The following is a 64,029-nucleotide window of genomic DNA, read 5'->3' on the forward strand; positions in this document are numbered from 1 at the left end:
CTGTGAACAATCCTGGAAAGAGAGACCAAGTACAAGAGATAGTGCTCAGTCAAAAAAGCGGGCAAAGACCTGGTGTCATCAGAGGGAAATGAATGCGAATGCTAAGGGAGAAATCCTAAGCAGGGGCAGTGCTGAGGCAGCAGACCTGCACCAATCTAAATCCCTTGGTGCTATTGCCTGTTGAAACCACATCTTCCTACTGGAACCTTCAGAAAGGATCCCTAATAAAATCCCCAGTCTATGGGTGTACAGACGAAGTTTCAAACATGTTCATCACCTCGCAGATCCCTTTGTTCTCAACAGGGAAGCTCTTCCCCATTGTTCTCAGAGAGAGCAGCTATGAACACTTCCAGAAGTCTAGCCCATGATCTCAGAACCCCTCCAATTTGCAGGATCAAAAATAACTTTCACAGTGCATAGCTTTACAGCCAAGAGGAACATAATTCACACCGATGCTGGGTAAATAATTTATTCATGTATTTGTTTTAAGTCTTAATGCCTCTTTTAAGCAAAGCAATAAAGATCTCTCTAGCAATGTTACTGTGCAGTTTTAGTACCCAGAAATAAATTAAAGGAAGAGTACATACTCTAACAAAAAGAAAAGGGAAAGCATTTTTTCTTCAATGCAGTACATAAACTGGAGAATTGCATTAAGGACGCCAAAAGCTCATATGAAAAAGGAGGTGCAATTTTAACATTTGAGGGAGCTGTGCAATGCCCTATCCCTGTAACGAAGACACACCAGAAGGTTCTTGCAGTCTCTCTGATCAGCACGTTTAAGTAACAGATCACAAAGTCACGCAGAAGGTTAGTAGTAAAAACGTGAAGAAAACACAACTCCTTCTGCGCTCCCTTTAGCGTTCTGCCCACTAACAGTTAAGAAATCAATAGTGAACAATAATAATGAAAATAATTTAATTCTCAGAAGGCATCTTCTCTTTCAAGGGCCAAGAAAGGTAATTAATATGTGCACCCTCCATAAGACAGGCAGATTAATCTTAAGTTTGAACAATTTTTACATGCTTTTGTCATTGTCCCTGCCTTCCCACCCCCTTTTTAAAGTATCTATCCATCAATGTTCAGATACTCCACTCAACTTCAAAAGGAAAGTAGCATCCTTCTGCACACAGAAAGTTACAGGACATCACCATCTTCCTATCTCCCAGTACAGGTGTATCTTCCAGAGCCAAAGTGCTGTGACAAAGCTCTTTAGACTGAGCATCTTGAGAGCTACATCACTCCCCACCTGGAGTACTGCATCATCTTGGAAGATTGCCTAAGCCATCCCCTTCCTCTGCAGAAGTGTGTCCAGGCTTTTCCTATAAAATCTCTGCTACCTGAGACTCAGCATCATACCCAGGCAGTCCAAGGCCCTTATCTACTCCCACTGTTACAAAATTTCACATAACTCTTATCCAAACCTTCCTTTCTGAAGGTTAGGCCTACCACTACCAGTCCTATCAGTAGAGCAGCCTTGTATATAGCCACAAAAATTCAGAGCTCTCCTTTGAGTCTTCCTTTGTAGGAAAACCCTTTCCCTTTACCAACAGCAGAATATTACTTTTTCACAGTGAGACACAGACAAAAAACTACTAAATGGAACAGCAGAAGCTCCACTCGTTTGGATGTGCCAAGACAAACAGACCAGATAAAAACCAGTTGCACTGGGAACAATTTGACATTTGAAGGAAGGTATTTGAACTGAATAACCCGCAAGGAATATTCCAGTTCTTTGAGTCAGAGAATGGCTCTCAGAACATTTTCTTCATTTTCTTTTTTTTTTTTTTTAAGGGTCTTGTCCATACAGATCTTCTGTTGAATATGCTTTGCCTGTGTACAGAATCTAACACTCTGAGGCCCCATCTCTGCTGAGATTTTTAATTGTCTTTTTAGCAACAATGCAAACTAAGCTGATATTTGATTCCAGTTAGTGTCAACAGCTCATCTTTTGAGCGTCCTGACTGTCCTCGACCACCTAGAAATACCATCCGAGTTATGATCCATGTATGTCTCACATCTCCAGAGCACTTTAGAAATTCTGAGCTAATATTTACTTTATAAAGCGATTTTGATTCTACTTGTTTCCTTCTACTAATTGCAATATAGTTAATTTGTAAACAAGGTTGTGTTTAAATCTTTCAAGCTAGGAAATTATTATACAGCAATGAAGGGGGGGGCAACAGAGAATTATTTCAAGAATCCAGCTTATAACATGCTGTGCCTGTGTATAAGCATGCTAATCCTTTCCCGCTTTTATTTTACAAGGACTCAGCACCAGTCTATGCAAATGGACTGTAATTATTCTTGTAACCTACAAAGACCTCGGATGTCAGTATCTGGTGGAAAATCCACAGAGCAGGTAGCTGTGATTTTTCTAATTTGACATATTCCTGTTTGCTAAGGATTTTTTTTTTGGTTTTAATTGGAAACTTCTCTGGTGTTGGAGAGATGTTTTAATCAGGCATCAATCTCCAACTTAAAGATGTAAAGCAGGAAAAAATGAATTGTGAAACTAAAACGCTTCTACGTGATAAATGCCCAACTAGGTCCATTCAGGAAGATTTATGAGGAAAGATTTATACATTTAACTACCTTTTAAAAATTAAGTAGTATGTCTTCTGAACATCTTGCTTTTCGTTATCACCTACCAAAATAATCTATGGCATATCATCTGCACATTGTCTCTTATCATGTAATCTGAATAGGGAGGGCTACGGTTTTAAAAGAGATTTTAGGACAGTTTCCAAAGAGATGTTAAATAAAATAATTATCCTCATAGTTAGTTCTGTAAAAGACAGGTACATAGATTTTTTGCCGTATTGCATAAGACAATCCTGCTTTGGGCAAGAAATCAATGCGTGACATTCACAGCTCTTCTTCTGTATCAAGCATGTTTAAAACCGTTTGGCAAACTGGGTCTTTCCAGGGTGATTTATGGCAAGAGGGGCACAGTCAGCCCTGGATGCTTTGGGAAATTCCACCAGGAGCACCCATGCCTTCATCAATCATGAGGTAGTGCTCGGGATCTGCCACTCTTCTTACTTCTTCTACAGTGTCTCTGCCGTCAACAGCAAAGTTTGATTTCTCTGTGGCTGGTGAGCCATAACTTCACCTTTCCCCATTATATTTGGGCTCAAGACGACCCTTCCACCCAGATGGCAGAAGACACACATCCATGAGGAGGAACAAGACAATTCCTGCAATTTTGTTTCCCAGAGCCTGAATGCTTGTTTGAAAAGTGGAAGGGCTAGAGGAGTAAATACGCTCCAACAACATTTTAGATTCTGTGATGAAACAATATGATTGCTGTAAAAACAAAAGGGCTATAGAGCTTCTCATGCTGTCATCCTGGTAAGACAGCTGCTGCTGCTCTAAGGAAGCCAGGCTTCTGTCATAAATTAGATTTCTCCTCTTTTTTTTTTTTTTTAATTGATTTGATTTTTCTCCCTCATGCAAGATGAGATCATGGGAGCAACCTGAAACTGACCAACAATTAGCACAACGACAAAACTTGTCAGTTATTTTTCAACAGAAGCCCAAAGAAAAGCTGAGCAAGATGCAGACATGTCAGATACTAGGCCTTTTATTTGCCTCTCATGCTCTTCCAGTGCCTTTCCGCATTTCCCACAGCAGATGACAAAAGCTGGACCTTATCCAAAGAAGAAACCACCCTAGCTAATGAAGGCATGATCTTTCCATCCCTGCTTAAGCTAAAACAAAGACGACTAAAGGCGATGTGACCATATTTCTCCGTGCATCCTTCCAAACCCTCCCGACTCTCTCCCCCTACCTTTTATCCCTTTTAGTCCGCTTGTGTGGCATCAAGCTCGATGAGAGATAGAAGCATGGCTGAAGCATGCAAGCACCAGACTGATAGAAGGAGATAACATGAACACAGATGGCTACAAGGAGCAAGAGAAGCATAACAGAAGAAGCAGTGCAGCAAGTTAAGAATTACACTGGGTTTACAGCCACTGCAGATCACCGGAGCAGCACCAGTCAATTAGAGATTTCACACAGCTCGGGAATACCAGCGATCCTTATAGGAGACTTTTTGATCTAGCACACAACACAACATTATCTTAGCTAGTACATCCATTTTTAAAACAAAGCTTGAGATAAAGTACTGAAATATACCTGTCTTCAAAGTGTACTTTCATAGTCCGTGTACTTTTCACAGCCTTTGAAGTTCTAGAGCCAAACTTCAAAGATAAACGAATAAACACATCCCATCTCTGCTTGGATAATTTTTCCAAACTTCACCTATGCAAAAATTAAACGAAGTCTAGGTTTTATGACTCTTTCAGTCCCCCTTTTAGGGGAAGTATTTCCGAAACATTTCGGTCATTTAGGTACTAGGGCAACTAGTACCTAGGTACCACACACATCAGTCATTTCAAATTGCTGCGCTAATGTTTCCATTCCATATGTGTAACTAATCTCAGCAACAAAGTCTCTGTTAGTACGGACAGGGTAACCAGTGCCATGTAATCATAAATCTGTGTGAAGGAAGTTAGACAGATACCCACGGACTGATGTTAATCCTGATACGATTGACAAATTGACACAGCAGCGAGCTGAGAATATTTTTCCTGCCATTTGTCTATTTGTTCATAAGAAACACAGCAGCAACTCTGTTTGCAGATGTGCTTGATATATTTAGATTTCTTCACCTGTGATACAGACTTACAGAAAGTTCTTATTTGGAATAACAAGCAGACGAAATAATTCAGTAAGGAATGAACTGTAAATAGTGCTGGATTCTCAGGGCGACATAGAAAAGCAAAAAGAAAAGGTGAACAATTTCTCGTAAAACTAAGCAGATGCATTATTCAGTTACCTGCTATTTAATTCACTCACTGGCATTCTCTGCCTCGACCCAGCAACTGCCAGGACAAACATTTCCCTCTGACACACTTACACACCTGCTTCAGCCAAAGGACTTCGACCACCTGACTGCATTTTATTCCTGCAATCTCTCCTGCATTGTACAGAAGAGCTAAATATTTCCGAAGTTCATGAACTGCTAAGGAACCCCAGTTTCCAGATCAAAGTCACTGGGAGGTAGGGACCCAAATGCCTTGAAAGATTCAGGTTGTTAGGCCCCTCTCTGCCACTCAGATGAACTTTGGTTTATACTCACTTAAAAGCCTTTGAAAGTGGGTTTAAGTGCTTAACTCCCATTGACACTTAAAAACTAGGTCCATGCTCAGAGCAAAAGACCAAGCAATAAATTCTCAATATTATCCTTGTTGTTCTTCCTAGGTTGGATATTCACTGGGGACCTCAACCATTCATTATAGCTCTCCAAATCAGGAGTTGCCAGAGGGTAGATCTTCCAAAATAATCACAGCACAACAAAGGATCTTCTTGTTATTCTCTGCAATGGGCATACCTCCTAAAATTACGTGGAAAGCATATGACCACAGCACCACTTGCTAATTTTACTTGGTGCTGAATTTAAGGGACAAATTGCTCAGTTCCAAATGAGCTAGTTTAATTCAGTTATTACAGGAGATGAAAAAGCAGAAAGCTTCTCTCAAGCATTACATCTACTGTAACTCTTTTGATTCCTACTTTTGGACACTCATGTTGTGTTTTGATGCAGTGCATGAAACAAACCAGCACAGCCTATGCCAAAAGTAACAACATACGAGCCATTCTGTCAGGCCACACAAAAAATCACACTGCAGTTTGGGTCATCAAGAAAGAATTTCTACCAGTGGTAACATTTTACATTTCAGGTAAGTTTGCCTCCAGCTCCAGCTACACTTGTATTAAGTGATGCTGTTACAAGGTTGAACCAGCCTAATCAAGATCCTCTCCAGGCCTTTCTCTTCCTCCTCCCATTATAGACCCCTCTTTTCTCATTTCATCACAGAGGCTACAGGAGCTGTGGTCTCACTGAGCAAGAAAAGCACAGATCTACTTTGCAAGAACACGATACCTGGATGTACGACACTAGAGAGTAGACTGGGAGCAAATACCCTCTGAAGTGTTCCTCTTATCTTGAAAGCTGTTTAAACTCCCCACTTTTAACTGTGCCTGAAATCAGCGGTACCACTTACGTTAATCATATTTTGTCTTATGTTTTCATGCATAGTAGCAGAGTCATCTCAACGGGACCATGGCACAAGTAAGACTTATCCCCTTCTCATCACCAAGTTCCCAGTGCATCAGAATATTATTGTCACACCCAATAACCTATTCCTACTTCCAACTTAACTCTAAAACATGCTGCACTTAGCTCTTTCCTTCTACTCTTTCCTTGTGCCACAAGTCTGGGATGCATCCCTGCAAGGCGGAGGAAGTGAAAGCCTCCAACCACCCACGCCAATTTCTTATCTCACCCATTCAAACCAAAGAAAGAATTTTGGCAGAAGATCTCCTGAAAAAAATGAAGACATACTTCAGTATGTCTGTGACAAATTAAGCTTTTAAGAACTCCATGTCCAATTAAAACTTCTTTGATTTAAAGAAGAAATGTAAGAAAGGGAACATGCATGACAAATTATAGAAGCCAGATTGTAGATACAGGTTGCCATTACTACCTGTTGACTATTTATTACCCGTTGCAATGGATTACTTGCATTGCAATTATTTTTTCTATAAAATCTGTGGTAGGAGCAATCACCAGGTTCCACCACCACCAATTCTGTTGCATTTTAGAGAAAGCCATGTAATAACATGAAAGGGCATCACAGACTCTGACCTTGTGGAAAGGTTGTTTTAAAATGAATCGCAGGAGCAGGCCTTGCATGCAAGGCTAAACATGCGTCACTGACAGACACACAAATATTTTCCCTAAATCGTACCCAGAGACTTTCAAGACCAAATCTCTTCCCTTCACACTTTGAATGTGACAGTAGAATCAAGTACTAGTTTTGGTCTCTTCTTCCATTATTTCCATGCAGATAATCACAGAAATAAAGCATTAACTACTTTACAGAGGTATATGCCGACAGTATGCATACAGATGAAGGGCAGGAAAAGCTGGCTTCAGGAGGAAAGCCAAGTATTTGCATGAGTTTCAGCTGGGCCAAGAGTTTGATGAAATAGAGAACAAGCTGCACCTCGGAATTCAAACCTTGCCACAAACACCTTCCACTCATGGCTGGGTACTAGAGAAACACTCCTCTCTACCAAGAGTATCTGAAATGATAAATAAATACAGAATAGCTATACAGCTATACATAACACAAGAATATAAACCAAGCGTGCTGCTTAAAAGACAGTTCAGAAAAGCTCAGCTTGCTTTCCACTGCTTTAGAGTGAGGAAACATGCTTCAACCACATGAGCCAACAGAGCTCCAAATTGCGTGGTATTCGAACACAGCTATTGTGCAGAGACCTGCAAAAAGAATCTCATTGAACCATGAAGACAATGAAAGTAATTCTTTTTTGACCCTAAAGAAAAAAAAATGGTTTTATAAAGACACCACACTTGGACTTGGCCAGCCTCTTGTGTCCCAGGTGTGTGTCCTAATTTACAGGCCCAGAACCTCAATCACTTTAACCTCTCTCTGGGTCAGCAGCATTTACAGAAAGTATAGTAATTTCTTATAGGACAGGCAGCTCAGAAACTCACACTAGATTATCTTGTAGACTGATTTTCAATAGAAAGAAGAATAAAAAAATCCTAGCCCTGGCTCTGAATCATGTAAACCAGAGCCCTAAACCCTACCTCCAACAGGGGTCAAAGTATCCCAACTCATAAGCTATTCAATGTTCAACCAGAGAAGAGAATTTCCACCATGTTTTAGGGATGGTGCCAAATCCCTAATATGAATTTCAGCATTTTGGAATGAACAAACTTTGTCAATACTTTCAGCAACCACAAAAAAATTAGATGGAAAATTAATCATTAAAGAGCAGTTTGTAATTCTGCATTAAGTTATCTTCTCTTCTGAGTATTTTCACCAATTCTGAAAGGGGTTAATTCTGCTGCCAGTGGCAAGATGCTCTCTTCTTTCTTGTTTAGTAACCCACCAATCAGGCCAGAAAACAAAACAAAAAAAAAAACAAAAAACACACATGCCTATGAAAGGAATTCAGTAACTGGGCCTGTTCAGCCTGGAGAAGAGGAGGCTGAGGAGAGACCTCATCACAGCCTACAGCTTCTTCACAAGGGGCAGTGGAGGGGCATGCGTCTATCTGTTCTCTGTAGTCACTAGTGATAGCACCCAAGGGAGTGGCTGGAAGCTGCAACAGGGGGTGTTTAGGCTGTTATACCTGGATTTTTTTTTAATTTATATATATTTTTTTTTAACCAAGAGGGTGGTTGGGCATCGAAACAGGCTCCCCAGGGAGGTCACAGCACCTAGCCTGCCAGAGTTCAAGAGAAGCATTTGGACAACTCTCTGACACATGGTCAGATTTTTTTTTTGGGTGGTCCTTTAGGGACCCAGGAATTGGACTCGATCCTTGTGGATCCCTTCCAACTTGGATAGTCTGTGATTCTCTGAATTCTCACCCCTATGCATCTCTAAATCCTTAAGATAAAGTTTAGAGAAAACTCATTTTTTTTCTATGAATCTAGGGCTTTGTACCTAGTCAGCAGAGCTGCCCAAAGCCAAGAGAAACTTATGATGCTTGTGTATGCCCTTCAAAAAGCATGATGATGGGCTTTTAAAACACAGCAGGGGGAGCCACCAGAAATGATGAAGCAGTTAAACGTTAAGTATCTGCTGTTGAAATGATTAAGATGCCCTTGCTGATATTGGCAGTAGGGTTTTTGGGCTGTGTCAGAAAGCCACAACTTCATTAGGAGTAAGCTTGAAAGAAGAATTAAGCTTTTTCTCTTCTTCATTGACATAATGAAAGCTTTTTACCTCCCTGTTCCCATCGATGTAGGTACAGTTACAGGTGGTTTTCTTTCCTAATCATCCTTGTAAAACACTTTTGCAGGATGATTTCCTTGGTATTGTCTGGCATTTGAATAGCACTTTTTCAGTTCCTTTTCATCTGTTCAGTCTGTATTATTAGATTAGATGAGCATCTTTATGGAGTATTCTCTGAAGCTATTTTTTCATCCCTGGCTTTCCTCAGCACTTAAAGGCACAATCCGTAACAAGGTAAAGGGTAAGGGAGCTATTGATTATAGCGTTATCACCACCAATATCATCTCCATAAATAAGGGATTTTAACACAAACTGGCCATAGGACGGAACTGACAGGATTGGTTCTGCTTTGCCTAAAGAATATATATGCATGCAAGGGCTGTTGAGCAACTAACGTTCATCTGCAGACCTACCAGTTATGCTACCTTGAAAATTAATATAAAATGCTGAGCAACAGCCTAAAAATGGACAAAGGAATCAAGACAGAACCAAGAAACAAACCTCCAAAGAAGCGGTATTAGGTACCTGCCTCACTTCGGCCTTTTGTTCTTAGATTCTTTTGGTGAAAGCTGTGCGTGCTGCCATTATCCACCTGGAAATACTCCTAAAATCTGAAGGAACACGGATATCTTGGAAGAAGGAAATTTGGAAAGGACAGGCTCCTTAACACATTGAATTTGTTTGACCTTTTCTGCAAGCTTCCATGGGTTTTGTAAGCTATAATATACATACCAGATGCACCTGATGAGATTGTTTGAAACCATCAATTGTCATATGACTCGTGATCATCGCATCTTCTTGCACCGCTCATAAGGAATTGTTTTTTTCACACACACAAAAAAACAACCACACCAACCATAAAGCTTTGGGTTAAAAGCCATAGTATTGTATTTCACATTGTGTTTTCTTTAAGATGGCAGGATGATTCAGCACATGGGTATTTAAGCACAGGCTGAGGGAGTTGGGGTTGTTCAGCCTGGAGAAGAAAAGGCTCCAGGGAGACCTTACTGTGGCCTTCCAGCATCCTAAAGGAGGCCTACAGGAAATCTAGGGAAGAACTCTTTGTCGGGGATGCAGTGATAAGACAAGGATTAATGACTTTAAACTAAAAAAAGGGTAGAATTAGATTAGATATAAGGAAGAAATTCTTTCCTAAGAGAGTGGTGAGGCACTTGAGCAGGCTGCCCAGAGAAGCTGTGGCTGCCCCATCCCTGGAAGTGCTCAAGGCCAGACTGGATGGGGCTTTGGGCAACCTGGTCTGGTGGGAGGTGACCCTGCCCATGGCAGGGAGGTTGGAATTAGATGACCTTCAAGGTCCCTTCCAACCCAAACCATTCTGTGATTCTTCACTGAACACTCTTCAACCCCATTCAAGGCAGCATTTCCTTCTTCAGGGGCCTGTCACAACTGCGAAGGATTGTGGTATGATGCTAATCAGTAAACAGAAAATTGGTATTATCACCATTACTCAGGTAAGGACCAGAGGAAGGCAAACTAATGTGTGAGGAGCATTGTAATTGCAACCACCCAAACTGAAACAGCATGAAGGATTTTTGATTTTACTCTTCAGGGCACGTCAGATAACACAACTCTTTATATAACCAGATCTGTTCACATCTGTAAAACTAAAAATGACTGACCACTCAACACTATAAGCCAAGTTACTAGGCACACTATATTAGAAAAATCTGATGGGTAATATTACACTACAGCTTTTTATCTACCGAGATGAATCTAAACATGTGGAAATTTTTGTCACAACATGACTAAACCCAGCAGTGGTGGGTGCAACAGCTGAGCTCTGCTCTGAATAAGGCCTACTACCTTATTTTCAACAAATACATGTGGAGTCCAGTTTTTCCACATAACCACTGATACCAGACAAGGTTAATGCTTGCTCAGCAGGCAGCTAATGGGTATGAAGGCTGTTTCTTTTTTAAGGGTCAGCCAGATCATCCAGAAACATTTGCTACGCTCACCTCTCCAACTCATGAAACTCCGCAGCTATGTCAGTGAGTGAGCCTACCAAGAGGTGGCACTGGAAGGACAGCGTTTGGAAGGAGGCAGGGAAACTTCTGCCCCAGTCAAGGCTGGTGAGAGCTTGCACATAGAAATCCCCAGGAAACCCATGGATCATCTGTTTCAACATGTTCAGTGAACACTTCCACCTAGTTCTGCAAGCACATCACAGTAAAACTCATTGCACAAAACAAAACATGCATACTCCAAAGAATGAAGGGTTCATGAAAGGTCTTCTCATTATGTTTTTAAAAACACAAACACTAGGCACTAAGAAAAGCTAGCTTCAATTATTTTCTTTTCACCAAAAGAAAAGTTGTCAGAAGAATTATTTTGCTATTTTCTGAACAATGCTGATAATGAATTGGAAAGAAAAAGGCCATCAGCAAGGCATTCAAACTTAGTTTAAAGCTCTATTTAACCTTACAACTCTGTACAAATGTACAACAATTTCTAAGGTTACCACTTTGCTTTTAGTGAGTTTAAACCTAATACACAGGAATGCATATTTACATGGGAAAATTTCAGCTACCTACAAATAGGAGAAAATTCACAAATCATGGTGTTACAAGAGTTCCTATAATATTATATATGGCAGGGCACCCCTACTTGTAGTAAGCACAAATTATCATAACAGTATCTAAATTAAATTTTAGACACTTTGCTAATGAAGCATTTCAGTAGTATCCATTACAATACGGATCGATGATCCTGAATCAACTTACCGGAAATTCATATTCTGTGGGAAGTTTCAGAGGCAAGTTTTTCTTTCTGGCTGGTGAAGAACAGCTCTCATTTCATCAGCCCTCCCTTGATCTTCCCCGGCTTCTCCACTAAAACAAAGCAACAGTTTCTGGTCAGGCTGTTTTTGTTTATAGCCATTCCGACAAAACAATTTACCACAATATATTTAAGTCCCAATCCCAAGGGAATTCATACACACGCTTTAGTTCATCGTAAATGAACAAGCTGCTGCAGTTAATCTGCTCGTAAGTAAACCTAAGTGTGTATATTTGCATGACATGGACTCTAAAATCAGACAAAAACTTGGCCATGTTAAATTTAATCACGTATAATAGCATCTATGTATGCATTTGATGCATTTTGTTTATAGTTTATTTTGAATAATACAGTTCTGAATTAAGGTTGTGTGTGCTGATTTGTATGCAGTGGCCCAATTGGCTTTTTCCCCAGACATATTACAAGATGGAAATAAAAATACCTGGTTTAACTGACATTTCAGGTTAGGTTGGTCACTCGGTTTCATCACAAGCAAAAAGTTGTAATATAGCCTTTACAAATGTTTACTAAATATTGAGCAGGTCTTTATGAAGTGACTGGATAGTTTAGCAATTCATCATAATCAAGAAGTAATTCATTTACAACATAAGGTAGTTCTTACAACTAGCAGATGATAACTGCAGTGGCAGAGTTTGTACTTAAATTCCTTAAATACACGTACATAAATTCCTTACAATCCACACCTAAATTACACCTCTGTATGCGCACGCTTAAAATTTGTTTTATTGTCATTGGGCAGTAATACATTTGTTGGTGGGTTAATTGGTTATTTTTGGTTGGTTGGTATTTGGTTTATTTGTTTGATTTTTTTTTGCTTCCAGTGGACGTAACAATGGAAAGAAACAAGTAAGACAGTGAAAAAATATTAAATGCTTCATAACCATCTGTACAGCAAGCAGATGGAAACTCATTTCTTTTGCCTGTGTGAAGGCAAAAAGAAAATATCTGAGAAACAAGTCGAACTCACCAATTTGTTCCAACAAAGTGTTATCAGAGTCTGTCACATTTCAATTACCTATGTAATCAAATCATAAATGAAAATCACACAGCATGCAGAATACCTCTAATGTTCCAAGTCAAAATATATTTTTTATAGAGAGGGGTAACTCACATCGTTATGCTTCAAACTGATTAACACAAACTGTACCTATAATTAGATGTAACTAATGTAATTTAAAGAGAAAACTAATATTTGAAACTAAGCACTGTAAGTAATCTTGTTGCCTTCCAGTCAGTTACCATGTAGAAAATGTGCTGTCTCACTGATTTATTATTAAAAACATCAGACTCTTAATCAATTCTGAGGACATAACTATGTTCCTAAGGTAGTATCTCACAGATGTATTTCAAAGGAACAAACTTCTTTTTTTGTTTGCCTGTTTGTTTTCTGAAGTAAAAAGCACACAGTTCCTCCATTAGTACTGTACAAGGATGAACCAGAAGAAGCAAACTAGGAGCTGCTGCAGTATAACTAAGATTATAGAAATCTGAACTTTAAAAAAAAGGAAAATTTCTATGAAGGTTAAATGACAGCTACTGTTATATATCCAAAGCAACATCTGGAGTCATTACAGCTAATACCTTTCTTAGAAACCTCAACAATTCCTGCAAGATTCAGGTGACAGGACACAACCTGTTGGGCAATATTTTCTAAGTATGACCTCCCCCAAGTCTGTGAGATGTTTCTCTTCTCAGACTATCATTAACATGATTAGGACTTTACGTACAAACAGTTTTTCCTTCCTACAGCAGGTATAATGGGTTCCACTACCTTCACACTAACCTCATTGTGTGGTTTCATCCACCCAACAGTTTCAGATAAGCAGTGCTACCACGTGCTAACTGTTGAGGTTTTTGCACAGCAGCCTCCTTTGCTCCATCCATCATAGCTGAAGGAAGAGCATCACATGCCTGTTAGTCCCCAAATCTGAAGTTATCAGACATCAGTATTTTTCACCAACTACCCAAGTAGGAGGACTGAAAGAAGGGACCTTCCATTCGGATTATAGGAAGTCTCAGGGCCCTCTCACGTATTAAATGGCAAGGTTTCTTCTTCCTCTTTTCCACACACGAGAAATTATGATAATCTCTGTCTAGTTGCCCACAGACAGAGAAGAAGCAAAGATAATGTACCACTTGTTACCAGGGCAAGAACAGCATGGCAGAAACAGGTAAGGCCCATACTGTACACCCACCCTGAAGAACCCTAAGCAGGACCAGAACTTGGTACTTCTCGATTCAGAAGACATAAAACCACAGTAATACGTTATTACAGGATGAGAAAGTCTTAGTGCACTAGCACAGGAAAAGCTCTGTTCTCTAAAGCTAAGCTTATGAAGCTCAGGACCACTGCAAGCCCCCATTACAGTCTCCCAGATGATTTGCCATGCTGTTATATGCCCTGCTGGCCAGTGAGCTCAAGGTACTGTGGTTTCCAAAGGGGACTCATTGCCTGAAGGCTTCACATGATCAAGGAGACATGCCAGCCATTGGAATTTACCTTATTTAATCTCACTTTTCAAGCCCAGCAACACTTTGTATTGAGCGTGACTCACCCACCTGTCAGGAAATGGTCTGAGACCACCCACTTCTACGAAGGCCACCAAACACTACCTCCTAGCAAATAACTTGCCAGCATAACTAAATTCAAACACTCGGCATCACATTGAAGTACCATCGTGCCTGCATTCATCACTACTTACAATAGCAGCAGCATCCTGAGGAGTACATTCACAATTTTCACTTCAGGGTAAGTGCTGAACGCAGACCCCTTCTCCCACACAGAGAGAAATGGAAGAGGAAATCTTGTTACAAAAATGACCGTCATACAAAGAATTCTGAGCTTTTGTGAGGTACGGTGCTCGCTTTAAAAGCCAGTTATACGACATCCAGAGAAAAAAGTTATGTTTTTCTACACAGCTGTAGTCATTCTATAAAATTGAACAAGAAAGAGTAGCACCACCTGGATTTCTAATTTCCTCCTTAATGCCAAGTGCCCAGAAGCCAACTACTTTAAAGATCTCAGGTTGGCAGCAGGGCCAACCATAAAATTACACTTCTTACCCTTGCATCCATATGATCCCATCTAACATTCAGGCAAGGCATTTTCTGACAGACCCTAGTGTTCCCTTCTTTACCTTGCAAGAGCAAACAGCTGACTATTCAAAAAATTAAAACAACAGAGGTGGGCAGCAGCAATACTGTAACGCTTGATGCCAGTTGGGCTTCAGCAGGTTCCCTCAACTGACCCACAATTTCCCATATTGCAGGCTCTGAGCAAGCACCAATGTCTGCCGTCAGGCCCAAATCTAAAGCCTTCCCATCCAAATGTGAGCCTCTGTGGTGGAGAAGGTAAGACAACACATTTCTGACTAAGAACCAGTACCCACAAGGATGAAGGCGTACCATTAAGCACCTCAGAACAAGAGGTAAGACCACTGCTCCCCAGCGTCCCCGTGGCAGGATGCCATAGGGTGAGGTAGCTGCTAGGGAAGTGACCAATATCTCAATCAAGACAAGATCGTGTTGCTGAGTATCTGTCAAAAGTTTTTCTGTTGGACTGAGTTTAATTCCATGGACAACAAGGGAAGGAATATAAGAACCTGGTACCGTATAAGCACACACCCAGCATATGAAATGAACACAGAAAATCGGTTGTCTTCTGCCCTAGAAGAAATAAAATACATAAGCACAGAGCAACACTGAGCATGTACATGTAATTAAATAAATAACCAGAGATATTCAAAAGTCTAACACTAACATATTACAGGTGCTGTTTAGCAAGTTAATCCACACAACAAGGATGGTTGCTCACACTTGATATTATGCACACAGGAACCATGCTCTTGCAAGAATTTTACCTCCGTTTCAACTGCTTTGGTTTGGGGGGTGGTCTTCCACCTTCTAAAAATCTCTTGCTCTACTACAAGAGCAAGTTGGCATCACACACCGATACGTGGAATATGAGCATAACCGTGAAATAAGGAAATATAACTGGAGTGGGGCAGGGAAGAGGAGCAGAGCTGTCCTCCAGGAGAAAGAAAGTAAAGTGGCATCAAAGGAAAAACTACTTTCTGTAGACTGAGAACTGTTATTGCTCCAATATTTCATTTGGGGATGTTATCATTGAAATTCTCAGGAACTGCAACTTGTCAACCTTCAATGAGCTTTGCCAGTAGTGTGATCACATTAACCTTAACCTGACTGAAGGTCACCACACACACACGGAGAGTGAGAGTGAGAGAGAGAACCGGATATTGCAATTGGGGATTATATGCAAGGAAAAAAAGACAGACGTAGAGAAATTAGTATTATGCTCTTATAGCTCCCGTGTTGATATTCAATGGCTGATGTTGAGTTTTAGTGGACACATCATTGGTTTGTTAATAGCAGAAGCCATAAAAGCCTTAATGAAGCCCCCATATGTCCCCTGGCCACATAAGCTAAAATCCTGTATTCTTGTTTCAGCACCTTAAAAAAAAAAAGACAGATCTTTCCTATGCATTCTTATTTTTAATTATTATCTTGGAGCATTAGGTTCATATTTTGTTTGCCTCTTCCTGTCACTAGCTTTCACTTTCAGTATTCTGACATCCTGAACTGTTAAGAGTCAATGTGTAACAGCTCTCAAACTTGGCTGTCAAAATACTGGAACAATTTTCTTGTGTTTATCTTCTTTGCTTTCTAAGCGTTTGCAATAAAACCTGCTTCCAAATTCAATGTTTGTGTTTAAGAGGCTGTAGTATTAGCTAGAGAGTCTCAGAGTGCAATCCTGGTGATATTACATACCATGAAGCTAGCGCAAAAGAAATCCAGAGCTTTCTATAGCCAACTTCTTACTATGTAATGCAAGAACAGACTTTTTTTTTCCCCCCCTCTCACTCCCTCTCTGAGAGACAGTTCATTAAAGAAGCATCAGAAATTGCTTTCTCTTTTTTTTTTTTGTGATGGATTTTGCGCTCGTAAGAAGTGACAGATAATGTTGGTAGCTGCTGTTCAGTCTTTGGGATGTTCATCTGCCCAAGAAGCCATCCCAATTCCCAGTTCACCAGTCAGGTTTATAAATTGTGCAGCAGCAAGTTGTGTTAAATGGAAGCGCGATGATGTTCATGGCCACAAAACACCATCTCTGTGCCTTTGACACCAGTGATTTAATAAGTTCCTCTCCATGCTGTTGCCACAGGGTTTTAAATAGGTCTTCCTTACAAATTATCAAACAAGACAAGGGGCACTAAATTGCCTGCCATATAAGAACTGCCAACATTCAAGGCACTTGTCATGATGCCATCCAGCAGTGACCTGCCAACATAGGGCTGTTAAGGAGAACACAATGCCTTTATCTCCTCCCTCTGGAAGCCCTGGCCGTTCTGCTCTGCTACCTCCCGTGGCGACACTAACTTCAGAAAACACACATCACAGCTGAATTTCACAAGACAAATGATGGACAGTGGCTTGGCCAGCTCCTCTGCCAGTTCCCTCAGTACCCTTGGGTGGATCCCATCCGGCCCCATCGACTTGTGCACATCCAAGTGCCGTAGCAGGTCACCAACCAGTTCTTCATGGATAGTGAGGGCCACGTCCTGCTCCCCATCCCCTTCCACCAGCTCAGGGTACTGGGTATCCAGAGAACAACCGGTATTGCCGCTAAAGACTGAGGCAAAGAAGGCATTGAGCACCTCCGCCTTTTCCTCATCTCTTGTAACTAAGTTTCCCCCCGCATCCAGTAAAGGATGGAGATTCTCCTTAGTCCTCCTTTTTGTGTTGATGTATTTATAGAAACGTTTTTTGTTATCTTTAACGGCAGTAGCCAGATTGAGCTCCAGATGAGCTTTGGCCTTCCTAATTTTGTCCCTGCACAGCCTCACAACATCCTTATAGTCCTCCCTAGTGGCCTGCCCACTTTTCCAAAGATTATAAACCCTCTTTTTTCTCCTAAGCTCAAGCCACAATTCTCTGTTGAGCCAGGCTGGTCTTCTTCCCCGCCAGCTCGTCTTTGGGCACGTGGGGACAGACCGTTCCTGCACCATTAAGATTTCCTTCTTGAAGAGCGCCCAGCCTTCCTGGACCCCTCTGCCCTTCAGAACCGCCTCCCAAGGGACTCTGCCAACCAGTGTCCTGAGCAGCTCAAAATCAGCCCTCCGGAAGTCCAATACAGCGGTTTTACTGGTCCCCTTCCTGGTCTCGCCAAGAATAGTGAACTCCACCATTTCGTGGTCACTCTGCCCAAGACAGCTCCCGACAATCACGTCCTCCACCAGTCCTTCTCTGTTTGTGAAGAGAAGGTCTAGCGGGGCACCACCCCTGGTAGGTTCACTAACCAGCTGCGTCAGGAAGCTATCTTCCATGCTCTCCAGAAACCTCCTAGACTGCTTTCTCTGGGCTGTGTTGTGCTTCCAGGATATGTCAGGGAAGTTGAAGTCCCCCACGAGAACAAGCGCTGAAGATTTCGTGACTTCTGTCAGCTGCCTGTAGAATTCCTCATCTGTCTCCTCATCCTGGTTCAGCGGTCTATAGCAGACCCCGACCAGGACACTAGCCTCATTGTCCCTGCTGATCCTAACCCAAAGGGACTCGACCTTGTCATTCCCAGCCTCAAGTTCTACATCGAAAGACTCTCTAATATAGAGAGCCACACCACCACCCCTTCTGTGCTGCCTGTCCCTTCTAAAGAGCTTATAGCCAGTCATTGCAGCACTCCAGTCATGACACTGGTCCCACCACGTCTCCGTGATGGCAACCAAGTTGTAGCCTGCCTGCCGCACGATGGCTTCCAGCTCCTCCTGTTTGTTACCCATGCTGCGTGCATTGGTGTAGATGCACTTCAGCTGGGCCATTGCCTTATCCTCCAGCCTTGCCATTGTTCCCCCTGGCACAGCCCCAACAATCCTAGCTTCAGCCCCATCCCCCTTCTTACCTAGTTTAAAGCCCTCCCAATGAGCCCTGCCAGCTCCTGGCCCAGGATCCTTTTTCCCCTAAAAGATAGGGACCCGTCTGCGGCCATCAGGCCAGGTGCTGAGTAAAGTGCCCCATGATCGAAAAACCCAAGATTTCTGCGTTGGCACCAGCCCCGGAGCCACGTGTTTAACAGGTGGGCTTTCCGTGTCCTCTCTGTACCCCTCCCTGCCACCGTAGGGATGGACGAAAACACCACCTGCACTCCCACTCCATCCACTAACCAACCCAGCCCCCTAAAGTCTCGTTTGGTAGCCTTCAGGCTTCTCTCTTCAGTGTTGTCACTGCCTGCCTGGACTATCAGAAAAGGATAATAGTCAGAGGGGCGTACCAGGTTGGGAAGCTTCCTGGCAACGTCCCTGACCCTGGCCCCAGGGAGGCAGCAGACTTCCCTACGGGTAGGGTCAGGCCGACAAATAGGGCCCTCTGTTCCCCTGAGAAGGGAGTCACCTACAACAATCACCCTTCTGTCTTTCTTGGTGGAGGCAGTCCTGAGGCGTGGAGTAGACCTCCTCGCCCTAGGCATCCTCCTGGGAACACTTGCTACCTCATCCTCAGCTACTGGTCTGTCGAGCTCCAGGGCCTCAAAACTGTTGTGTAAGGGCACCTGGGAAGGTGGGGCTGGTAGGGGGGGCATCGCCTGCGATGTCGAGCAGGGACCTGTTTCCATTCCTCCTCAACTCCCAGATTCCCTCCCTCTGCCCAACGGTGACAGGGCAGGGGGTCCACCCCCATTTGGGGTGTCTCACCTTGGTACCTCTCCTTGAGGCCGTGCAGGGTGTTGCTCCACCAGTTTATCTCCTGCTCTCACTCCCTGATATCCCTCAACCTCTCCACCTCCTCCTTGAACTCCACCACCATGCGGACCAGGTCATCCACCTGCTCGCACCTCACGCACGCAGTCTCTCTGCTTCCCGCCATTGGCAGCAACAGGCTCAGGCACTCCCCGCATCCAGTGACTGCTGCATTTTTTAAAGGGCAGTCAGTCTGGGTGTGTACCGACTTCCTGGAGAGAGCACAGTGCCTGGTGGAGACCATTATCACCTAGCTAACAGCTGTTGTTAAGGAGGTGTTCGTGTGGGCGGGGGGAGCGCCCTGCCCTGCCTGCTGGAACTGCCTGCGCTACGCCCTGCTCGCCCCAGCTCCCTAGGGGCAGCTTTTGAAGGGCTGGGGAGGGGGCGCTGCTGGCTCCGCCTTCGCCTCGTCAGCCTCCCTCACGAGGGCTGCCGGGTCCTGGCGGCTCCCTCAAGTGGGCTCGATGCCGGAAAAATTAGCCCTGCCTGGCCCGATCCCCCGCTCCGCTGCACAACGCGTCTGCCCCGGAGCCGATCGCCTCGGCAAATGGCGATCGGCTCCTCTCGGCAAATTGAGAGGGCTTTAAACGAGGAGAATACCCTTAGGAACGCTGAGGTTCGGCAAGGAAATGGTACAGCACTGCCTGAGAGTGGCAAAGCTAACAAAAGCATCTGTGCCCGCTTCAGGGAGCACTGTTGTTTCGGAGCACATCTGAAATGTTTGTAGATCTCAACACATGCAGTACGAGGAACAAACGGGGTGAACTGGGAGCTTTGGCCCTTTCCCAGAGCTATGGTATCATTGGTATTAGAGAAGTAGGGTGGGACAAGTCTCATGACAGGAGTGCTATCACAGGTGGATCCTGTCTTGGCCATGGTGATCATGAAATAGTTGAGTTCAAAAATTTTGGTGTAAGGAGACAAGGTCTGAGTTGCCACTCAGTTGCTGGATTTTAAAAGAGCAAACTAAGTTTCACAGGGAACTATTTTAGCAGTGTCCCCGGGGAACTGGCTTTAGAAAAAAAATATATATACACATATATATGACCACTGGAAGCAAGGTCTGGCTTCGTGAGGAGATTAGAGCTGCAGTTTACATCTGCATGGAGAACACAGGAAAAGTCAAAACCCAGCTGGAGTTGACAGTGGCCACTGTAGTGTCAGAAAAAGTTTTTTTCAAGTATGTCAACAGCACAAGGAGGTTAAAACAAAACACTGGAAAGACACTTGATGCAGACGGTCAGCTAACAAGTAAGGACAAGGAAAAGGCAGAGGCATTTAATGCTCTTTGTCTCAGTCTTTAATAGTAATGATTGTCCTTGCCCAGACCTCAGAGTTGGCAGCCCACAGATGGGGAAACAGTGACTTTACATCTGTGGTCATGAGAATTGTAAGGGACCAATTGTGTCAGCTGAACATTTATAAGTCCGCAGGGCCTGACAGAGTTCAACCCAGAGTACTGAAGGAGCTGGCAGATGTTATAGCTGGAGCCCTCTCAACAATTTACTGGAAGCTAGCTGAAGTTATACCAATCTACAGGAAGAGTGTGAGAGAAGACCCTGGAAACGGCAGACCTGCTAGTCTGAACTTTAGTACCTGGAAAAATTACAGAGAAGGTTTCTACTAAGGTGGGCAGCCAAGCTCCACCACAACCACTCCCACTCCCTGTCCTCAAAGGGAAAGGGGGAGAAAATACAAAGAAAAAGGCTCAAGGGTTGAGATACGGACAGGGAGATCACTCAACAATTATTGTCATAGGCAAAACAGACTTGGTACAGGGAGTAGAAAAAAAATTGCCTATTACGAACAAGCTAGACCAGTGAGAAAAAAAAAAAAAAAAGAAAAACTAAAAACACTTCCCTTCCCTCACATCCATCCTTTTCTACCTTCTTCCCCCGAGTGGCTTGCGGGAACAGGGCAATGAGGGCTGTGGTCAGTCTATAGCACTTTGTCTCTGCCGCTCCCTCAGGGTCCCTCTCTGCCCCTGCTCCCCGTGGGGTCCCTCCCATGGGATGCCGTCCTTCCCGAACTGAGCCTGCGGGGGCTGCCCACAGGCAGCAGCTCTTCAAGAACTGCTCCCACACGGCTCTGTACCACGGGGTCCATCCCCCAGGAGCCATCTCAGGATGGAAAAAGCAATCTTTTTGAAAAACAAAACAAAACAAAACAAAACAAAACAACAAAAACACGTTCCTTGCTGCTTCCACCTCGAGCTGTGCACTTGCTAGGCATCTGTTAGTGAATATGGCAGGTAAGCCTCTACAGTGAAACCAAGCTGCTGGACCAACCCAGCCGTCAACTGGGTGAGCCAGCTGGGGGAAAAACTTGGCTTATTATCAACCTACCTAGATATGTTGCATGTAACTGAGCCTATGACATGGTGTCCAGCCACTGGGACAAATAATTCGCTTAAAAACTGTCCAAACCACTTGAAAACAAACAGGAGCTTAGAGACACGCTATGAATGACACCTCAGCCAGGTAACATTCTGCATGATTTACGTTAATTGCAGCAGAGCTTCAGTTGTATCAGGCCCTAAACTACAGCCTGGGCTGTAAGTGTTGTTGCAAAATGCACTTAACATGTTCATGACTCCTGAAGAGATTTAATAATTAATTTAATTAATGCCCATGTGGTAATCTGGAGGTAGAAGAGCATATGGACATCCTCTCCTGACTCATAAAATCCCGACTTCTACCACCATAAACACCATTACACCCATTAAGTGATCTAACTCCATTTAAATGCGGTTGGGTGACCCCAGTGCCCCCCTTCCAACACACACACACTCACTGGGAGCCTGTTCTAGAAGTTCACCCCTCTTCTATACAGCAAAATCTCTTCCAGTTTCTGGTCTAAGCTAAACCTGCAGTCAAGTTTTGGCTATTCCCACCCCACACCGGGTGTTGTCAAGGAACTCAAGTAGCTCATTTCTTTCCAAAGCTTTTAACTCCATCTGTTTAGAGAAAGCTTGCTTTGTCTCTGGGCACAACGTGCCTCATTAAAAAGGCACCTTCTCCTAGTTCTCTAAAACGAAACAGGCTTGCCCTTCAACACTGTTGCTCCCACAAGCAGACCCACCTTCCTTGATCAATAAACCCAGTTTGCACACATCATTCTCCGTCCTCACTTCTAATAATTAAATCACTTATTTAAGAACAAAATGGTACACTGGGAAGAAAAAGTCTTCAACTGTGGAACACCTTGCACAGTTCCTAGTGATCACTGACCACCTTTCTCTCCATCCTCCCACATACTCCTCCACTAGCACAAAGGGCCTAGTAAAGAGAACCTATATCACCTTGAGCACTTCATTTTGGGACACTTTGGAACAACTTAGTTAAGGCTTTTGGACTGGAAGGGAGGAAAGGGCTGGTAGTGTTTTTCTGAAAGGGAACAACCTTTCTACAGAAGCATTTTGAAGAGTCTCCTCTGAAACCACCTACACATGGAAGGTTCTGCTCAGACTTGATCCAGAGCTCGGTCTCTGCACAAACAAGACAGTGTTCACATGGATGCAAGAAGACACTTATCATACACTTAATTGCACACCAAAATTAAAGTCTAGCAATAGATAAGCAAGTATGGGATGAGTAGTGTAATACACAATAAATGTTTGTTCATTGTCTCTTGTATTATAAAAACAAGGAGTTCTGTCTGAGGAGCGGGAGTTGCGAAAGCTCCCTGCTGAAGTAAGGAGCTGTATAATGCTTGGCTAGACACTATGAAAATTCTTTTGCTTAATGTAACAAAAAAGAGAACCCCCTCCCCTTCTCTCCTTCTGCATCTCAGTTGCCTCTTTTGTTCAAAGACCCTGCTGCAAAGCTCATGGAACCATCTCCTGAGAAGTTGCTAACCTAGTGTCTCCACATCCTGCCTTCCCGTCTCACGCTGGGCCAACATGACCAAACAAAAAAAGAAGTTGAACCACAATGCTGAGGAAGACTACGGCCTTCATCTTCACGACCACCAGAGGGACAGAGACGACCCCCTGGCAACAGTGCGTGCAGTCGCAGAACATACCAGGATGTGCTGCGTAATCCCGGAATTACCAAGATATGAAAAGGGACCCTGGCGGGGGTGAGGTGTGCGCCGTTGGCGGAGCCGAGACTCCCCAGCCACCTAGCGCTGTCTTGCTTGCTGTTGCTTACTCAATAAATTCCTTTCTATTATTAATGCAATGCTCTCTGAAAATTAATTAAGGGGGCAACTTATAACAGGAAGTGACAGAGATGTTTTGTGGTTGAGTTTTTGGAAAGCAAAGAATTTAGGGGAAAACATGCATTGTCCATCTCCTACTTGTTTTGTTATAAAATTCCTCAAGAAATGATGTGGAATCACAGGAAAATTATTTAAGGATGAATCTCAAAGGCCAGGTACTCCACTCCTATGACCTGGGATAGATACCCTTGTGTATTTCTTTGGTGCACGTTTGTTTGGAAAGTTCCAAAACAAAACCAACAAAAAAACTCTGGTAACCAAGATTCCACATCACCCTAAACAATCTCTTTCAAGGTCTGAAGCCTTGAAGTTTCTGTTGCGATTGAGAAAGATGGTCTAGAGGTTAGAAAGATGCCTTTATTTATTTTTTGGTGCAGATGTGTAAAGCTTTATAATTTGCAGAAAAACACCAGGCATTTATGCTGTAAAGGATGGCAGGAAGTGTTTTACTGGGGTAAAGAGATCACTGAATATAATATGGATGAAGATTGTCTCATTCTTCTGAATGCATCTTAGCACTTGGAGGATTAAAGCCCTGTTTTTTGTTTCGTTTTTAGATATTTTTAACATATTCTTCTTGCATTTATCCACACCTTAGCACATGTCCCAGGTTCCCATGTTGCCTGTTGAGAAGGCGGGTTATGGATATGGAGACCTTCGTGCTTTGCAGGGGAATAGTTCCCTCGTTTTAGACAGCAGTGAAGTCTCGCTTGTCTCAGTCTAGAATGATCTGGTAGAGGTTGGCCTGTAACTAGTAGAAATGTAAGAGGTGACTTGAATTCTTTAAGAAGTATAATATGAGAGCTGTGCCAGACAAAATAACAGTTTCCTGCTCTAGACTTGGCATCTGATCATCAGCCCTTACAAGAAAACAATCCAGTGTGCCTAAATCTTTATGGCACCTGGGTTCTATCCAATTAGGTTTCATTGCCTTTGTCGGTCACACCTTTTCAGTCTGCTTAGCTGGGTCGGTATGCTTTCCATCACGGAGAGGCAAATTGGGCTGGCTAGGGATATGTTAATGAGTGACGTAATTACAGAGGTCACCAGGCAGTTTGGCTGTGCATCGGGACACGTGTGACTTCTTGGTAATTCCCAAGTTACTAATGTTTTAGGTCTGTTTATTTTCAGCAAAATATTATTGGTGCATGAAATTACTGCTAGGATCTCAAGAGGTTCCAGAGGAGAATGTTAATATTGTTAGGATCTAGCACTCTGAAAAAGGAGCTGGGAAAAGGTATGTGAAGGCAGGGAGGTGGAGACTAATTATGGACCCAATTAAAATTTCTGCAGGAATGAAAAGTGTAGTCTAAGAGCTAACATAGACACAACAGAAAGCAAATCCTTCACTGGACTGTGGCTTCTGTGACAGAAACCAGGTTTTGCTCTGGTTTTACAAGGGGATTGAGACTGCTTAATAAGAATACTTGAGAAAAGTTAACCCATTGTAGATTTATATAAGGTTTTTGCTTAAAAAAGTTTATATATATTTCTGTGGATGTCATGGAGAATCATCTATTTGTGGGGATCCTTGTCTTTTCAGGAGGCTCAATTTTTAAACATATTGATCAAAATATTAGTGTTAAAGGTGGTGTTGCATTCACCTGTGTTTCATTCATTCAAATGCACAGTATAATGCAATACAAACTGATTTATTTTTATTATTTTTTAGCTATCCTTGCAGCTCTGTGGAGGAGGAGACTTTTGAACCTCAGTGGAAGTCACTCATAGCCTGCTTTCATTGGAGAAATTTATTTTCTCTTTTTTGTTGTTCTTGTCCCTAATGTAAGCTACTTTCTAGTACGTTGAATGAAGGAGTAAGTTGTGGAACAAAAATTGCTTGCACAAAAAGTAAGATTAGAGAATGAGCAGGTTAATTTCAAGGCAAAGGAAATAATGAAAAGGCAAAATGAGGGGTAGTGTGCAGGAAAAAGATGATAGAGGTGTTTATTCAGGAAGGAAAGGTGGTAAATGAGGCTGTGCTACTAGACCAGCAGTCTGTGACCAAGTTTTGTCTTCTGAATTGCCAGCTGTATTTGTGATGTAGTATGTTCTCTTTAAGAGGCTTGCTGTCCTTGTGGACATGCATTTTGTGGAGTGTCCATATATTTTTCCTTGTCTTTGGCTGGACACAACAAGTTAACATTCAGTTCCTCTAGGGATCATGGGGGAAAGGTAGTGCCCATGGCACAGACAACCTAAGCTCTTTCGCAACATCCCTGCGAGGGAAAACTACTTTGCTGACATGCAATAAATCTCTGGATCAGCTGAGTAGAGGTTTTATCTATTAGGCTTTTGGAGTCACGTGATTGCAACAGCATCATTTACAATAATTAATAACTCTTGAGCTCTCCGGAAACAACTGTGGCGTGCTACTGTGCATGTGTGTATAGTACTGTTCCTCTGAGAGTAAGTTCTGGGGAAAATGAAGTGCCTGTACTCAGATGTATTGTTTGACGTATGAAAATCCTGCCTTTGTCTACCAGACCAGAGCAGCGTTCCCTCCAGATTTTGTGAAGTGACCATGTAATCTCTTGGTAGGAGCAAATTACCACACAGGCAGAAGAGGTCCTCCCTGGTTGAGAGTGGATGGAATCTGTTACAGCCCCAGCTAAAAGATTATCTTCATGCTTTTCATAGGTGTCCCAGTCTCTGGTCTCTACTGGTCAAGGTAGCAATGACTCCATGCAGTCAAGCCTTGGAAACAAGTGTCTATTGAAGGCTCAGTATGCTGTTCAGTGCTTTGCTGAATTAGAGCCAGCGTGGGTCAGCACACGGTCATATTCCAAGCTGTACAGACTCGCTGTGGCAGACTGGAATGAAAGTACCAAGCACTGACACTGTCTGTAGGGCTGAGAGGACTTTCAAGTAGTGAAACAGAATGAGAACCCTACTATGGGGTAATGAGCCGCAGCACAATTTATCAAAGGCTGTGGTTGTCTCTGACTGTGGACATTTTTTAATCCCTACTGGATGTTTTCCTACAAGGTCTGCTCATTCAAATAGGTTTTAATTTAGGCGAATCCTTTGCCAGAGGTCAGGCACAGTAATTATTGAAGTATTTCATGGCTTCGTTTACATTTCTCCGGCACTTAAGCAGTTTCAGGGCATGTCAAATACAAGAAGACATAAAGACAAGATGCTTTGCACTAAATAAAGTTCAGACTGAAAGCTACAAAAGCAGGGTTCTCCCATAGTAATTAATAGTTGTATGTACCTGACACTGTGAAGTGTTTATGTAACAACCATATGGCCTTAGGTTTTCAACTTGGAAAGAAAATGTACATTTTTCAGGAGTAAATCTTAGTTATCAAATCAATAGGCAAGGGATGGTTTCCATCCCTAAACTCTAGTAAAATATCCTAACATCTACAATATGTGCAACCTTGGCAAAAAGCCTACAACCATAACAACCCCTTGAATAGGTGGGAGGAAAGTGATTCAGGATTTACAAGTGATTTGGAAGTTATGTGAGTGCATCTTTTGTTTTTCAAGGAAAGTCAAAGCTTCATGGTTACCACTGAGTATGTAGAACGACTCGGTTTAAAAACAATCTGGGGTAATGTTTGGGCCTTTTAAAGTTAATGGCTTATCTCTCTTGATTTAGCAGACTTTTCAAAAACAAAACTTAAAAGAAGCTTAAGCAGTCAGCTGCCATCTACTGCCCTCTTAAAATCCAAGCAGAACAACCACCAATCCCTCTCTTACTGTGGTCCCCTTATGCTGACTGGGTAGTGCTAGATTTGTGAAAAAAAAAAAATCTTTTTCAGGGTTTTTAAACCCTGAATTTACAATTACACATGGGTATTGATAAAGCTTGACAAAAAGCTTTATAAAATAGTTGTTTCAGGTTTTACCAACAGGGATTTGATTGGAGTCTCAGTACAGATAATAGTTTGTCATGATGCATTTGCCAGTGCTGCAGATCATTATATTCCCATATAAATGCCAATACTTCAAATGTGTAAGGTGTTTCGGCGTTACTCCCAAATGCTCAGCTTTCTGGCAGTGGCTGATTGCTTGCTGTGAAGTCTTTGTAGTTGAGGGAAAGTTGAGGGAATGTGAATCTGGTGCTAGCTGATGCTGCTTAATTATTTGATTATCCTACTCCTGGCATTTTGTTTGATTCTTTTCTTCAGTTATGATTGACTTGAGGCTTCTTTTGAGAACTCGTGGGTGCAAAAAACTGTTATTGTATCCTGTGTTTATGACAACAGGATCCTCATTTGCTTCTGTTTTGCCATGACACCACCTCAGTGGAAATGATGGTAGAATCTAACTTAAAGTGGATGTTACCGAAGATCAGGAGCCTTGATTCCATGCAGCTGCCTAGCTGACTTGTCAGGGTGATGTGCAGGTGACGGTGTATGGCAAATGTTATCTGGGTGAAATCGTGAACCCTAGCTTTTAAAATACAGGTAAGAGAGATCCTTCCCTTTTTGGCTTCCCTCACAGAACTCATGGCTTTGGCTTGGGACTTGAGATGTTTATTTTCTGAAACAATTCCCTAGTGAATATAAAGTACATTGCATTTGCATTTCACATGCAAATGGGTGCAGGCAGCATATCTTAAAGAGAAAATAAATTGCCGTGTTGAAAATGAATGTTCTGACAAGCCACGCATTGACAATTTATCACACTATCCCTGCTAATTTGAGCCCTAGTTTTGTGTCTAGACTACATGCTGTCCATCTGCATAGCGGGGTGTTGCACTGTCTGAACTCACAGACCTGCTCAGGAACTGATATTTGGAACAACCAGTGAGCAAATGATAAAAGCAGGGGCAGAGAATACTGTGCTGTGGTGAGTGGGAGGCCCGGGAAGCTTTACGGTTGTCTTTCTCAGTTTGTCCACTGGCTGCCCTTACTACTAGTGTGTCTTGGATAGTGACTGATATTCTTTAAGTTAAAAAGAAACTCAGCCTCATAACTATTTGGCAGAATGTGTACATTTAAAGGGGGGTCTATTTATGCTGAGATGCAGAATGGATAATAACTAATATCGTTGTTTTTTTTTTTTAATCTGAACTGCAGCTTTTTATAGTAATGAGAAGAACTGCTTGGCCCAGCAGCGTACAGTGTTGCTGATGAATGAAGGTCTATTTATTGACTTGATTGACATAGGAGATGCCTAAAGGGTAGACTTAGAGATTTCTGTGCTGAAATGATATTTGGGAATGAATTTAATCTAAGTTTCTGAACAGTGAGCCCGAACGTTCATAAGAGATGGCCCATATGAGAATCTTTAGCTTTTATGAAAACAGTAGCTTAAAATGCCTTCCCTGGATTCACAGGTAAGAGGCTGAGTCAACTCTACTGGTTGCAAATGGAGGCAGCAAATAACCCCAGTAGCTGTATCTACTTGATAGAGATGGTGAGATCAAGGGATTTATCTTAGAAGTGAAGACACGTAAGCAACTATCTGAGAAGAAAAGACTTGAAAATGTGTCTAATCCAGACTAAAGTACGTATATTGGATAGTCAGAAGTAAGTACAGATGTGTTGTTTCTTGGGATTCAGGTCTGTCAACGGTGACACAAACTCACATATGGTATTAAGGCATTCCTGGGCGTGTTGGTATTGGTTTTGTGTTTTTAACTATGAAGTTACCATCAAAGAACTGAGGCTGCCTCTGCCACCTTTCTCCTTCCAGTTCTTCCTATGCTGAGTTCTTGCAGCAGTCCCTGTTGCATTCCTCAGCATAGGAATGTTGTTTGGGTCCCCAAGGCTTGGATTGTCTCCTGTGAGAAATGTATGTCCTTCAAATTTCTCTGAAATTGGAATAAGAGTGCAGTGTCCAGACATGAACCAAAAAAAAATAGCATCTTTGACTCCTGTTAGGAGACAACATTGCATAGAGCTTTGCACTATGACTTGTTTCAAACAACATGACTTGTTTCCCAGGCTAGAAATCAACTCTCTTCTCTGCAGTGGCCGAAGGATAGCGATGTCGTGGGTGTTGTGGGGTGCGTGTTTTTTCCTTTTTTGTGAGATTTTGAGTACTGTCTTCTGTTCCTTGTGTAAGCTGAGTGTCATAGCTGTATTTTTCAATATGTAACTTTACTAGCCTGTTACAGCAGTGTGTGTGTATTTTACTATTATTATTTTTAAAATAACCTAAGTGCCTGGCAGAATAGTTTCAGGGCCTGTCAAAACTTAGGCAAGGAGGCTTCATTCTTAAGGATATAAATGTATTTTCTAGACTAAATGTACTATATGCTGCTTTAGTGACAGCTTTCTTCTTCTGGCAAGGAGACGAAGGGAGATAATTTGTTATCAAGTGCACTGTATGCCATGTAACTCTAGGAGCAAAGAATGATCAGGAATGGCTGGAGTTATAAATGAGTAGTCTTGAGGATTTCTTGATATTGAAGATAGCATTCATACAGGTAGGGTGTTCACCCCCCAGTTATGTTGGGTTTCTAACCTGTATATAAGTCAGCATTTGTTTCCCTATGAGAACAGGTGGAAAACAATGGTTGTGCTTTGTTTGGTTTTGTTTTTCTGTTATGAGACTTCTGAAAGCTTAGAGCTTGGAGAAAACATGCTTATCAGGGCTGAGACTGGTTAGATACAGATGTGTGCTACGTTCTTATCTGGGAGACAGCCACATATATTAATAAATTAATAAAACCTCTTCTGTTAAAACAATATGAATAGAATGATGATCAGTATTCTGCACCTGCTGTAACCTAGAGAATTCATACATTTTAGCATGAAGCAATGTTGAAATGTCTTAATTTGTCCACGTGGTCACGTCGTGTCAACAGCAGTGATCTGATGGTGCTGGTTAGTCCAAAGCACGCTTCTGTTTTGGAGTTGTCTGTTAGCTGTAATTATCACCGTTACTGATCATAACCTTCTTACCCTGTGGTAATGCCTCAGGAAATTTTGTGCAGGATTTGCTGCAATGATAATTATGCTTCCCTAGGATAAGCTTATCTTCTGCATGGCGGTGGTATTGGGCATTGTGTTCTTGTATGTGAAAGTGTTGCAAATAGTGACTTGTCTCTTATTAGATTCCATAGTAAGAACAGGATCTGATCTGTGTGGAGATGGATCTGCTTGCTGTCCATCCAGGACTGTCCAGGACCTCCTGCAGCAGGCTGTCTCGTGTGTTTAGGCACAACCTGACACAGTTCAGGAACACAGAAATGGACTAGCAACAGAAGCAGACCTGTGAGGACTTGAGACTTGTGTCCACCCTTCTAAGCCTTGCTACCAGTACTAGTCATTAACAAATTATAAACTGTGATACGCTGGAGCCTGAATGTTGATCTTGTGCACCTCTTTGTATAGTAGAAGGCCCAAGTCCACGGTACGTTCCCCTGAGGTATAGTCTGATGGGTAATATGCTGTTTGCCATTTTTCTGCCTTGGAGCGGAGCGGGTCAGACGACTGCTTCCCATCTCAATTTTCCATGCTGTGGGGTTGATGAGACCTTACCTTTGTGAGACAATTTAGACTTTAAATGCTCTGCATTATAATAATAAGGAGCCAAAGTGCATTATAGAGCTTCTTGTCTGCCTTTGTTATTAAATCAGTTGCTGGGAGGCCAAAGTGAGCTTCTGATTTTAATGTTGTGCTGCTAAACTTTGACATTACCTCCTCCTTCCTTTTTTTTTTTTCCTGGTTAAGAGTGGAAATGTGTCCAAATCCACTCCAAAAATAGCACCTTGAATTTAAAACTTGATTTACCTTTCCATTTTGAAGAGTACGCGCAGCACTTGCAGCCTGATCTTTCTATTCCTTTCAATCTAACCACAAGCCTTTTATCTGTGAATGCATTTTAATTACAGGGGAAATAGGAGGCTTTAGGGGGTGAAACTGCTGTCACTTCAGCCACATTCACCTGCCCGGTGCAGCACGCAGAGAATATCCTTGTCAAGAGGAAGCTTTGCTCTTGGAATTGATTTATAAATAGACTTCCAGGATGTGAACCTCCCGTATACTTTGTGAGGAAATTGGCATACACCTGAGCTGCATTGAAAGATGGCCTTGCCATGAATTCCTTATGGCTCTGTAGACATGTTTTTTGGACTTTGAATAGAAAACTCCATGAGTAATGGGTGCGTAGCTGAATAATGAACAACTGTGTTAATTTTCTTGTAGGAAAGCTACAGCATATGAAGACCTTGGCTCTTTATGTGAGCTGCCATTCCACATAAACTTTTACAGGTATTGGTCGCACTGTTAAGTTTCCATACATGCTTGAACACATAATTTTTTCCTTGTGGAGGAATCCTTGGTCTTTTTAGTTCATCACCCCTGTATAAAAAGTGCTAATAGCACTCAGTCATTTCACAGGTGTGTCACAAGGACATATATCAGAGGCATTTGGTTATAGGGCTGGGAGTGCATGCATTCCTTGGTACAGCAGGGTGACAGTGTATTTGGATGGAAGACGCTGATCATTCTCAGGATCTGGGCCAAGGCTTGGCATAGAGGTGGACTCCAGCTCTCTGTAGTGATCCTGCTGTGGGATGAACACTTGAGAAAGTTGTAACTGGGAGAAGGTGGCATTTTTGTCCTTTAACAGCTCCTCCTTCCAAAAGTATCCTGTCTTTTCAGCTGTAGTGAAACTGGGAGTCTGGGAGCACTGGAAACCCTGTGGTCCCTGCTCCGAGGAGGCTTCAGTTGCTGAATTCTCAGTGGAGTAGTGGAAGTTTGGGCTGTTTTCCAGTCGTTCATCTATCTCTGAAGGGTGACAGGGTAGAGACTTCAGGATTAACGAATCCAGTTTGGAACTTAAAGTTGATACCATTTTGTTCAAATACTTGGATTATGTGTTTTTTCTCTAAATAAAGTATATGTTTCTTGTTGGTACTTTGAAAAATCTCATTGGCTTAAAAACCTAGATCAAATGAGTAATGCATTCTTCAAAATAAGGAGAAACTGTTGTGGACAATTTTTCAACACTTGACAGCTTCCCAACCAATTTACTAGCTCTCAGCAGAATAAATGAAGCTGGCCTGTCTCTAGCCTGACTGCTGGCTATTTCACACAGCTACCCTGACTGTTCTCTAAATTGAGCCCACGGAGAAGTTGCTGCAACGTGGAAGAACGGACTGAAGGTGCGGGGAGCTAATTAAATTGCAGACATGGGAGGCTGTGAAGCCATGGTTTCATCGCAGAGAAGTCAACTGTATTTAGGGAACAGATGTCCATATTAGCGAGCACATGTTTCCTGAGATCTGCTTCCATGCATTGTGTGGACATACGGCAGATGTAAGCAGCAGACAGCTGAACTTGCCTGGTAGCCCTGGATTCTGTCTGACAGGGACTGGAGCTGACAAGTATGAAGAGGTGGTCAGCTACGAATGACACCGCACTAATCATTAGTTATGGGACTTCATGCTAGATGTTGCCTCCAGCTGCTATGTGTAAACATTATTAATTTGTCATGAACTTCTCTAGTTCTCTTTGGAGTGTTCTGGTTTAGCTTTTTGCCTTCCAAGTGATGAGTGGTAAAACAATTACCCGAGGCCACAGAGAAGGTCTGAGCCTGAAGGCACGCAGCCATTTGGTTTCAGTTTGGACACGTACAATCTCTTGGAATCTCAGGCAGCTGTAAAACAGGTTGGGAAACAGCAAGAACAATCTTTGGTGTACTGGAGCAAATAGTAAAGGCTACAAGGTAATGCAGTTGCAGAAAATGTAGCTCTTAATATGCTGAGATGCATTGATAAGAATGTATACATCAGGAGAGGTACTTACTCTACTGTTTGATAGAAGAACCCAGTTAGATTACTAGTTTAGGCATTCCTGCGAGTGTTGCAAGAACATCTAGATTAATCTCAGAGTCCTACGGTAACCACTGGCCCTTTCTACTAAGAACGGTAAGCTGTAAATATTACTAAATTTTACCTTTAAGAAAAGCAACTGCTTGCTCAATCTAAAAATGAGATCTCTTTTAGTGTATAAAGCACTCACAAAAGGAAGGCAATGAGCAAGTTTTCTGCGTCTTTTTTTCTGTCTCTGCCTCTTTTGAGGTTAAGCCAGGAAGTATTTAACCTAATTAGAAGCAATATAAATATACGGTTAATACTAGGAAAAGCTTCTTAACAGTAAACACTGAAACTATGTGGCCCACGTGGCAGTGGAACCTTGATAGAGTTGAGTTCACTACAGAAAAATGGGGACGGTACCGTGTTTTTCCCTTCTCCAGGTTGGCCAGTCTGCTCTTTTTTATTATTTTTTTATTTTTATTTTTATTTTATAAGGGCAAATTAAGAATAAGTGAAGAGTTTAGTTATTTGTTTGGTTTGAAGGACAAAACAGTGCACTGAGGCAAGGTAAGCTTCTAAAGAAGGAATGTTCAGATCTGCTGAGTGAAGCAGCCTTTTAATGGGAATCCTAAAAAAGTCCCACGCTGCTCAGCAAGTTTCTTTGTCCCACTTTAATTTCACAGATTTCAGTCACTTAGGGTTGCGCACAGTCCAAGGATCCATCCCTCCATCCCCCACCCATTTTGTTTTAACTGACTACCACACGGCTGCTTTCATTCCACTTCCTCAGCAGGATGGGGGGGGGGAAAGAGATGGAAAAAGAAAAAAAAATAAAAAAATGTGGGTTTGAGATAGGAATAATTTGATGAAAAGGGGAAAAAAAAAACAACTGTCTGGAAGTAAAAGAGTGAAGATATTCTCTGCTTCCCATAAGCAGGCAATGTTAGGCCAATTCTTGGGAAGCAAGGCCTCAAAGTTGCTCAAGAAGACAAACACTTTCATAACCAGTCTGTTCCGCCCTCCTGCTTGGGCTCGAATGAAATTCTGCTAGTCACTCACGCTGTGTTCATCAAAATGATCCTAGCTGAGAAAACGCAGCAGTGCACTGCAAAGTGTAGCCTATAGACTGGCTGATAGATGTGTGAAGTTGCACACTCCCATAGTTCGGGATAAATGGATGTCGTGGTTTAACCCGGCCTAAACACCACGCAGCCGTTCGCTCACCCTCCCCCCTCCCTCTCTGGGACGGGGCAGAGAAATGGAAAGTGAAGCCCGTGAGTTCAGATAAAGACAGTTTAATAAGACAGGAAAATAATAATAATAATAATAATAATAATAATATAATGATGATAATAGTACTACTAATAATAATATGTACAAACAAGTGATGCACAATGCAATTGCTCACCACCCGCTGACCGATGCCCAGCCTAACCCCGAGCAGTCCAGCCCCCTCCCCCTGGCTAGCCACCCCTATATATCGTTTAGCATGATGTCAGATTGTATGGAATACCCCTTTGGCTAGTTTGGGTCACCTGTCCTGGGTCTGTCCCCTCCCAGCTCTTACTGCACCCCCAGCCTGTCCGTTGGCAGGACAGAGCAAGAAGCTGAGATGTCCTTGGCTTAGTATAAGCACTGCTCTGCAACAATTAAAACATCGGGGTGTTATCAGCACTCTTCTCATCCTAAGCCAAAACACAGCATTCCACCAGCCACTAGGAAGAAAATCAACTCTGTTCTAACTGAAACCAGGACAATGGAGTACTTGCTTTGAAGATATAACTTTCAGGCTTTATGGAGTAGAGGAAATTCAGCTTCTACTCTCTGAGGCACCAGCTTAAAATTTTGCTGTGGTGTCAACAGATAAACGAAGAGTACCTTCTGCATTCTAGTGTTAGAGGCGTAATGGAGAATAAAATAGCATTTCACTATTACTCTTTGACAGATGCAAAAATCAGATCTTATGTGTCATAATGTTCAGGGATGGATTGAAGAGAGTAGCTAGCATTTATATTTTGTGGTGGGAGCCTAGGTTCGTGAGGGATCAAATGCAGGTCGCAATGGTTTCCTAAGAGAGACCACAAACTGCTCCTGCAAGGAACTAACTTACAGCTACCCATGATCAGATCTATCTTTCTACTGCTACCTGTTATAAGTTGCCCCCTTAATTTTTCAGAGAGCATTGTATTAACCATAGAAAGGAATTTATTGAGTAAGCCAACAGCAAGCAAGACAGCGCTAGGTGGCTGGGGAGTCTCGGCTCCGCCAACAGCGCGCACCTCACCCCTGCCAGGTCCCTTTTTATACCTTGGTAATTCCGGGATTACGCAGCACATCCTGGTATATTCTGCGACTGCACGCACTGTTGCCAGGGGGTCGTCTCTGTCCCTCTGGTGGTCGTGAAGATGAAGGCCGTAGTCTTCCTCAGCATTGTGGTTCAACTTCTTTTTTTGTTTGGTCATGTTGGCCTAGTGTGAGACAGGAAGGCAGGATGTGGAGACACTAGGTTAGCAACTTCTCAGGAGATGGTTCCATGAGCTTTGCAGCAGGGTCTTTGAACAAAAAGAGGCAACTGAGATGCAGGAGAGAAGGGGAGGGGGTTCTCTTTTTTGTTACATTAAGCAAAAGAATTTTCATAGTGTCTAGCCAAGCATTATACAGCTCCTTACTTCAGCAGGGAGCTTTCGCAACTCCCGCTCCTCAGACAGAACTCCTTGTTTTTATAATACAAGAGACAATGAACAAACATTTATTGTGTATTACACAGATCAGGCCCAGTCAGCATGGGTTTATGAAAGGCAGGTCCTGCTTGACGAACCTGATCTCCTGCTATGACAAAGTGACACGCTGAGTGGATGAGGGAAAGGCTGTGGCTGTGGTCTACCTTGACTTGAGTAAGGCTTTTGACACCATTTCCCACAGCATTCTCCTCAAGAAACTGGCTGCTCATGGCTTGGACTGGTGTACGCTTCGTTGGGCTAAAATCTAGCTGAATAGCCCAGACCAAAGAGTCGTGGTGAATTAAGTGAATCCAGTTGGAGGCCGGTCACTAGTGGCGACCCCAGGGCTCGGTGGCTGAGTCACCATCCCTGGAGGTCTTTAAAAGATGTTTAGATGTAGAGCTATGTGATATGGTTTAGTGAAGGACTGGTCAGTGTTAGGTCAGAGGTTGGACTAGGTGCTCTTGGAGCTCTCTTCCAACCCGGATGATTCTGTGAGCATGTGATTAAACTTTACTTGCCTTGACAAGCCAACAGAAGGAACTGCTGAGCCACCTGTGCTAAGTGTCACGGGGCTGGCAGCCCTCAGACCACAGGGAACCTCAGCCTTGGGTGTCAGACTCCTTTCTTCTGGTGAAGAATGGAAAAGCTGAGGCAGAAGCGGCCATCTCACAGCTGTTAACGCCCACATAACAACTGTAACCGCCACCTAACAGCTATGTAACAGTCTCCTCAGGAAGGACGCTGAGGGGCTGCCTCACACCCACCAGGCGGAGCCATGCAAGTGGCAGCTGCACAGCGAGGCCCAGCCCCTGTTCCTGATCCCGGCCCCCTCTGTCACGACGCTCGGTCTCCATCTTGGTGCTGTGCTCGCACATGGTGTGAACACTGACCAGCTGCGTTGTGTGTGTCATTAGCTGCCTGCAGGGAATTACAGCTGGGGCTTGTCCAAACAGCCTGGGCAACTCGATGGCTGTCAGAGCTGAAATGTGAATGTCGGCTGCCCCAGCTGTGCCCTGTAAACATACTAACACACACCGTCCGGCCTGGCCGAGGGCTTGGCCCCAAAGCGGCCGCTGGGTTGGGTTTCTGAGCCCGAGTACACTGGCACTGGGCTCGATTCTCAGCCCCAAAACGTGCTGCTTACTCTCCGTGTGCGAGCGCCCGAAGTGGACAAATGAGCCTGGCTGAGCCCACAAAACACAGCAGGTGGTCTCCCTTTTCAAGCCGCCCACAGCTGCCCAACGAGCCTCCTCTAAAGGCTGAAAACCACAGGACTCTGCCTGCATTGCTGAGCCTGAAAAGCAGCCAAACAAGGCTCATTTTGAGCCCCCCAGAGACAGCTGATGGCTTCATCTCCACATTGGGCCCCCAAACCAGTGCACAGAGACTGGTGTTGAGCTACAGCGTGCAACATTTCACCTCTGTTTTCCTGCCCCAGCTCAGTTTCCCCAGGTACCTTCCCAGCCGCCTTCAGCTGCCCCCGTTTTGCTTTTCTTTCTGCCCCAGGCCGTGTTTGTGTAGTCCGTAGGTTCGTGCCCGCGCCAATAGGCACACAGAGTCAGAATCCACACAAAGGTCGTTTAATTAAATAAGTAATCATATAACTCTGCAGTCAGGTGCTTGGTGATCTTCATCAAAGCAAGCACGCCTCTGACTCGAATCACCATAATTTATATGCAGCAAACTTGTGAAAACTCTCTCTTTGGTTACATTTCATTGGCTATCTTAGCTCACCTAACCTATCTCCACTGAGTTTGCTCATTACAAAGGAGCAGCGGTGGAGGGAGGGACACCAAATCCCACATTAACATATGTTAATGCCCCTTTACGAGCAAAAGGTAACTATAATTAGAAAACCAGTCTGGAGCTGGCTTTCTCCTTCTTTTTACCCTTTTATCCCTTTCCTTCCTTGCTTCTGCTAGCTCAAGGCTACCTGTCTCTTTCTTTCGGCTGAAAGACTACACAAGCTACAGGCCTCCCAATTTTCTTCAAGGTTTCCTTGTTTTTCCCAGCCTTGTGACTACATTTGGACATAGCTGGGGGGGATCAGAGTACTGGTGCTTTGGCCATGACCCTCCCCATCCCACCAGTGCTGAGAGGCTCGCAGGCAGAGCTGCCCAGCCCCAGCTCCCACCAACACCACCCTGGGAAGGACCCAGGCCACACCCGCTGTGCTCTCTGGATTTTTATTCTGTGGGTGCTTAGACCTCCACAAGCTCGGGGACGTCTTCTGTGTCCCCCGAGAGGTCTTCTGCATGCTCTGGGATGTCGTCAGCATGCGTTGTGCTCTCTTTGTGCTCCAGGCTGGCTTCTGTAGGGTGGGGAAGAAGAGGCAGTGTCAAGATATGGCCCCTGGCCGTGCCCTCCTGGGCACCGTAGGGAAGGCGGCTGGGACAGCGCTTGGCCGCCCCGGTGGGAGCGGAGCAGAGAGCTCCGTCCCGGCTCTCACCAAGGACGTGGAGAGCGGCATCTGTGAAGGGCGTCTCCTGTGGTGACTCCTGCTGGTGCCTCAGTTTCTCCAGCAGCTCGGGAGCACGTGTCTCCTGGGGGAGAGCAGGGAGGTGTGAATTCTGCTTGGGCCAGAGAGGCCTCGTTGCCGAGCCCTCCGACTCCCATGGCCCCAGCATCCCCCCGGGACAGGGCTCACTCACCAGGTAAGAGTAGACATCGCGCTGCAGCTCTGCCCCACTGCACCTGATGGACTTCATGACGACCACCTGCAGCCCCTTTGGCTCGACTAAAGGAGCGCAGCTGTAGAGGGCTGTCCTGCAAGCCTGGAAAAGAGCATTGTGCTTGGTCATTCCTTCTCCTGTGCCAGGGAGGCAGCTCCTCAGGGAGCCTTTCTGTGGGATTGCAAATAAGCTCAGGGGGTCCTTACATTGGATACTGCACAGCTGGGGTCCTGGAGGTGCACGAAGAGTCTGCCCAACGTCTGCTCCACTTCTGCTCTGAAGAACGTGGTGAGATTGCCCTTGGCGCAAGCAGCCAGGGCCGTGTAGAGATGGAAGGCCGCAAAACGAAGGTCCTCTTGCTCCTGCAACCCAGAAAGCCATCTGTGAGCTGGGTCACGAAGGCATCTCCTCCCAGCCTCTCTCCAACAACGAAGCATCAGGGACTGACAACGGAGGGCGTGTGAGCAGTGCTGGTGGCAGTGGTGCTTTGGGAACGAGGTCACCTCATCACGGCCCCTTCCCTCCATGTGGAAGGTCCCTTCCTCATCCCATCCCTAAGAAATGGCACCTGAGCGCCGGGGCCCTCGCTGCGTGCCACCCGCAGCAGAGAGAGAGGGGCCGCAGCAGCTGGTTGCCTGCAGGAGCACCTCCACGCAGCACAGGCAGGCCCCTGCCCACCCCACACCCCCCGGACAAGTGGCAGAAAAGTAGGTTCACTCACGGCATCGAAGAACTTCCTGGTGGAGCGGGCGATGCTTTTGAAGGCCTCACCCAAGCCGTTCGCCATCAGCTTTCCAAGTATTTCTGCCAGGGCCAGCATGCTCTCCGCAGCCACCCCAGGACAGTCCGCCTTCTCCATTTCACGCCCCAGTGCTTCCACGGCGTTCCTCTTGTACCTCCGAAACTGCAAAGGCAAAGATGTGCACAAGCTGCTCGCGGCTGCTGCCCGCAATGCCCACCCTTTCTCCCCACTGCTGTTTCGCAAGGGGGTGCAGCTGCGGCACAACCCCGTGACGAACGGCACTGGCACGTTTGGCAGGAGGTTTCCCCGCTGCCACCGTGCTGAGCTTGGAGAGCAGCCTGGCTGTTGGGAAGCCCCCATCTGCCTGTGCTGCTCTGCCCCAGGCTCCCCAACTGCCCTGCAGCCCTGCCTGGCTCTCTGCTGGGGGGCTGCAGCCAGAGCAGAGGGAAGTGCACCTCACCTTCTTGGGCAAGCCACTGGCAGCACTGCCCAGGCCTCTCGCTGCTATCTGCTTCACAGCATGGCTCGGACTCTTCAGCTTCTCCAGGAAGACCCACACCAGGGGCTTCAGGAGACACTTCCCCTCAGCTGGCGGGTCCTTCACCACCTACAAGACAGCCAAAGCTCTGTTAGTGCCGGGAAGGGACCTGGGCCGGTCTCTTCCATGAAGAGACACCCCAAGCAGCAGTTTCTTTGGAAAAGCCCTCCGAGCCCGCCCTTCCCCACGTGCCGCCTCACCTCAGTGAAGAAAGCCAGTGCCGTGAGTTGCAGGTTTTGCGAGGAGGAGTGCAGCCACGGCATGAAGCTCCTCATCAGCAAACGTGAGATGAGCTGGGCACGGAGCAGCACTCTGCACACAGAGCACAAGCAGGTGACGTGGTCAGGTGGGAAGGCCCCGGGCCGCGGCCCGAAACGTCCCCTGCTGCGGAGCAGGCGCTGCCCTGCCTCCCAGGAGAGCTCCCCAGGCACATGGGAAGGGTTCTGCGGCTGCTTCCCAGGGGGAGGTGAGATGCAGCCCTGGGCCCTCACCTGGTCAGGAGCTGCACGGCATTGCAGTGCCACTTAGGCACGTCCAGGAACGGCCACACTCGATGGTTCCAGAGCACCTGCCGCCACCTCTCATCCAGGATTCTTCTCAGCACTTGTTCCAGAACAGCGCTGTAGCGTCTGGCGAACGAAAACCCACAGAAAACCCTCAGAAATTTCCACGCCTGGGAAACAGGGCAGCCCTTTGGCTCCCTCAGCATCACAAACAAATGTGCCTGGCTGGGGAACTGAAGCCCCCTGTTCCCTGCCCCTGCTGCTCCTTACCCGCACACCAGATCCTCTTCTTCCGTTTCCCTGAAGGCTTCTTCCGGAAGACTCAGGGGGGGAAACAGCACCAGCGTCCCCAGTTCAACGCTGACCCCCTTCAGGAGGACGGGAAGGAGGCAGAGAAGCATGTCCTGGGTTTCCTTCGTGGTCAGCAGAGCAGACATCACCTCAGAGATGGCATAGAGGAGCTGCAGGAAAATGTGACCCAAAACAACCTGTTAAACACCGCCTTTCCCACCAGCCCGGTGGTGCCCCTGTCCCCCGGGGGACTCTTCCTGCCTGCAAGTCTCACACCTTGTGGTGACCCCCAACTCCCTCACCCTGCTGAGCTAAGTGAGAAAGCAGGCAGGAAGCTGTAGAGATGCTCCTGCCGACGAGCATACCTTGAGAGGATCCAGCAGTTTACCAGCAACCGTGAGCCGATGCCTGGCTTCAGCTGCCTTGTCCAGCGTCAGAATTAAGTGATACAGCACCTTAGGCCCAAGGTCGCTGCTGCCCAGCCTCCTCCAGAGCCTCACCACGTCTCTGCAAGCAAACAGACGTTCACCTGTGAGCCCTGTCCTCTGGGACCCCTGGTGCCCTTCCTTCCCAGAGGCCAAACGCTCTCCTCGCCAGCAGCAGGGCGCACGCTGCCTGCTTCCCCAGAGACACGAGCACCCGGTCTCGCAGAGCTCAGGCTTCTGGGGGAAGAATGGGACCTGCTGCTTCCCTGGATCCCCCCACTGCAGGCAAGCCGTGGGGTTGCTGTTTGGTGGCCACGGAGGGGCAAGGGGGAGCGCACATACCTATCCGAGGCCAATTCTGTCTGGACGAGGGTGCCCACCACAGGCTGGATTTGTAAGCCGGCCAGGAGACAGATTGTCTTGAAGAGGAGGCCCTCAAGGCTCTGCTCCATAGTGTGCCTGGCCTCCCACAGGATCTTCGCGTATTTAGACACCTGCAAGGAAAGGGGCGAGAGGGAACACTTCAGCGTATCCTTCGCCTGTGCGGTCCCCTCAGCCCCGCCCGCGCTCGGGCTGCGTTTCTTCAGTCCACACGAGGTGCAGCACCACAGCCAGCAGGGAAAAGTCAAGGCCGAGGGGAACAAGTGTCTCCCGTACCTCAAGGTATATTTCGTTTCCATGTGTCTCCAGGAACACGATCAGCCAGTCGCCAGCTGCTTGTGCATGCTCCTGGTTAGTGCACAAGAAGGTCTTCACGATGGAGTCCATGAAGCTCCTGGCCTGTCCCAGGGGGAGGTACTGGCAAACATCCTGGAGAGAGAGGAGAGACTGTCACGGCTCTGCTCCAGCTCTTTTGGACAGAAAGGAGACGCGAGGGGCCTCTGAGCTCAGCAGCTCACTGGTCATTGAGAGGGCACTCGGGGCACACTCCTCTGTGCACACGCTATTTTTCGTACTTCCTGCAGCGGAGAGGCTTAGAACCGTCTCCTCTCGTCTTGCTTCCCTGCGTGCAAAACGCACCTCCTGACAAAGGCACTGGGGCCCCCACCCCACTCTCTGGAGCCAGTTACCTTCGCTATTTCGGCACGGTCCTCACACAGAGGCCTGTCCTCCACGGTGTCCAGCCTCTCACACAGCTCCCTGATGTCGGGCACTCGGAGCACCACTCTCCGAGCCCTCCCCAGGCCACAAGCTGTGAGAGAAGGGAGTCCTGGTTAGGGGAACTGAATCTCTGGGCCCAGACACGCACAGAGGGGGATGGGGAGCAATGGCCTCGCTGGGCAGGGAAGGAAGAGAAGATGGGGCCGCTGGGGGCCAGGAAGAACCCGCTTTCCTCACCTTGGATCCGGAGAAGGCAGCTGAGGCAGGCCCCTGCCCTCCGCCGGAATGTGGCCTGGGAGTCGCTCAGCAGAGGCCCCAGCGCACCGAGCAAGGAGCCGAAGCCCGAGCAGCTGAGTTCCTTCTGTGGGGGCGAGAGGCAGGAGGAAGGTCACAGGCAGCCCAGTGCCTGCTCGCCTCCCCGGGCCGTGGCCAGCAGGGAGAGGGAATGGGGCACGCGGGGCTCATACTCACCGAGCACTTGAAGAGCTCTTCGTAAATGCCCAGCAGCTGGGTGCAGAGCTGCAGGGCCCTCTCTTGCTGCCACGCGTTCCCTGAGGTGAGTTGGTACAGCAAGACCTGGGGTGGAGCAGACATGTCTTGTGACGGGCATCCTTCTTTCTCCCCCCGCCACCCCTCTCTGCCTCCCTCCCTCCTCTCCTGGCCCCTGCCCTGGGGCTCCGCGTGGCCCCAGCCCCGCCAAGCACCGGCACTGCCACCCCCCTGCCCTCCCCCAGGAGCCGTTTCCCCACCGGCATCTCCCTGTGCCAGCCTGGCTCTTGGCTCTGCCTCCCGCGGGGCCCGTTCCTTTGCCTGCCCTGGCATCGCAGCAGGGAACGGATCCCCCTCGGAGCATCCCCAAAAGCCCCAGCTCTGCCCCACGGGTAACTCACCAAGACCATGTTCGCGAAGGTGCTGCGGGTGCCTTCCGCTCGGAGGAAGGCTGACATCAGCTGGCCCAGAGCTTCCTCACACGACGTTTGCAGAGGCTGAAAGTGGGAAAGGAGGACTGAGGTTCAGCACCGCGGCAGCTGCCAGAGCACAGGGAGCGCCGAGGTGCGATCCCGACAGAGAGGTGTGCAGGGAAGGGCTGGCAGGTACCTGCAGCTCTGTGTCCGCAGGAGGGCACGACAGGACTCTCCAGCAACACACGGCCACCTGGGCGTGCCTCCTCTCCCACTCCATGCGAGGCTTCAGCTTGCTGGATGCAGAAAAAGGGGGAGAAAACAGTAAAACAGTGAGGGGCTTTACCAGCCGTCTCCAGAGTGGCCCAAACGCCAGCTGGGTTTGAGCCCCAGAGCCAGCCTCCCCAGCCTGGGGCACAGAGCTCACCTCAACTGCTCCAGCAGCCGAAGCACCTTGAGATGCACTTGGGACACGGGGCTGTTGCAGCCATCCTCCCTCATCAGGTCCTGCAAGGCCCAGAGAGACGCACTCAGGGTGGGCAGGGGCACGGAGGGGCCCGCACCAGCCCCTTCATCCCCACGGCCACCACAGAGCCACCGAGTGCCAGCGCCCCAGGGCCCAGCAGCTGGGGACAAGGAGCTGGGGGGTGGCCGCTGGAGACCTCCGGGAAAAGCTGCCTCCCCTGCGGGCAGCCCCAGCTCCAGGCACTCACCAGCAGGACCTTCAGCACCTCCACCTTCTTGCCGAGCACGAATCTCTGCTTGGTGTCCACAGCCTGGATGGCACGGATGATCTCCTGGATACTGTGCACCAGGGCGAGCTTGTGCTGCAGTTCCTGAGACCAGAGAGAGAAAAACACCAGTTGAACTGCTTGGAGAGCTGGGAGAGGAGCACGAGCGAGGGCTTCTTTGGGGCTGGACATTGAGGACAAAGCACGCAGGGGACGCTCAGAAAGAGGCCGTCCATCTCGGCACGTGGGGACACCCAGCCCTCCCTGCTCCTTCCTCTGTGCCCCACGCCCCTACCTTTGTTTTGCAGGCATCGAAGAGCTCCAGGATGCTGGCCAGGATGCGTTTCTCCACGCAGGCCAGCAGTTCTGCCTTGGGCGCATGCAGTGCAATCTTGCCATAGGTAAGCAAGACTGCAGCCCACGTGGCCTGATTTCTCCGCTGCCTGTACAGCGCCTGTGTTGACAAAGATGCCCCGAGATGTCAGTCCGATGCCCGGGCCGCCGTGAATTTGTGGGGCTGGGGAACGGGGCTGTGAGGGAGCTGTCTGGCTCGGCTATGCAGGGCCATGGAAAAGCATCTGAAGGAGTTTGTCCCGTTCCTGCCCTGAGGCGAGCAGCCCGTGCCCGTCAGGGGTGTGCTGGCCGTGGAAGGCTTGCCCGTGGCCCCCAGGCTAGGGGCAGAGCCAGCCACAGCTCACAGGGCTCCTGGCCCTCAGCTTTCTGCAGGGGGCAGGCGTCTTAGGTAGCTCTACCGGGAGGGACAAGTGCAACGTGGGTGCCACGACTTGGCCACCACCGTTCGGGAAGTGAAAACAGGGCAAGAGAAGGCCGAACGCTCAAAGCCTGCTGCCATTACCCTTCGCCGTCTGCTGAATTTGATGAGCGCCTCGCTGAACGTGCGCACTGCATCCAGGGCCAGGCGCAAGTGGCGCTCAGCAGCGTAGGAGACCACGGAAACTATTCCCTGCAATGACGGAGAAATGGGAGTGAGCTCTGGCACACGTACGACGGCAAGGCAGGACATTGCCCGAGGGAAACAGCAGCTCCCAGGATATGGAAAAGGTCCGGAGCAGGGACAAGGGGACACTGGGCAGAGCGGGGGCAGGAGAGGGAGAGGAACCTTCACCTGTTTGTCACACGGCCTGGTGGCATCCGTTTCTTTCAAGTATTTCAGCAGCTGCCCTTGGACGTGGGTGAGCTGCTGACAAGAGGCCAGCACCGTGCCGAGAGCCTGGTACAGGAACTTCTGCAAGAGAAGAGACCGAGCCCAAGCCGTGGTAGCGGAGGGAAGCACCTTTGGGGCGAGGGCAGGGGGAGCGGTGCCGACAGCCCGCAGGGGAACGCGCTCCTTCAGCCCCAGCCCCGGAGCCGGGTGCCCCGGGCTGTGCTGCCAGGAGGGCGCAGGCAGGGAACAAACCTTGTCCTCCTCGCTGCTGGAGGAGCTGCTCAGCTGCTGGCTCAGCTCCCGGCTCAGGCACACGATCCATAGCTGGTCCTCCTGCATCTCGTCCGCTGACTCCATCAGGAACTGGGGGGGAAAAAGACGACAGGAGGCCAATGTTGTCTCGCCCTTTGCCCGGGCCTTGCACAGGAGCTGCCGGGGCACAACTGCCCGCAGCCTCACCCCCGGGGATGCTGTACCTTAAGTAGATAGCACTGCCACTCTTCGGAGTCCAGGGAGCCCTCTGGATGCTCTGCAAAGCAAGAGGAAGCAAAATCCCTCACTGTCACTTGAGCCAGCACCAGGGAACAGTTCCGCGCTCTCCTTCCCTGGGAGCCCAAACCCCCAGAAGTCCCAGGCTTGAAAGGGCCTCAGATTGCCTGCACCACAGCTCTTGCCAGGCTGCAGACCCCAGGGGCAAGCCCATCCCAGCAGATCCCAGCCTCCACGCTGGCTGCCCGGAAGGGGGACGGCAGCAGTTCCCCTCCACCATGCTGGGAGGGAGGCTCTTTTCCTGCCCCCTCCAGCTCTCCTGAGCCCGGCGCTCCACACTAGCACCTTACCTTCCAGGTACTGCAGCATGCAGGGGATGCGCGTGGGCCACAGGTCCTTCAGGGATCCGTGGATCCTGCTCTGCAGGGCCTGCAGCAGCTGTAGGACAGCGGCCCCACACCCTCTGCACCCAGCAGAAGCCGCCACCACCTAGGTGAGGACAAAGAGAGACGGGCTCACTCCTTCTGCCGGGGACGCAGCTTCTCCCACCAGGGAGCTCGACCCCAAAAAGCAAAAGCAGCCCTGCCCCAGCACCTCCCCCTGCCCCTGGCCAGAAAAGCTCTTTCCCCACGGCCCCGCTACTCACCAGCAGCTTTACCAGGAGCGCCTGTGGCGTGGGTGTCTTGTCTGCAAGGAAGAAGAAAGGCAGGGTGAGCCCCTGAGCACCTCGCCCCCAGCCCCTCCTACCTTCGATGCCCCGATGCAGCTGGGAGGGAGGAATGCCCCAGGAGGGCCCCTGGCCGAGCCCAGCACACGTTGCTGGGGCACTTTCTGCTCTCACCTTGCCCCTGGGCAGCATCAGGCATCTCGGTGTCCTCTTGCCCTTCCGTTTGCTTCTGTCTCTCGATCACGGCTTGGAGACAGCGGGACAGCGCGAGCAGCAGGCTGCAGTCCTGGGCCGGCACCATGTACCGCAGGAGCCGTGGCCACAAGAGCTGCAGAGGAAGAGGAGGCAGTTTGGCACGTTAGCATGCCCATCGCGGCTCGGAGAGGGAAAGGACGGCTTTCCCCAAAAGGGGCAGGCGAGGGCTGGCAAAAACACCCTGCAGGTGCAAAGTGGCTGCAGCAGCGGGGAGCAAAACCACTTACTTGGGTCATGCCTCCAACGGAGACATCCAGAGACTCCAGGACATCTATGCACTGGGCCTGAAGGTCTCTTTCTTCTTGGAGGTCTTCTACTGCCTGCAAGACAGCGTTGGGAAACCCCCCGTTACTCCCAGCTCCTGCCTCAGGAGGCTCTGTGGAGGAGGAGGACGGCCAGGCCCCACGTCCCAGCCCCAGCTCGGGAGCAACGAGCGCTGCACAGGGCTGTCGAGCACACGAGGTTCTGCGGGGCCCAGGCGATGCTGCGAGTGCCACTGAGGGAGCTCTCAGCACAGCCTGGGCACGAAACCGAGCCGCGGGTGTCCCGCTCTGTCCTTACCAGTCTGTCCGAGGCCCGCCTGAACTCCACAAAGATGTGCGCCACCGCTTCCCACGCCAAGCATCTTGGGAGGCTGACGCTGAGCAGGTCCTTGATGAAACCCAGGAGCGCGCTCCTCACCTGTCAAGGGGACGCTGTGGTTACGGTCTGCCCCGCCAGCAGCCACAGGGAAGCCACCTTCACCTAGGGCAGCCCCCGCAGCCCATGGAGAGGCACCGAGCGTGCAGGAGAAGGCTTCGCTGCCTGGGCTCGGCTTTGTACAGCTCCACAACCTGCCGGCTCAGGGGGCTTCCCCTGCCCTACTGCTCTTGCTGTTCCTTCCCAAATGAGCTCACCTGGGTGCTGGCCTCAATGAACAAGGGCTGCACGGCCTCTACAATTAGGGGCAGCTTCTCTCTCACTGCAGGTTCTACAAGAGACACAGAGAGGTCCACGTTCAGGCAGGGCTCAGATGGCAGAAGGGATCCCTCGAAGCTCCCAGGCTTCTCATGCACAAGCGGGACAGCACAGCAGGGCTGGGCTCTGACTGCAGGGGAAGCACTGGCGTCCCAGAAGGACTTTGTTTCTGCAGCTCCTGCTGCCTTGCAGGGCCTGAAAGCTCCGACAGCAGATAGCTTCAGCCCCCCGACTGCCCCAGGCCTGGCCTGTGGTACTGACCGTCACTGCGTGCCACGGCTCCCAGCAGAGTCAGCGCTGTCCCGCGGATGCTCTTGTCCTCACTGCTCAGCTGGGACAGCAGGAACATGATTGTCTCCTCCGGGCAGATTTGAGCTGCGGGCAGGACACCACATTTTGCGTGAATAGTCAGAAAAACCCCACGGCTGAGGTTCACAAGGAAGTTGCGAGCACACGACGGGCATCGTCCCGTTCCCTCCCTTACCTTGAAGCACAATGCACTGCCTCAGTTCTTCTTTGTGGCCTGCGCTGTGCTGCCTGGCCTCATCCACCATCTGTGGGGAAAAAGGTCCATTTTAGAGAACGATCGCAGGCAGAGCAGCCATCAGAGGCTGCCTTTTGGGTCCCTTTGGGTCCCGGCACTCCAGAGGCCTCCTGCCAGGTGGAGGAGGCGGAAAGGGCTGAAGGAACTGAGCTGCCCCTCGGGCCTGCACAAAACAGCCAGGATCGGGGTGCTCACAGCCTCGAGGCACCTCCAGGAAGGTCCTGGTGGAAGGACGCCCTGCCCTGCCCCTCTGTGGCAATCCGGCCTGCAGGACGTGGGCCAGCAGCCCAGGCACAGGCTCCCTTTACCTGGTGGTGCACAGCAGCAGTGATGGCACTGAGCTGGTCCTGGGGGGCGACACCGTGAAGTTCCTTCAAGGTTGTCAGGAAATAACGGAGGTTCTACAAGAGAAGGGAGAGGACGAGCGGGTTAAAGGCACATGGGAAGGAAGAAACCCAGCACGCCTGCAGCATGGGGAAGCCCTGCCCACAGCTGCACCAGACCCCGCGCAACGCCTCACCTCTGTCACCCGGCAAGTCTCCTGGAGCTCCTGGTACTGCTGCAGGAGCCAGAAGACCTGCTTCCACACATTGTCCTGGTGCTGTGCATCATGGAGGATGACGGCCATCATAGCAGCCACTGCTCCCAAGATGGCCTGCTTGTCCTACAGAGGGAAGAGAGGCGAGATGCTCTGAGTGCTGTCCAGCACTCGGCGTCCCCCAGCACGTGCCTGCCTTGCCCACAAGGGGCTTTCCCTTTCCCTTCTCTCCAGAGGAGAGCCATCTCTGGCTCTCTCCAGAGGACAGCAAGCGTTCCCCTGCCAAAGGGCCAGCAGCTCTCACCTCCTCCTCCTCCTCACGGCCCAGCCAGTTTCCCACGGCGTGGCAGAACAGGCCGTACACCTGCTCGCAGAGCTGCGCCTCCCCGATGCGAGGGAAGGGGCACTGCTCCCAGGCACTGAAGTAAGCGTTGATCGCCCTCGACCACTGCTCCAGCACTGCACCACAAGAAAGGAGCTCGTCAAAGCTTGCAACAGGCAGCGTGCCCGGCTCCCTCACCCATGCCCGCGTGGAGCAGTCCCTGGCTCGCCAGGCTTCAGCTCGGGACCAGCAAGTGCTGTGCTCCAGGCATCTGGACTACACTACGGTGCCCCTCCTGCCCACTGCACCTCAGCCTCCTTCTCTACCTCCTCCTCCTCCTGTTCCTCTTCCCCTCCAGCACTTACCATTGCAGCCCCCACCCTGCCCTTCCCAAATTTGCCCCCCAGCATAGGACCACGCCGCCATCGGATCGGAGCGAGGCAGCGAGAGCCCGCCCGGCCCCTTCCCCTCTACTCACCACTGCAGATGATGCGCAGGATCCGGCTGCTCTCCACGTGGCTCAGCACGGCGTGCAGAGCAGCGAACGTCATTTGGGTGAAGGGGATGCACCGCAGGGCTGCAAAAGAGAGGACGGGCAGAGGGACAGAGGGAGCCACGGTCAGCCAGAGCCAGAGCAGCACCGCGGGCAGGAGGGCTGGGGAGAAATCCCAGCTCCGGGCGAGGAGGTGCCACAAGCCCACAGCCCGCCGGCCCAAAATAGCCTTCAGGGAGGGGCAGGGGCCCTGCTCCTGGCCATCATGGACCATATCCCAGAGCACAAGGCCAAAGGGGTCATACCATAGCTGCTGGCCAGTTTGCTCAAGGTGTTGAGCACAAACTCCTGGCATACTCCTCCCTTCATGCTCTTCAGGTGGCCCTGGTGCTCGGACATCACAAACTCGAAGTGGGAACGAGCCAGAGCCACCAGGACGTCACCAGCAGCTGCTGTCACTTCGGTCATCGCGCCCTGAAAAAGAGCCACAGGTGAAATGCTGCCCAGGAGAGAGCTGGGGAGAGGCGGGCTGCTCCGTTCGTCCTCCTAGAGAACAAGCTCACCTGGGCTGCCTTCACGTCTCCAGACACCTCTGCGAGCACTCGGTTGACAACGCCGCTCGGCAGATGGGTGTCATCTTCTTGCAAGACGTGCTCGAGGCGGCGATAAGTCTCCACTCGCTCACCCTAGGGAGAGACCACGACACCTCTTGCTTTGCCCTTATTCCTGGGCAGCTGCGAGCTGCTGCCCCTCACTCTGGAGAGCCCACAGGCAGCACCAGCTCTGTCAGCTCACCTCTCTGTCTTGCAGCTTCTCCAACAAGGAAGTCACGACGGTGGCAGAGGTGGCAAGAGTCTCAGACCCCGTCTCTCTGCCACCATTCCTGTGACATCTTCGTCTAATCCTGATCCCTACGCAAGCAAAGGAAGATGGAAGGAAACAACCAGTTTGCATCAGCTTGGCTGGCCGTGGGGATTCGCACCAGGTGGGGCAGGCATCCTCCCAGCACCGAGAGCACAGGCCGAGGACCCATCTCTGGTGGTGCTGGGAACTCATGGGGATGCGGCCCCCGGCCTCCCACTGCTCCTTACCAAAAAATCTCCTCAGCCTCTCCATCGCAGCAGGATCACCCCAGAATCTCTCTCTAGGTCCTACTCCTGCGGCCGCCGAGAGGCAATGGGCCACCTGCCCTCACGGTGGCACTTACAAGGCACCCAGCCATTGTGACCTCATCAAGGGGCCTTGCGCATCACAGAGGGTTGCCACAGAAACGGGGACACGTCACAGGGCAGGGCCGGAGGTGGCAGCACTGCTCCCCTCCGTGCCTTTGCCTGATTGTCTCCAAAGAAAGAAGGTTCTGTGCACGATGAGATGGTGTCTGTCTGGAAAAAGGTCCGGAGCAGGGCTGGGACAAGCCCCTGCCCCAAGGGCACAGAGGGTCTCTCACATGGAGACCCATCCTCCATGGTCTCCAGCCCCTCACACAGCTCCTTGAAGTCAGGCACTTGGAGCACCACTCTTCTCCCAGTCCTCGTCAGGCCACAAGCTGTGAGAGAAGGGAGTCCTGGTTAGGGGAACTGAACCTCTGGCCCCAGACACGGATAGAGGGGGATGGGGAGCAAAGGCCAGGGCCCTCCCAACCCTCCCATGGCATGATGCCACCAGCCCGGCTCTGTGGCTGACACATCCCGGGCCGCACAGAGCCCTCCTTCCCCTGGAGCTGTTTTGGGGCAGCGGGGCCACAGGCAGCAGCCACAGGCCTCTGCTTCCAGCTGCTGCATCCCCAGGTCCTCCCCACAAATTCCTCAGCGCAGACAGCACAGATGCTGCTCACTGAGGAGGAGGCAGGAGCTCACTTCCAGCTGATTTCTGAGTGGGAACGGTGATTGTGTAGGGCCGCAGAGCGCCCCGTCCACTCCCTTCGATGCGACAGTGTTTCTCGACTGGCTGGCCAGGGATTTAAACCAAAGGCCTCGCTGGGCAGGGAAGGAAGAGAAGATGGGGCTGATGGAGGCCAGGAAGAACCCATTTTCCTCACCTTGGATCACGGTATCAAAGAACTTCCTGGAGAAGCAGGCTATACTTCTGAAGGCCTCACCCAAGCCGTTCGCCATCAGCTTTCCAAGTATTTCTGCCAGGGCCAGCATGCTCTCCGCAGCCACCCCAGGACAGTCCGCCTTCTCCATTTCACGCCCCAGTGCTTCCACGGCGTTCCTCTTGTACCTCCGAAACTGCAAAGGCAAAGATGTGCACAAGCTGCTCGCGGCTGCTGCCCGCAATGCCCACCCTTTCTCCCCACTGCTTTTTCGCAAGGGGGTGCAGCTGCGGCACAACCCCGTGACGAACGGCACTGGCACGTTTGGCAGGAGGTTTCCCCGCTGCCACCATGCTGAGCTTGGAGAGCAGCCTGGCTGTTGGGAAGCCCCCACTGAGGAAAAGGCTGAGGTGCTTAATGCCTTCTTTGCCTCAGTCTTTAGCGACAAGACCAGTTGTTCTCTTGGGTACCCAGCCCTCTGACTTGGTGGCAGGGGATGGGGAGCAGGATGTGGCCCTCATAATCCACAAGGAAATGGTTGGCGACCTGCTACGGCACTTGGATGCATGGAAGTCAATGGGGCCAGATAGGATCCACCTGAGGGTACCGAGAGAACTGGCAGAGGAGCTGGCCAAGCTGCTTACCATCATTTATCAGCAGTCCTGGCTATCGGGGGAGGTCCCAGTTGACTGGCGGCTAGCAAACGTGACGCCCATCTACAAGAAGGGCCGGAGGGCAGACCCGGGAAACTACAGGCCTGTCAGTTTGACCTCAGTGCCAGGGAAGCTCATGGAGCAGATCCTCCTGAGAGTCATCACGCGGCACTTGCAGGGCAAGCAGGCCCAGATTGTTATAAGTTGCCCCCTTAATTTTTCAGAGAGCATTGTATTAACCATAGAAAGGAATTTATTGAGTAAGCCAACAGCAAGCAAAACAGCGCTGGGTGGCTGGGGAGTCTCTTTTTATACCTTGGTAATTCCGGGATTACGCAGCACATCCTGGTATGTTCTGCGACTGCGCGCACTGTTGCCAGGGGGTCATCTCTGTCCCTCTGGTGGTCGTGAAGATGAAGGCTGTAGTCTTCCTCAGTGTTGTGGTTCAACTTCTTTTTTTGTTTGGTCATGTTGGCCCAGCATGAGACAGGAAGGCAGGATGTGGAGACACTAGGTTAGCAACTTCTCAGGAGATGGTTCCATGAGCTTTGCAGCAGGGTCTTTGAACAAAAGAGGCAACTGAGATGCAGAAGGAGAGAAGGGGAGGGGGTTCTCTTTTTTGTTACATTAAGCAAAAGAATTTTCATAGTGTCTAGCCGAGCATTATACAGCTCCTTACTTCAGCAGGGAGCTTTTGCAACTCCCGCTCCTCAAACAGAACTCCTTGTTTTTATAATACAAAAGACAATGAACAAACATTTATTGTGTATTACATTTCCCAAGGATCAACTTTCTCACCTAAGGTAGTCCAATGCAGAAAGAGAGGTACTCCAAAGTTCTGTTCAGATATTGCCTTCTAGATCAGGCAGGTTGAATCAGCCTCTGACACATTGTCTACCCAAAGACTACTGGCAGAGTCTGATTTACTGCTTTAGACCCAAATCCAGCTACAAAGGAAGATAAATCCTTCCCTTAGTCTGGCTCAATCAACAGGCAACTGGAAACAGTTTTTAACACTAACAGGCAGAAAACAGTACAATATTCTAGATCTTCAAGCAAATTACTATATCCTTAAAATATTTTAATTCAATTCCTACTTCTTTGGTCTTGAATACAACTGAACTCACTTGTCTCCACTTCAGAAAACAGACATTTTTCTGAATTTTCCATTAAACCAAAATGTGGAGAATGATTTTGTGGTTTTCATCCATTTTCTTTTGGTTTTACTGGCACGTTGAAATGTACGGAAGAACAATCACTTGCTCTCATTATATTCCAATCTTCGATTACAGCACTACAGAGAAGATCTTATTCTGAAATTACTTTTTTAATGGGAATAAGTCAATCACAATTTATTGAGTTCTCAAACTGCAACTACGATGGCAAACACCGTGCATAAACTACATCAAGATAACAAATTACAGTAAGTAATATCCAACCACAGAAATGTAATTATACAGTTTCAGCATTTCTTATCAGGGCAGTTGAAAGAACTGAAATGAATCTGAAATCTACAATGAGTTGTGTTACATCCAACCTGAGATCCACCCGATGTGCTGAGCCCGCCGCATCCAGGCTTCAGGATCAAGCTCTGCGAGACGATAAGTGCTTCAGGAAAAAGGTGATGAAATATTCTCACATCCTAGCCTTTACAAATTCATATTCATTTCTGTTGGCAAGAAACTGGATTCCACTTCTCTTTCTATACTTATCAGTATCATTAAATACTACAATTCTGAGTATTACAGGCAAATCTCTAGTCCATCACTCCAGCACTAAGGACTGGGATACATCTGAGCTGCCTTTCTTTGCTTGGTAACAGGTATGGATGAAGCGAAAGTGAAGAAATACCTGACAACCTGTCACGTCGTGTATGAAAAGAGTACGAGTGCACATATCAACAGTTAGATAAATTATGGCCTGACAGACAATGGGTTGCAGTAAGACTCCTAAATGATGCTAACTCTCTCCATCAGAGACTTTGCTATGACCCTGAGCCAACTGTTTATCTTCTTTCCCCTCTCTATCATAACAGCTCAGATTGCAGCTTCTTTAGGAAAGAAATGCATCTATTTACTTAGCATAAAGAGTAAGAGACCCTTATCTTAATTTGATCCTCTAGGCACCATGGTAATTACAAACAACAACAATCAGTGGAAATGATCAAATAATTAATGTGAAAAAACACTGAGATGCATCTTATAAATTATTCAAGCAGCCACGGTTATTAATAACTTCCTAGATTATTGAAACTAAGCCAACAATAAAAATTAATTTATTTATTTTTCCTTAACCACTTCCTTCTGCTACCATCATTCTGTAAGACAGAAAACTACAATGGCGCGTTTAGCAGCAGTGGTATCCTCACTGAAATTAAGTGTTGCCTTTGGATAAAAAGGTTTGCAAGAGAATTTTTCCATTGCAATGATTTGCAAAGTCGTAACATTCGTGTCCATATTAAATTTTACAGATGCTTTTTTATTATTTTTAATTACCAAATATAAATTCAGGTCCTATATTACCTGCCACACCATCTTAAAATAATTCATAGAATCATTAAGGTTGGAAAAGACTTTCAAGATCATCTGGCCAAGGTTATGCTGTCATCCCATAACTCTGGAAATTTGTAATCCTAATTCAAGCACTAGAAATATAACATGTAATGTACATCAAAAGAAACAACATAATGCCAAGCACAATTTTCTACTACAATAAGCTGGGGATTGGCTGAGCAGAAAATTCATCTTTTGTGCTGCATGCATCAGTAGGCTACAAGTGAAAATCAGACCTCTGTCAAATGCTTGAATGATAATGACTCTTGTGAAGCTATTTCACAAGTGTCAGAAGACAACAGAAATGGTTTTCTGAAGTCCTGGAGTCAATTGTTAGCTCTCTAGAAGTCAAGGTAACAGAAATCTGGTTTTGCTCACTTTCACATTGTTCTCAATATACCCAGCTTTGGCTCCAGGTCCTCTGCATTCCACACTGTTGATCAGAACAAAGCGTTCCTAGAAGATGCAACTTTTGCACTGATCTGGAATAACACGGGAAAGCAGCAAGAAAATGAATTAGCTGCCAGAAACTAAGAGAAGGGAACTTACTCGTATTTTACATAACCGAGATGGTTAAAAGGCCAGGAACTCCATGCAAATTAGTTCACAGTGACACTGTTTGTAAAACCTCAGTTTTGCCACTCTATGCTTTATGGTTTAACCCAACAGGTAGCTGACAGCCACTTCCCACCCACACCCACCCAGCAGGATAGGGAAGAGAACTGGAACAAGGTAAAACTCATGGTTGAGATAAAGACAGTTTAGTATGACAGAAAAAGGAAAATAATAAATAATAAAAAGAATATACAAAAAAGTGATTTAAAATGCAGTTTCTCACCACCTGCTATCCAATACCCAGCTAGTCCCTAACCAGCAGCATCCCTGCCAGCCAGCTCCCTCCAGTTTCATTGTTCAATGTGACCCCATATGGCAGGGAATATCCCTTTGGCCTGTTTGGGTCTGCTGTCCTGGTTCTGTCCCATCCCAGCTCCTGCTGCACCCCCAGCCTCCTCGCCGGCAGGGCAGTATGAGAAGATGGATAGTTCTCAACTTAGTTGTTGAGCAATGCTTACACAACTAAAATAGTGTGTTACCAACATTATCTTTGTCCTAAATCCAAAATACAGCACAGTACCAGCCACTATGAAGAAAACTAACCCTATCTCAGCCACAACCTAGACAGCATAACACACCCGACGTACTAAGGATTACACAGCCCCATGATTCAACTTTACATGCAACAGATTGGACCAAAGATGCAGACTTCTTTTAAAGCAGCCCAGAATATACTGATGAGAACACATGCAGTATAGTCCTGGACTGCAAGTGTAAAGCAATAAAAAAAAAGCAAAAAAATAAAGCAATAGCTTCACTGAATGCACCGATGTATGAATGTTCCACATTTGGCTCTATGAAACAGTATGATCTGCAGCATCTTCACAGCTGTCTCTGTGCACACATGTAAAGAGATGGCTCATTTATATAGCTTCCTCCAAGACAGAAACAGTTTAAAAAGTAGAAAAAGTCTGCAGACATGCAGTTCTACAAAATTTGCCAAGTCAAAGTTGTTAGTTGCTACACTGAGGACACCTCCACTGTTCTCAGCAGCCCATGTTTCATAGTTTTCCATAAAACATTATTGAACAGGACCTCAGAAAAGTGTGTCTGCCTCCATCCCAATAAAGGAAAAGTGCAGTTATGTTGTTTTTCATTATCGTGCAAGAACTCGAACTGCGGGAGCACCAAACCCTGATGACACATGAAAGTGCAAGGAAATCAACAGACAACACAAGACATGAAGCATGGGTCAATAGCTTGTGGAAAAAGTTCTGTTCAAAGAAACAACTGAGCAGAGACTAGGCATAGTAGGAAGGGAAATTGCAGTCTTGCATCAGAAAAGGCACCATTTCATGAATTACACAGTACACTGTGCTAATACCATTTCTTCCTATATAGTCAAACACCTGGCAGAGTGTAACTAACAGCAGAAAAAAAAAAAAACATGTAGTGAACCCTTGGCAGAGACTTGTTAGCAAGTCTAGTATTACTGGTACTGAAAATTACTAACACCAAGAAACATTTCAAATGTATTCCTCACACTTTGAGTCAGAGCCCATGACTTTGCTGTACTGACACATGGGCTATGAATATCCACCCAAGAAATAGCACACGACAATACTACCCTTTCCCACTCAATAACCAAGACACATTTCAGACCTATAAGGAAAATGAAGCACAGCAGAATCACAGGTCTTTTTTTTTTTGGCCTTAAGACAATTATCACTTTGTGACATGAAAAGACTAGCACCAAGTTAATAACTCCAGACACTAAGTTTTCACCTTTATCATGTTTAGCAACCATGGAGTTTTGCATTATCTGTAACGATATGTCTCTGACCGTCCAGGTTGGACACCTGGTCAAGGAACAGGAAGCACAACTGCTGCTGCTGTTGTCTAGAGAATGGAGCTTGACACCACAGAGGCAAACAAAAGTTCATATAGCCAAATAATTTAATTGAGGCAATAAATTAGTATTTTTTACTGATTCTAGCCAGACTCCCTCTATGACTGAATCTCAGCTATAGGATGAAGCTGAGAACAGTGAAGTGCACAGTGATGACTCAACTAACATTAAGTTTTACTCTAAGAAGCAACCATTTCAAGTAGCCATCAGAATAAAAACATTTCTTACCTTCAGAGCAAGATACAGACAGTGTGCAGTAGAAAACATACAGGGACTGATTCTAAGAAGCACAACCAACAGTGAACAACCACCAGTTCGGCAAGTGCACTCTCTGCCCAGACTGAGAAGGGGATCCTATGGGGGAAAAAAAACAAAACAAAACAGAAAAACAACAAAAACACACAAAGCACGATGATGCTTCTAAAACCCTATGAGAACATATACATAAAAGGGACAAGTGGTCAATGCAAACCCATCCATAATCAAAATGCTTTATAATTGTTCAGCATTGATTTGAAAAGCTTACCCACCTCTTTCTCTTTTCAACGGTTCTTTAGCTTATAAAATCATATCACTTAATCTTCCACAGAATCATTTAGGTTGGAAGAGACCTCCCAAATCACCTAGTCCAAGCTCTGACCTAATGTAGTGGGTTTATGTGGCAAGGTTTTGGTAGCAGGGAGCCATAGGGGTGGTTTCTGTGAGAAAGATCTAGAAGCTGCCCCATGTTTGGGAAGGGCCCCATTGTTTTCCAGATCCGAGCCAATAAGCGATGTTGTTTTGCGCCTCTGTGAGAGCATATTTAAGACAGGGAAAAAACGCTGCGCCACACAGCAGCCGGGAGAGTCAAGGGAGTGAGAGAACAGCCTTGCACATGCCAAGGTCAGTGTAGAAGGAGGGGGAGAGGTGCTCCAGGCGCCGGAGCAGAAGTCCCCTGCGGCCTGTGGTGAGGCCCATGGTGAAGCAGGATGTCCCCCTGCAGCCCATGGAGTACCACGGTGGAGCAGGGTTCCACGCTGCAGCCCGTGGAGGAGACCACGGTGGAGCAGGTGGCCCTGCACCGGCGGAGGCTGCCGCCTGTGGAAGACCCCTGCCGGAGCAGATTCTGGGCCGGACCTGTAGCCCGTGGAGAGGAGCCCACGCAGGAGCAGGTGACCTGGCAGGAGCTGCTGCCCGTGGGGGACCCAGCTTGGAGCAGTTTTCTCCTGAGGGATGGACCCCATGGTACGGACCCATATCTGGAGCAGTTCTGGAAGAGCTGCTGCCTGTGGGAAGCCCACGCCGGATCAGTTCATCAAGGACTGCATCCCGTGGGTGGGACCCCACAGCACAGGGGACGAGAGTGACCGAGAAGGAGCGGCAGAGAAGAAGTGCTGTAGACTGACCATAACCCTCATTCCCCTGTTCCCCTGCGCCGCTCGGGGGGAGGAGGTGGAAGAGGGTGGATGGGGGGGGAAGGTGCTTTTGGTTTCTTTCCTTTGTTTCTCACTTCTCTAGCTTGTTAGTAATGAGCAATAAATCTTACTATCTCCTTATGCCGAGTCTGTTTTGCCCATTACAATAATTATTGCGTGATTTTCTCGTCCTTATCTCAACCCTTGAGCCCTTTTCACATATTTTCTCCCCATTCCTCTTTGAGGAGGGGGAGTGAGAGAGCGGCTGTGGTGGAGCTCGGCTGCCCACTCGAGCAGAACCACGACACCTAACACTAACCAGCCCTCCCCTAGATGCAGAGCTTAGTGCCATGATTTCAACATCTTTTAAATACCTCCATCTCCGTAGCCCTTCTCTGGACACGCTCCAGGGCCTCGATGTCCTTCTGGTAGTGAGGGGCCCAAAGCTGAACACAGTGCTCGAGGTGCGGCCTCACCAGAGCAGAGCACAGGGGGACGATCACCTCCCTGCTCCTGCTGGCTGCACCATTCCTGACACAAGCCAGGATGCCGCTGGCCTTCTTGGCCACCTGGGCACACTGCTGGCTCGTGTTCAGGCGAGCATCAATCAGCACCCCCAGATCCTTTTCTCTGCACAGCTTTCCAGCCACTCTGCCCCGAGCCTGTAGCGCTGCATGGGGTTGCTGTGCCCCACGTGCAGCCCCCTCACGCTCCCCAGGGCCCGGCAGGGGGCGCTGCCGGCCCCTCTGGCGCCTCCTCAGCCGCCCTGACGAGGCGGCCTTCAGCAGTCACGCAGCCAGCTCCGGCATCGCGGGGGTTTTGCCAGGGTCATAACTGATCGATATTTGCCTGACCTGCTATTAAAGACCAGCCGCGGAGACTCAGATCCTGACCAGAAAATCTAATCCACTGTATTTTTGTGTTGGAGAACGTTTTCCTAATACCTACCTTTTTCTTCCAGAAATTTAGGTCCATTAAGTCCTGTGCCACTCACAACATCTCCCTCCTCTTTTTAAAAGGAAGCTTCTTCCAGAGATGCTGATATTCTCTAAGTCACCACTACTCATAAGATAGGGAAATACACCCCAAATCTGACAATGCATCTCCCAATTATTTTAGGGAGCAATTAGACACTGAAACTCTTCCCTCAAAACAATAACATTTCAAAACCAATAACATTTTCCCTATTGTTAACAAAGACGTTTGTACAACAGAGTTTTGCCTCTTGCAGTTATTGCTACTTACTGTCTGGTCAGCATAAGCTCACTTACAAAGTCTACTTCTACAGAACATAAATTTATACTAGGAATAAAATGGAGTCATTTTTCTGTTATAAACATACCACAGAGGAAAGTTTTTTGTCCTGTTTTTAGGGACAAACACCCCAAAAAGACATCATTAAATTCCAAAAGGTGAGTTTTCATCAGAAATAAATGAAGCCAGTCACCTTTTTTATTTGAAGGAATAAAAAAAAAAAAAATCCCTCAAAAATACCAAGGAGAAACATACCACTATAAACAATCCCCCTGCCTACTTTGCCCTCACTGCATGTCTTCTAGGCAAAGCTTCAGCCACACCTCCAAAGCTCTCTGGGTCATTGCAAGCTCTGCAGGAGCCCTGAGATCCCTACAGTGTGCCCATCTGTCACAGCAGAAGCCAAACTGCATTCACTCCCTGCTCTTTGCAGGGCCCTATGGTGACCTTCCATCTTCCCAACAAGCCTAAGTCTTCCAGCCTTCTCACAAAGGCACATATCAACTCTCTTAGGAGATAAATTCACGCATGCAAAGAGTAAATCCACGCAGGCATTTTTATAAGCAAGCTCTGACTCAAGGTAAAGTGGAGAGTGGGACTTTCTGGTAGGTTTACCATAGATCTGAACAGAAGCAGTTAAACCAGTGCTCTCTACATGAAATTCACCAGTGGTAACCGTAAAATGTATAAAGCCAAAAGAAGTTCAGAAAAGATTAAGGAAACAATTTGAAAAGAAAAATAATGATAAAAAAGCAGCTATTCTTGCTGTCAGTTCTTCAAACAGTCTGATAAACCTGAAGGCAAACAGGCAATCTGAAGACTGCTCCTCAGGAAAAGTTATAGTAACAGATTCTGGGAATTTCTCACATATGTGTTATCAAATGGCTAGCAGTATGTCTCAGAGTTGACTTATGTCTACCCAGAGATGGCAGCAAGCCTTGCAGAGCATAGTTTTTGCTCTTGAGTTGTCATCACATCTCTCCTGGTCCAGCTTAGTAGTCTGAACCCAGGAGCATTCATCATTCACATAAGGTTCTTCCTCCAAAAATTAAACGCCTGGCTTGTTCAGCACAATCTCATTCTGGGGGGAGAGGGATAGAGCCCCTTTTGCAGAAGGGATAGCAAAAAACAAGTATTTTATTTTCAAAGTAAGTCTGCTTGGAAATGCATTTGCATGTGTAGGATGAGCTTTAGCACATACATCCTTATATTTGATAAGCATAAAGCTAAGAAGAAGTTTGTTTTTCCTGACGTGAACACTTGGGCAAAGATAATCTCACATCAAGGGCAGCTCTGCTACTGCTGGCCCAAGGGGCAGTCACTAAGAACCAGCTCTTCATCTTTACCATGTACAGTGGTGCAAGTCTGTGACCACACTGCCCATTACACCTACTTGAAACCTAGTTGTAAACAAGAGCACTTACCACTAGAACAAGCAGGCCCCCAGCTTTCTTTCCTAACGTGACTTCAGACAAATCTCCCACCTGCATTTTAAATCTATCAAGCTTTTCTTTCACAATGACACTAAAATGAGGCTTGTGGGTATTCAAGATTAGCTTACAGTAAATGGAAATTAAAGATTAGCTCTCAGTCAAAAATAGTGGTTCACAGTTCTACACGCAGCTTGCAAACAGACTCTGGAAATATAAGACCCTAAATAACAGATGATATTGCAAAGTGAGTGGATGCCACATGGTGAGATACAAAACCGTCAAGGAAAGAAGACATTTTGTAAAAAGTAAATAAAAATGTAGTACCAAAAAGTGCCTATATTTATTTCATACCCCCATAGGATTTGGTTTCATTCCCAAATGTTGCTATACCAATAAATCCTCCTTCCCTAGGAAGCTACAGCAGCACAAAGGATAGAGGAAATGACACATAAACAATCTGTGTGTTGACAAGAAGGCAATTTTGTAATATGTTGTTATTTATGGGCGACGCTTAAGCAGATGGAAGATGCATCAAAATGAGAGTTTCATTTAGAACATGCAGGCCATGGACAAGTCTTTGCCGAAGCAGTGCACCACGGGGAAAATACAAGGAACTGCATTACAACATTTAAAAGATACACCTTGTATGTAAGGAAGAGTGTGGAGTGAGGTCTGAGGTGCACCTAGCTGTGAAAAGCCCTCTTGCTTCCAGAAGATGCAATGGGCAGATCACGCGATTGATCATGCTGGAAGTCTTCACCAGCACTGAGCCCACAGCCCAGATTTTGCAGATGGACCTCCCTGCCATTTTACTGCTCCTTCCAGGTAGAAGTCTTTCTTTTTACAAAAGAAAGTCCTGAACTGCAGTCACAACGGTGAAAGCAGCTGCAGGATTTGGCCTCCATTCTGCGCGCTAGCAGACAGGAATTGCATTCATTACTCCACTTTGTTCATGAGATCCCAGAGACTACAGCAGGGGGAAGGAACAGGCTGGCCTAAAAGGCCAATGAGCAATTTCCACCCAAACTCTGAGTAACACAGCACGCAGCTCCCCGTGAATGCACTCATTTTAGCTGCATTGCTTTCCATCGCATTAGCTCATGCATGAAAGGGGGAAATAAATTAGCAAGGGAAAAATATTTATGCCTCCTCCTCTCCCTCCCCACTATTTCATTTGATTCTAAATCAATTTGGAAGCCCTGCTGGCTTCAGGGCCCTGAAGTGCTGACAGCCTCAGGGAGCTTTTAATATCTGCAAGTCCAACTCTCTATTTTCCTCTCAATTGGCAAGGCCCCTTAGTCATACCATGGGACACAAGAGGGAGGAAAGCAGTTTTAAAATAGAAGCCTTTTTCTAATAACCAATTTCATTTCCTGATCAAAGCTGAATTTTAAGAGTTTCCCACCCACCATTGAAGCATCCGCACACAATGCTAGGATAATAGCCATCTCACCCCCCTCCCACACCCTCTGGCAGTCTAGCTCCTCACGTCAGATGAGTGTGTTTACCAAGGGTTAGGTTTGTAGCTTGGTTTCCCAAACAGTTATGTGGTCTGAATGTGCCTTTCTGTCTCCCTCTGCTAATTCCGAGCTCATTAGCCTATTTCAACTGCTTTTGGCAGGAAGGAAGAGGCCTCAGAAACGTTTATGCTTTTTGCAGGAATCAGCTGCAAAGGGAGTGAACAGGCCACTCAGGACCTGGCTGAGGAAAAGGCTGTGCTGTGAGTGCCCCCCGATCAGGCCCCAGAAAACCTACATAGGAGATGCACCTCAAGGAACAAACTCACAGGAAACTAAGGTTCATTAGCTGTGCTCCTCCTCAAGCTATTCTTTCTCTTCCTTCAGCTCCGTCCAAGCTTCATGATGCTAAATACCAATCCAGCCTGCAATATTTAACAATATTCCATGTCCAGCAAAGTACTGTATGCGATGTGGAAGGATGTGGGGAAGCAATGAGCAGGGAGCCAAGAGCACCAACGCCAGCAACAAGCAGTATCACAGAAGGACTCAGTGCAATTCAGGTTCCTTCCACCTTGTGCAGCAAATATCAAACCACGTAATAAAGCAGTGCCACTACCAAAGGAGCCTGAGGTGCCCTCCCTACCCAGCAACTCATTCTTATCCCTGAAACATGTCAATATAAGCACCTGATTTCCTTCACAAATTCATGGGACAGGGAAACAATTACACACCAAAAAAAAACATCTGCCCATTATGTTGATATCAGCCACATTGTGCTCATGCCAGGACAGAAACATTCATGGTAAAAAGGGTGGAAAAGAAGACAGGGCTAGGGCCTCCTTTTCTTTTGGTGTTGTAGATGGCTCAAATGCACAGTAAATTTCAGAGTCTATTTCTGGAGGTGATACATGAGGTCTGTTATGTTGATAACTGCTAGACAACACTCTCCATGTGAATATAAAATCAGCTACCAAGAAATACAAGTTTAAAACACAGTTTCAGTTTGTCTGGAAGTACTTGAAGTACTTGCAAGCTCAAGTTAAATTTAGCTGATAGATACAGCAGGGAGTAAAAGACAGTAGAAATGAAAGTGGTCAAACGAACTACTTAAAAGTGCAGTATTTTGACACTTCTCTTCAAAGTGTTTTTCTCTCCTCCAAAAAGTTGCGGATTTTTTGTTTGTTTAAGCAGTATTGTCTTGCTCTCCACCACTGAAACAGTGTTTCACCTAATGCTTTTTACAATTTTTGGTAAACATTGAAAGGCTGAAGTTTCTGCTTTACCAAAAATAAAAATAAAATACAGGAACAAAAATTCTCACTTTCAGATCAACAGAGAAAAAAGTTTTCTTTTTAGTTTTTGTTTTTTAAGAG

At 47.2% G+C, this 64,029-nt stretch overlaps 1 protein-coding gene and 2 long non-coding RNA genes across 5 annotated transcripts in view; all 3 read right to left on the reverse strand.

Moving 5' to 3' along the window:
• Nucleotides 1–11,685, reverse strand: part of LOC311436254 — a 237,430-nt gene extending 225,745 nt beyond the window's left edge. For both annotated transcript variants that reach the window (XR_014692692.1, XR_014692694.1), the window contains exon 1: nt 11,585–11,685. This is a non-coding gene — a long non-coding RNA (uncharacterized lncRNA). The remainder of the gene's footprint in view (nt 1–11,584) is intronic.
• A 23,160-nt stretch (nt 11,686–34,845) lies between these two features.
• On the reverse strand, nt 34,846–52,265 carry LOC311436014 (maestro heat-like repeat-containing protein family member 2B). 2 transcript variants are annotated; one of them, XM_084517709.1, is made up of 43 exons: nt 52,091–52,265; nt 51,450–51,642; nt 50,503–50,957; nt 50,207–50,322; nt 49,975–50,097; nt 49,717–49,885; nt 49,397–49,495; nt 48,901–49,055; nt 48,579–48,722; nt 48,367–48,459; nt 47,999–48,068; nt 47,776–47,889; nt 47,454–47,527; nt 47,119–47,238; nt 46,785–46,877; nt 46,477–46,630; nt 46,282–46,322; nt 45,986–46,124; nt 45,623–45,675; nt 45,399–45,509; nt 45,108–45,227; nt 44,838–44,945; nt 44,277–44,435; nt 43,964–44,086; nt 43,678–43,757; nt 43,447–43,546; nt 43,239–43,334; nt 42,820–42,924; nt 42,586–42,709; nt 42,318–42,439; nt 41,905–42,057; nt 41,590–41,741; nt 41,188–41,329; nt 40,802–40,992; nt 40,520–40,657; nt 40,229–40,340; nt 39,951–40,097; nt 39,470–39,652; nt 38,955–39,110; nt 38,728–38,850; nt 38,526–38,619; nt 38,243–38,387; nt 34,846–35,821 (listed from the first exon to the last, which is right to left on the reverse strand). In XM_084517709.1, the coding sequence occupies exons 3-42, from the start codon at nt 50,525–50,527 to the stop codon at nt 38,278–38,280; spliced, it is 4,731 nt and encodes a 1,576-aa protein (XP_084373835.1). In that variant the 5' UTR covers nt 50,528–50,957; nt 51,450–51,642; nt 52,091–52,265; the 3' UTR covers nt 34,846–35,821; nt 38,243–38,277. The 2 variants fall into 2 exon arrangements, with proteins under 2 accessions (XP_084373835.1, XP_084373834.1); XM_084517708.1 differs by lacking the exon at nt 34,846–35,821 and having other exon boundaries at nt 37,641–38,387.
• A 153-nt stretch (nt 52,266–52,418) lies between these two features.
• LOC311436222 lies at nt 52,419–57,468 on the reverse strand. The gene is made up of 3 exons (XR_014692679.1): nt 57,344–57,468; nt 52,898–55,133; nt 52,419–52,659 (listed from the first exon to the last, which is right to left on the reverse strand). It is a non-coding gene; the product is annotated as an uncharacterized lncRNA (long non-coding RNA).
• Nucleotides 57,469–64,029: the final 6,561 nt, after the last annotated feature.

The sequence above is a fragment of the Aythya ferina genome, assembly GCF_964211825.1.
Source record: "Aythya ferina genome assembly, chromosome: 4".
Lineage (NCBI taxonomy): Eukaryota > Metazoa > Chordata > Aves > Anseriformes > Anatidae > Aythya > Aythya ferina.

Bases quoted from the DNA above. Each gene is read 5' to 3' on its own strand.
- LOC311436014 (XM_084517709.1), bottom strand. From the start codon at position 50,527: ATGGAGAGGCTGAGGAGATTTTTTG. The intron at 47,890-47,998 runs GTAAGGGAGGGA...TCCTGCCCGCAG, and splicing joins GCAGTGCATTGTGCTTCAAG to CTCAAATCTGCCCGGAGGAG. The intron at 46,323-46,476 runs GTGAGAGCAGAA...TCTTCCTTGCAG, and splicing joins TGATGCTGCCCAGGGGCAAG to ACAAGACACCCACGCCACAG.